Source organism: Apostichopus japonicus, chromosome 4 (assembly GCF_037975245.1).
Source record: "Apostichopus japonicus isolate 1M-3 chromosome 4, ASM3797524v1, whole genome shotgun sequence".
In the NCBI taxonomy this organism is placed as follows: domain Eukaryota; kingdom Metazoa; phylum Echinodermata; class Holothuroidea; order Aspidochirotida; family Stichopodidae; genus Apostichopus; species Apostichopus japonicus.
In genome coordinates, this window is record NC_092564.1 from 15,956,821 (window position 1) to 16,028,909 (window position 72,089).

General features: G+C 36.8%; 5 protein-coding genes across 7 annotated transcripts in view; 1 reads left to right on the top strand and 4 right to left on the bottom strand.

Annotated features, from left to right (window-relative positions):
- Positions 1-5,403, bottom strand: part of LOC139966592 (serine hydroxymethyltransferase, mitochondrial-like) — an 18,483-nt gene extending 13,080 nt beyond the window's left edge. The window contains exons 1-6 of the mRNA XM_071969783.1: positions 5,246-5,403; positions 3,871-4,041; positions 3,279-3,358; positions 2,203-2,403; positions 1,187-1,268; positions 293-415 (exon numbers count right to left, since the gene is read on the bottom strand). Coding sequence (XP_071825884.1) covers positions 293-415; positions 1,187-1,268; positions 2,203-2,403; positions 3,279-3,358; positions 3,871-4,041; positions 5,246-5,281 — 693 coding nt within the window. The 5' untranslated portion in view covers positions 5,282-5,403. The remainder of the gene's footprint in view (positions 1-292; positions 416-1,186; positions 1,269-2,202; positions 2,404-3,278; positions 3,359-3,870; positions 4,042-5,245) is intronic.
- Positions 5,404-8,256: 2,853 nt separating this feature from the next.
- On the bottom strand, positions 8,257-14,843 carry LOC139966594 (uncharacterized). 3 transcript variants are annotated; one of them, XM_071969787.1, is made up of 6 exons: positions 14,285-14,843; positions 13,219-13,321; positions 12,548-12,597; positions 11,675-11,749; positions 10,223-10,378; positions 8,257-9,200 (listed from the first exon to the last, which is right to left on the bottom strand). In XM_071969787.1, exons 2-6 carry the CDS (start codon positions 13,229-13,231, stop codon positions 9,042-9,044), a joined length of 453 nt encoding a protein of 150 aa, XP_071825888.1. In that variant the 5' UTR covers positions 13,232-13,321; positions 14,285-14,843; the 3' UTR covers positions 8,257-9,041. The 3 variants fall into 3 exon arrangements, with proteins under 3 accessions (XP_071825888.1, XP_071825887.1, XP_071825886.1); XM_071969786.1 differs by lacking the exon at positions 14,285-14,843 and having other exon boundaries at positions 13,219-13,929; XM_071969785.1 differs by lacking the exon at positions 14,285-14,843 and having other exon boundaries at positions 12,548-12,601; positions 13,219-13,929.
- A 224-nt stretch (positions 14,844-15,067) lies between these two features.
- Positions 15,068-28,444, bottom strand: LOC139966593 (ankyrin repeat and MYND domain-containing protein 2-like). The gene is made up of 10 exons (XM_071969784.1): positions 28,210-28,444; positions 27,391-27,455; positions 25,640-25,778; positions 24,677-24,850; positions 23,417-23,502; positions 22,429-22,640; positions 20,479-20,614; positions 19,640-19,768; positions 19,098-19,293; positions 15,068-18,750 (listed from the first exon to the last, which is right to left on the bottom strand). Exons 1-10 carry the CDS (start codon positions 28,268-28,270, stop codon positions 18,650-18,652), a joined length of 1,299 nt encoding a protein of 432 aa, XP_071825885.1. The 5' UTR covers positions 28,271-28,444; the 3' UTR covers positions 15,068-18,649.
- A 2,931-nt stretch (positions 28,445-31,375) lies between these two features.
- Positions 31,376-46,243, top strand: LOC139966595 (sulfide:quinone oxidoreductase, mitochondrial-like). The gene is made up of 9 exons (XM_071969788.1): positions 31,376-31,612; positions 33,157-33,412; positions 33,857-34,081; positions 35,174-35,371; positions 36,267-36,479; positions 37,179-37,362; positions 38,037-38,110; positions 38,685-38,863; positions 44,290-46,243. The coding sequence occupies exons 2-9, from the start codon at positions 33,173-33,175 to the stop codon at positions 44,348-44,350; spliced, it is 1,374 nt and encodes a 457-aa protein (XP_071825889.1). The 5' UTR covers positions 31,376-31,612; positions 33,157-33,172; the 3' UTR covers positions 44,351-46,243.
- Positions 46,244-51,931: 5,688 nt separating this feature from the next.
- LOC139966597 (monoacylglycerol lipase ABHD2-like) overlaps positions 51,932-72,089 on the bottom strand; it is a 29,519-nt gene continuing 9,361 nt past the window's right edge. The window contains exons 2-8 of the mRNA XM_071969799.1: positions 69,329-69,600; positions 68,642-68,817; positions 60,950-61,117; positions 57,373-57,556; positions 56,928-57,146; positions 55,835-55,904; positions 51,932-55,126 (exon numbers count right to left, since the gene is read on the bottom strand). Of these exons, the coding sequence (XP_071825900.1) occupies positions 54,821-55,126; positions 55,835-55,904; positions 56,928-57,146; positions 57,373-57,556; positions 60,950-61,117; positions 68,642-68,817; positions 69,329-69,489 (1,284 nt within the window). The 5' untranslated portion in view covers positions 69,490-69,600 and the 3' untranslated portion in view covers positions 51,932-54,820. The remainder of the gene's footprint in view (positions 55,127-55,834; positions 55,905-56,927; positions 57,147-57,372; positions 57,557-60,949; positions 61,118-68,641; positions 68,818-69,328; positions 69,601-72,089) is intronic.

The window sequence follows — 72,089 nt, forward strand, 5'->3', positions numbered from 1 at the left end:
ACCAACAGATGTGCAGATTATTAGAAACTCTGTCTATTATAAGTATAACATGACCAGACAGACGTCTGAGAATTTCAGGAAAAGTCCCTGGATAGCATGTGGCTTTCAAATGTGAAATTATAAATCCTCTCAACATAGGAAATTAGGAATATTAATGAAATTACACAACTTGCCTGACTCACATATGTAAGTGGGCATAATTTCTTTTGATATGTACAATAAAAATCCTATACAAGAGCATTTAAAAGGGTTTTTTCCCTAAATTCAGGCCAGTGCCAAGTATTAAACAGACCTGTCTAAAGAGATGGTACTCCAGTTTCCTGGAATACGCACTGTAACCTGCAATGATGAGCTTTGGTCGGAAGAGCCGGGCTGTTTCATGAAGCTTGTCATAGTCAATCAGACCGGTATCAATCTAGGGGCAAAAAATGATCAAATTGGGTTCAGTTCACTTGGTGATTTGTAATACATCCAGTTTGGAAAAGCAAGCTACAGGATATGATATATCTGGTACTGTTTTTGTTGCCAGATGCAAACTGGGTAAATTGCCATGACTAGCAGTTTCTGTATGTATACCAAAACAAATACAATAAATAATTTATGAGAAACAAAATTTGTCAATCTCAAAAATCGCTTGTTATCAACTATCAGACCGGTATTATTAATCTAGTGGTAGAAAACACAATGTAATTCAAGCAATAGCAGTATTTGTCTAAATTACATGACTGTTTTAGTTATTTAATTTTTTGCTTTTCAATTATAACTTTATGTGAAACTTAACAAATACAACAGCTGGGTTTGAAAAAAAAATCTTAGAATGAAATAATAACAACTAATTCTGCAGGGGTCGAAAAACAAGCTACAGTGCATGATATTTGTGGTGTTGTGTTGCAAAACTGCTATGCAAGAAATGGGTATTAAAATTGCAACAGGATAGCAGGTTTTGCATGTGCAGAACCAAAGCTACTTTGCTATTACATGGGAGAGAAGAAATATTGTAAGCCTCCAAACTGCAATTAAAAATGTAAATAGTAAATTATTTTCTGATTTAGTTGAAAAGATAAATTACTTCATGGGCAAATTTGTACAAGAATAAGGGAAGGTTAATTGTCGGGAAAGGTTGTTGATATTGTGTATATAAGATTCTTTTTAATTGTTAAATGTTATGATCTCGAGAAGTTCTTACATTTAATCTGTAAGGCATTGATTCAAAGTAAATGGATGTAGCAGAGACCCTCTTGGTATCTGTCATGAACCCATGAGTGAGGCTGGAATGACATAAATAATGATATTATTAGTAAAAATAGAAGAAGAAGAAATACAGTGCCCAAACATGTCAAAAGATCCACAAAAGTCTGTAGTTTTTTGCAATTTGTTAGAACTTGACAGCAACTTTAACACATTCTCATGCAAAAGGATCCTGTTTCATTCAACTGAAATAGAGATGTAACTTTTCAAAATTGCTAGGTAGAGATATGGTTGATTGAATGTAACTAACTAAAAGCCTCTAATCTTCCAGAGAGTGGATCACAGTGGGTGGTCTGTGATGGCATCATGGTAGATATTCTTCAAAAGGTTTATATTCCTTTAATATTTAACCGTCTTTAATCAACTTGATTCATCCCTGGAAAATGTGATGCAATTATTGGAATGCTTCCTTTGTTGTCATTGCTCTCTGTATTTAGAAATTTCATCCAACTGCCATTTTATTCTTTGTGGAAAGTAACATTATTTTCCTCTATCAATAAATGAGTTAAACTATTATCAAAGAAAACATAGAACCCTTTCAACTGAATTGCCATCTGACATAATTTACTCTCTTCTATTGCTATTTGGGTACAGGTACTCAATTTATATCCTGCGGTCAATCTATAGCTTTAACAGATCACTCACTGGGTGTTTGGGTACTCATTTCATATTCTGCGGTCAATCTATAGATTTAACAGATCACTACAGTACACTACTTAGCTGTGTGGGTACTCATTTTATATCCTGCAGTCAATCTTTCGCTTTAACAGATTACTAATTGGCTGTTTGAGTACTCATTTCATATACTGGGGTCAATCTATACCTTTAACAGATCACTACTTGGCTGTATAACCCACGGCCCATCCATAGCTTACAGATCACTCACTGGCTGTTTGGGTACTCATTTTATATCCTGCAGTCAATATTATAACTATCAATGAAATCAATACATACTGTCCTCCATGTGGCAGATCAAGTCCCATAATCCTGTCATGTGGCTTTAACAGTCCTGTATACACAGCAAAGTTGGCTGGAGATCCAGAATACGGCTGGACGTTGACTCCCCATTTATCAGGGCTGATTTCAAAGGCATCCAATGCTCTGTTTTGGCATAGTACTTCAATTTTATCAATGACTTCATTGCCACCATAGTATCTTTCAGAATAATAAAAGAACAATTTTTAAACACAGTGAAAGACTGGAATTTCTTGGCATTCACAGGCTCTTTAAAATTCTTCCCATCACCTCAGTATCAATTCAAATCTTTCCAGTTTTTTCACGAAATGAATAATAGCATGTAACGATATGACAGCCCCACTCAAATTGTCCACTTGCATGTGTTTTTAGTAATTTCTTCCATTTCCTGAACTTAACCATGGCACAAGTTACATTAACAACATTCCTTGGTAGTAGGTTATGTTTAGACTTACATGTAAGACAATCACAACAACAAATTGTTTTAAAAAGGAATTGGATTTTCTAAACAAGTCACTGAGCATCCTGTTATGTTGTCTTTTCAACTGTTTCCATAAGAAATGCTTCTTTCCCTTTATAATTTTTATAATCTTCTTGATTTGTTCTTAAAAACTGATGCCTTTGCCTTGAGCAATCAATTTACAATATACTGCAGACTGAATGAATATGCAGTTCATTTTTCCCTTTTTTTCTCTTTATACTTTCTGGTAACAAAACATGCATGCTACCAAGAGACTGTTATTCATATTAATGCAGGATTGTTGGTTTCATTTCAGTCAAATAGTAATTCAGTGTTACGAACCAGGAATAGATTTAATATCATTTTGCAATGCTGATGACATCAGTAATTTGTTTTACGTTTTTACACCAGCGTGTATCATTGGATTTAAGACACACTGTACGTATGCAACCACAAATACTCGAGTTTATTGACATTATCAAGATGAAGTGGGCATTATTTGTACTGAATGAATCATCCACCTGATAACAGTAGGAATGGCAATGAGGCTTACATGTACAGTACAGAAACAAATGGGGTAAAATAAAATTCTCACCTGTTACCGGGGTAACCTTCTGAATATTTATTATTCAAGCAAGAACCAAGAGCTTCCAAAGCTGCTTTACTGCAGAAATTCTGTGTGTAAGAAACAAACAAACAGAGAAATGGCAGTAGACAGTTTGCATTGCATATATACCAATGTGTACTAACAATAAATATACTTTATTATGTAGTAAACAAGTACCAGCTAAATCATACTACAAAACCATGTTACAAAAAGTATGTAAAAGAGCAATAAAACACACATTTGTTATGTCTTACCTCTTCCACATAGCAGCCACATCAAATAGCATGAACCCAAAAGGTGAATATTTGTGGACTTCATTCTTTTCAATATTTTGGACTACAACAGATCAGCAGACTATGAAAGTGGTACAGGTAAATGTTCAAAGATTCTATCTTACCGGGCAGTCAAGCAGTTGTATGCCTTAGTAACATTTTGAGTTTTTTTCTTAATAATAGCATTTTGGTGTGATAGAAAACAGTAATTGATCACATTAAATACCCAAAATTGCTTCCATATTTTACAAATTTCATACTGAAACAACCACCTTGTCCTTCTCTGAGCAGATTTAAAAATCACCAACCTCTGAAGCAATAAGCTCCAAGCCCTCGATTTGTCTGTGTTTCTCCTCCTGAATCAGATTGAAAACTTCAGGGTCATTCTCAGACAATGACTCCTCTCCTGGCCATGACAGAGCTGTTGTGCTTTTGCTTATTGCAGTAGATGGAGATGTAGATTTCCATCTTCTCAACACCTGTACCAAAGAGGAGAGTTTGTTTTAACACATTACTAACTTAGGTCAGTACCGAATACAATTTGCACTGGCTGCCTGTTGAATTTGCGCATCTGTCGAATACAGTAGTCTACCTCCCCAAGTTGAGAAGCTGAATCTGTATCTAACTTCAAAGTATTACATTAAAGTCTCCTGCCCACAAAGAGTTTTGTCCCCATACTCTGAACTAAAGTTCTGAAACACGTCAGCAGTATAAAGTCCCACAGAATTTGCATGAGTGTATTAGACTGTAGGACTCTCCAACCACGGACAAAATTAACAAAGCATTCTCATATCGATCCTCACCTAATTCTGTGAAACTTTCAAGACAAGCTGTTGCAATGAAATCCTCACATTCAGTAGCATGGCAGTAGCAGGATTTGATCACTTGCAGGCCTGCGCAAGCTTGTTCCCAATTATTGAAGGATTGTTTCATTTGAAACATATATCAGCACATTCCAGCAAAGGTAGTTCTACACATACCAACTTGCGTTTTTTTAAATATGCTTATTGTTATGTGAAACTGCACACATGTAAACCTTAAAACTTACAGTGCAGTTCTTAGGCCTAGTTAATCACTGCACATGTCTGTATGTAGGGCCTATGTTCACCTGGTGCACTTATGTTTGCATGTTGGTGAATGCTTTCACCAGATCATGTTACATTGATTTAGAATCTGTAAACATCATATATCATGTACATTAGGGCAGATATGACTGCATCTTCCATTAAAATGCTGGAGACAGGAGAGGTCCATTATTAAAGTAATGTGATGCTTGATGACATAAACAAGTGACAAATGAGTTATGCCTGAACAGTCACTGCAATGCCCAGCCAAACGAACTGCCTGTGTCTTCTTAAATCTTACGATATACCAGTGAACCAAAATGTTGACAGAGCCGGGGAAGCCTAATGTGTAGGTATCTCTGCTCTTCCTCACTAACTTAACATACTACTCAGGACTGAGTGTTGTGCAGCTGTTGCCTTGCATGACTTTACGTTAGCCTAGGTCTACTCTAACTTAGTCTAATCTAACGTTAGCATCTCAGCTAAAATTCGCACAACTGCTATGTGTACAAGGGCAACGACTAAAAAACTGGTTATGCAATATTATACTTTGGCATTAACGATTCCATCTCATCTTACAACAAAAATTACCAAGTAATTTAAAGAAACAAGTACATACAGGCCAAATCTGTCGCAGGATCTTGGAAGACGACATTGTCAAATAAGCACAACTGGAGTTTGGCAGCTGTCATGTGGTTGCGTCAGCTTCGCTCGTTTCTGCTTTGTTGCGTCAGGTGATTTAACTAACTTGCATACGTCGACAAGAATCCGTTGCCCAAATTGCTGTTAGGCGGTTTGAGCACGGCTGGTGATGCCTTGTGGATTGTAGATGATCATGGGTATAACGGAGTTGGGAATGTGATCTCATCTCAGTTATGGAAATAGGAATAAAGATCTCATACAACCATTTCATCCCAAATTAAATTTAGCCACTAAAGCTATTTTACGCAATTCCGTACACCAGTTTCTCTTTATAATCTTTTTATCAACCTCCCGGCCTCCACACTTCATCCCCTACAAAGGATCCAAAATTACACGGCTAAAATTATTCTCGGCAGATCAAAATATGATAGTGCCTCCGCAGCATTGAAGGAGCTGCACATCCTCCCCGTTAATGTCCGCGCTGAGTACAAGATCCTCCTCCTCGTTTATAAGTGTATTCATAATTCAGCACCAGCTTATCTGTCCGAGTTGCTGGAAATTAAGACACCTGGTCGTTCAACACGCTCGTCAAAGGGCATTCTAGTCAAGGTTCCTTTCACACGCCGCAAATGTTTCGCAGGCCGCTCTTTCAGCGTCACTGGCCCTAGACTTTGGAACGCTCTCCCCGTCGACACAAGAAATTCGAAGACCATCAGAACTTTTAAAGCTGCTTTAAAGACTCATTTATTTAAGAAATCGTTTTTATAATTGTTTTGTTGTTCAGCGCCATTGAGTGTTTTTACAGTAATGTGCGCTTTACCAAGTGTTTCCACCTTAACCTTAACCTTATAATCTCATGCAGAAAGTTACATCTATATTCTACACAGTCTAGCGACGTACGTGGGGACTACTATGATGGGATATCACCGTCTGGAATATAAGTCAGAGCAATTTGTCGGCATGGTAATATAGCCTACGGTATTATTAAACAAGAAAGAGAACTTGTATTCCATATGAAGGACTTTGGTAAAGCAGTAGTAACCTTCAAATTCAATGTAATAGAGTGTTGAGTATTTGGGTCATTTAAAGGATTAGTTCAGGTGTCACAAATGTTTATCTTATATGAAAGAGGACAATAAAAGAAACCCAATAGTGAAGAAATTATTCAAATATCTTTTATCCGTTTAGGAGATATTCAATTTTAAAGTTCTATCTGATTGTGTAGAAACTGCTGAAATAAGACTAGCTGTGACGTCATATCCTCACGTTCCTGAAAAGCCTTTGTTATTTGATTAAAATATTTTGTAAGATTTTATGACTTACAACCAAAAGAAAGGGCCTACGTCAGGAGATCTCATATGTGTCAAGGGAAGTATTTGAGATTTAACATCTGAAGAATGTTTGATTATATTTTTTTAGATTTGTGATAAAAAATGTAATTATTTTTTAATGAAATATATTGACACATGTTAAGGAAGTGAGGATGTGACATCACAGCCTCACAGTTAGTCTTTCTACACCAGTCATTTGCAAAGAAATTGTGAAATCTTCAAAGTGTGATATCTCCTTAACAGAGAATGCTATCATGGTAGTTTCTTCACTATTCTGTTTGTCTTTTTAATCTCTTTCATACAAGATAGACATGTCAGACACCTGAACCAATCCTTTAAGTGTATTCTGTCAATCTTCCGTAGTGATTCCATTTTACGTTTTGTTTTTAAATTATCTATTGACTCGAGTTGACTTGACTAATTTGAACACTTGACTTAATTGACCTCAATTTCTTTATTAAGAAACATTGTTTGGCTTGACTTTACGTACGTGACTTGAGATTCGACTCAGAAGTTAGTCGTTGCAGAGTTATGTGTTGTTCTAATGAACTAATAGAATGAGTGACGGGTATGAATATTTTTCTTATTATTGTTATTGCGATTGAAAGATTGAAGTTTTATTCAAGCAACAATTAAGGGGTAAGTTGTACACATGTTAGACTCTTCATCTACAATACGTTATAAGAAATATCCTTATGTTATAATATCACGTCATATGAACGAGAAATATTGCAATATAAATGATGAGCTCTTCATTGTGATAATCGTATCACGTTGGAAATTTGTTTGCATATCCTCATCATTCAGCTCTAAACGATTAATAAACGTCGAGGTTTGAAATAGTGTTTCGATGGGTGCACTTCAGATCAATAAAACAGGCTATGCACTTTAACTAGCAGATATAGCCTACTTCAAACAATTATAGCGAAAATGATAATTGTAAATGTGTGGTTCAAATATATAAGGACATGTAAAGAACGTTAACCCTGTGATATCTCCCAAACGGAAAACGATTTTTATTAGCTGTTTTTTGTTAAGGTTGTTCATTACAAGTCTCACTATCACACAGACCAATGATGATAATTGGGTATAATTCTCCAGAAATAAGTGCCTGATTTCGCAAAATGTGATTCTTATCATTGACACTCTACCCAATTTGTTCCTTCAAATTTAGGAAAAAATGATCATATAATGTGTTACTATGCGTCATGTTCGAGCAAGCTGTATTCCTTCGTGCAAATTTCAGATGATATCTTAGAGTGTCTCAATATTGACATTAAATTTCAAGTTAATACCTACTATACATACGAGAAAGGTCGGCGACTCAGATATGTCCTAAAGACAAATTTCCAAAAAAGTTATCGTAGTTATATGGCAAAATTCACAAATTCCACACTCACTATCCCCTCTCAAACCTACAAGGACGGGACACAGACTCCAAAACCACTGCAGTGGTAGTCCAGGATGTCTGCTTTGGTAATTATATTTAAAAAAAAAAACTCATATCATACCCTCTTTAAAGTAACAGTGAAGACAGTATAGGTCACCCCTTAAATGTGACCAATTAGTGTTAGTATATAAGGGGGAAAACCCAATTTTTAAGAGGCTTAATCAAAATCATATTAACAAATGAAGAAAGAAATGCCAACAAGATGTCTTATTTTAGTTTGGACTCTGCTCTATTTACTAATAAAACAAAATCACGGGAAGTTCTGTCTCAATGTAAATAAAAAAGCGAGTTTTTCAGATCATGAAAATACAAAATCTTCTCATACCCATTAAACAAGATTCAAAGAAAACAATTTTTACAGAGGATATAGAATACTAGTATAACATGTTAATAATTAAGACGTGGGCGCATGCGTGACTCTACAGGGCAAGAGCGCTTTCACTTAAGATGTTTTCGATGAAAGAAAAGCGTATTACAAAGAGACGTCAGCTACCCAAACATTACCGGGGAATGTATACATTCAATATCTATTACCATTATAAACATTTCTTAATTAAAATGGGGGAGGGGGTATTAAAAAGGACCCCTTGTACAAAATAAAAATATATAGCGATGGCTCTTTGGATGCAGGCCCAAAGTTACCTCAATGATGAATAAACCATGGACACTCATGTAGATAATACTTCCTGATGTGTTATCTATAAAAGTATATGAACTGTTCTTCTAGCCCCACCCACAAGCTTTCCTTGGGGATGAAAGTAAGTATTTTTTGCATATTTAATGGAGCGATGCTATGTTTTTCAAAGAACTCCATGATCATGAGAAACAACTCGTAACCCATATCTAACCTTCGAGTCACTGATGAAATACATCTCTTACGCCTATAGTGCATGACATTTTGACCTCAGAAAATTATTTCTTGTTACGACGTTATAAGAAGAGAAATATATCCAATTGGTTATATCCCCCTCCCTACGATTCTAATCTCGATTTCACTCATTTAGAACACTGCATTTTTCAGGTGAAATTTCTCTATCCGTCGATTGACCGTCTGGGTTTTCATTGTCCAGGTTTTCTGGAGATTCTGAGATTATTGGCAATTGAATAGTGATCGGGTTTTCTCCTTGGGCCACGTTTGGATTGTAAACGACCTGTGTAATGGGTATTATATGAGAAGATACATTTGTTTGTGGTCTTACTCCTATACTGAACTGTGCTCGTACTCATCCTCATGGATTTATTCTCGATGAATTTCGGTAAATAAATTCTAGATACTTGTGCAAGGTTAAGTACTCCTACTTGTGCTTATAGGCCTATATTGTGATTATATTTGTGCTGATATATAGGCCTATATAACCTTTTATATAGCATATAAATGTAGCCTATATATAGCCTATATGTAGCCTATATACAGGCTATATATATAGCCGAATATAGCCTGTACATATATATGCTATATATATATGCTATATATATGGGGCTAATATATAGGCTATATATATATATGCTATATATATATAGGCTAATATATAGGCTATATATAGGCTATATACTTAATATATAGCACGTGTTCTCATGATAAGGGGAACTCAACTTGTGCTCGGTGTATCTATCCTGCATGGGATACTCCAGAAATAATATAGTATTGTAAGAAGAACAAGACTTTCAATAATGAAATTATATGAAGAGAGCAATTATCACAGACATCATTATTAATTTATGGATAAAATTAAACCGTCCCGCCTTAGAAAATTGTATATACATATATAAAAGCGTTGGCCTTGTCGTATTATGTTTAGAGTGCGCAAACATTTGAATCAAACATAACTCAATATTCGGTTACTTGAAAAATTATCTTCAAATTTGTCCCTACCGCATGTATAGGGCCTACATACTAGTATACATAAAGTCATGTGTCCATTCAGGAAGCGTTTCTCACAGCATACTAGACCATAGTTAACATACAGTACTCCATGAAAGGTGTAACTTATATTATCAATCAGTTGAAGGCACTCCTTATTCAACTGGTTTTATACAGTGATGTGTAACATGAATTAAGGGTCCTCCATTGTTAGCAATGATTTACATTAGTATGATTTAGTTTATTGATATAAATATATCAATATCATTGCAGACATACACAGATTTGGTCATTAATCTATAAACCACTTACCACTTGGTGAAGGTCTTGAGCATCGAGGATAGGCCTACAACAAATTAGATCACAGGAGAGGCGTGCTCCGATGAGGCAAGAGATCATTTGCAGGGCGAGAATAATACATAGCAAGGGATACAGAGCAGATGAGTAATGGTCATTAACATGAACCAGCTGCACGGAGGAAGTAAAAGTAGATCACTTTAGACATTGGAGAAATATTAAACAGACATGCTCAAAGACACCTGCAGCAGTGGCGGAGCGTCCATACAGTCAGGGGCGGATCCCCCCCCCCCCCTGACGGACTCAAATGGACTCAAATGGACTGCTGGCGCCCTTTTCAGCTTTTTACCACTTTTTAGTTATTCGCGATTATTGACTTTTTTTTATTGCGCTCTCAAATACCTATTGACATTTGTCACATTTTGTTGGCGATGACACCTTTTTATGCTTCATTTATCTTCAAATTAGCAAGGCCGCACGGAAAGGGCCATTTCCGGCGATCTAGGGAGTATCTTTACTCAAAAATTTCTGTACGCTCCGCGCCAACCTTTGGTGGCACTCCGCTTAGATAGCGTCGAAAGCGCCCCTATACAGACCATTCTCGCCCCCCTGACCAATACCCCTAGCTCCGCCACTGACCTGCAGATGTTGGATTATATAGACTTCAATAAAAACTTCAAAAGTATGCTTGTTAAAATTCTTTGTGAAATTCATGTTTATGCCTATATTTCAGTCCGATCTTTCTCGGTAAAACTTAGTTTAATTTCACGGTTGTTGTTTACTTTTTTACCCCTGTGTGTTATATTAAGTGTCCTTATGCCATTGACGTTCTATTTTAGAGCATTTTCCACTTAAAAAGCGCTTGTCTGGTTGCAATCTTGTTATACTTTCTGGCAATGGAGCAACTCAGCTTACGACACCTTCATTCACAGAACTATAACTTGGAAGTCCAATGACCAGTGGCGTAGGAAGGTACTTTTGAGTGGGGGGCTGAAGACTGATGGCCGGCCTGGGGGAGGGGTCTAAGGGGAGGGGTGTCCCCCTCCCCTTTGGAATTTTTTGCATTTCCAGGTGGCCTCAGATGCAATTTGGTGCAATATAGCACACTTCAACACCCACTCCATTTTGTAAACTTAATTTTGTATTTTCACCTGGCCTTAGATGCAATTTGGTGCTCCAAATGAGATTTTTTTCTCATTTGGAAATGAAAAAGGGGTTTTCTGACTTGCGAAGCGGGGGGGGGGGCGGAATGACACTTCCGCCCCTCCACATTTTTCACTGGTTCCTACGCCCTTGCCAATGACAAACCTCGTCCTTGTTTGACAAGTTGTGAATATAACGTTTCAAAAGAACAAGAAAAAAAAAAGTTTTGAATAGCATATACATACATACATAGTATATACATACATAGCATATACATACATAGCATATACATACATAGCATATACATACTTAGCATATACATACATAAATGATCAACCACATCATGCAAAATGCACTTGTGACGGCAGCACATATATCTGTTACCAGGAACGTCACGAACTGTTTGGAATAAAGCAGAAATATTACGAGTGATTAATCCAAAATTGATTTCAAGGAGGGCTTTAGTATTGGAGGAATTTCCCGAGGGAGGGTGGTACCAGGTCTGGGGCAGCCCCGCTCTAGCTGAAATTAATTTCTTCTCCATCATAGTCTCCTGTCGGTTGGGGCGGGGGGGGGGGAGCTCGTGTCCTCTCCTGCTTATACCTGATGAAAGTATATTGTCTATATGCGCCTACTCGATATTGTGTCGGTTTGATGCACATATTCTTTTACAAACACCCCCCTGCCTGTCCCCAAGCAGCTCGAACGGGAACACATCCCCACACAATAATTCAATCACATGTTGAACATGTAATATGAACTGACAATCATGACGTCAGCTGGGTCCAAGCCTGGGGAGAGGAGGGATGAAGGTGCAAGTAATACAGCCCGGGTCCGAAATTAATTAGAGGGTCCCGGGAAACGATCCTGTCAAAGGTGGGATAAAGAAAACGTGTATTCTCAGTTTCATGATACGGTATACTTAAGTAAACATGAAGAGGGCAACAATGGACCCGGTGACACAATAGTGTCCCCGCCTTTGACGCTTGTGATTGGTTCTGCACAACTTCAAGAATGCTTACACGATATGCTTATACGATACATAGCCATTGAATGCAAATTTCACCAGGATGCTTATACGATACATAGTCAACTCATTGAATGCAAATTTCACCAGGATGCTTATACGAATGTGTTTATCTTTCGTCCTGCCCACAGCCTACCTCTGGACAATCCTTGTAATGTGCAGTTACTAACCTTCCATTTGTCTTCCCGGCTGTGAATACCAAATAATCCAGTAACGAGAGCTAACTTTCAAGAGATAAATGAATACGAGAGAACTGTTGATTGTTGATAATCCCTGTCAGTGAAAACTCATGCACTTTAAGTATGTTATGTTGTTTTTCCCACTTTATTCGGTGGTACATACAGAGGAATAATATATAAATAATTCCAAAGCCTTTCATGAAACATTTACAGAGACACAAAAATGTCAAGAAAAACTAGTCGCGATCATTTGTTAATTAGTCTAAATTGAAAATTAAACGACCATATATTCAATGACAAATACAAATATTATGAATACAACTGTATCCAGCTACCAATATGATATAAGGACATAAGGAATATCATTGTCAATCAGATGTTACTGCAATGGATGCAAATTAAAAAAAAATCATTTAGATCAAAATGTCCAAATATGAACAGATTTCGAGGGAACAGTGACGTCAGAGGCAGGTCGGGTCCCGGAAAAAACCCCATCTATCACCAGGCCCCCAAATATTTTTAATTCCATGTTTTTCTGCCCCACCCCCTCATAATTGCCCCCGGGCACCGTTGAGTATCCCCTGTACGCCCCCCCCCCCCATCGTCAGTCTCCTGTGAGAAACATGGGAACATTAATATTATAATTATGAAAATAGCCTCACCACGCCGTTCCATGCGTCCCAGCCTATATCAGGAAGCTCCGCGTCACCATTTTGAACATTTCCACATTTGTAGTGCGTGCGACTGTGTCCTGCTGCCAAAGATCTTCCAAAGAGAATTTGTATAGAACCGAATATCATTATTAAAATTCCGATTACTTCTAGGCGTTTGAAAATTCTCGCTGACTCATGGTCGGTCATGACATTATGATCATTAGTTGAATCGCTGTTGTCAGCCATTTTACCGAGTTCATAAATTCTATAGTAGCCAAACCAGTAAGTAAGCGGTTTCTTTAAAGCTGCAGCTGAGGCGCTGAAATTTTCAAAAAGCTCGTAGTAGTATAAGTTTACTTTACTCGTTCGGGAAGGAAAATAAGGTTATCTGAAAGGATTACTCTGTTTCTTCAAGTCCAGGATAACTGCATCACAATCGAAAACACTATGAAACATATCATCTGTTAATAATAAAAGACGTTTCATTCACTGTTCCACAACATAAAATAGTATTTTGAAATGAAAACAAAAACAAAAAAAATGTCACTCTCACTGCTATCTGTGCTTCTCAAACAATTTGTTACTTATAAAGTGTATGTTTCTTCTGCAGCATTTTGTAAGTAGAGCTGCTACAGTCTCCTTGGTCATTTACAAACAGGCTATATAATGAGCCGTTGTAGTGTACTTGCATTTAACGAACATTTAACCGTATATAATTATATATATATATATACATAAACATATATATATATATATATATATATATATATATATATATATATATATATATATATATATATATAAACACTCATGAAATACATATGTTAGTCAAACGTGAAGTAGTATAATTTACGATATAGTACCCATATTAGGATGCTCTTTCGGTCTCCGTTAATTGAATCAATTCGAAAGGGAAACCTACACGCAAACTTAACTTCCTGCAAAATTGATAAACTGTCCAAGTGAATTATAGGCTAGTCGTCAATCATTAAATAACCATAAGGAAAATACTCGACTCATTTGACGCCTGATATACCCTAGTTTGAACCGTAACAATTTTAAGGTTTCTACGTACCTGTACGGATTCTGGATACACGGTGCCTCTTTGAACTGTTTTTTAGCACATCACTCTACAAACTGTACACTAGACAAAATTATTCATACATCATGTCAATTACGAAATTCCTGTCACTCGTACCAGAAATCACTTTTTTTCCTTTCACGTTAAATAAAAATCAATAAACATGTAATAAGCTACATCAACAATTTTCTTCATGCTACTTTTCTCTTTTGAATGTAACGTCTTAAACATTTCTCTAACTAGCAATTATCATTACTTCCAAATCAAAAGTGCTTCATGGATGGTTACGTTTAACTAATTACTGATATACTGTCGGATAACCGGATTGTACCGCCGGTAGCTTCGGGTAGTGCGTACGGTTAGCGGATCTTGACCATGGAGTTTCCATGGAGTCACCGCCTAAATGCGTGCATCATATTATTGAAAACCTGCGTCCTAAACTCTCATTGTTCGAGAAGGATGACGTGTAGGTCAGAAGAAGAAAACAATTTGTGAACTATTTCCATCTTCCACCTTTTTCCATCACTCGCACCCCATAATAACTTGACGAATCCCCCCCCCCCTTCCTGTTTTGTACCAGCTGCGGATGCACGCTGTTTCACACCCTCAGGTATCTACACTGCAGGTCTGGAGATGATGCTCCTGATATTTGGATGCTAGATATATTGATGACCATGTAGTACAATAAATTCTATTACATATATATGACTTGTAAGATGACTTGTACGATGTGACATTTTTTGAAAAGACAGACAAATGAATACAACTCATATCGAATTCTCAGAAAACACACATTTTTTTTATCATCAAGAACATTGCTTGGACAAGATACAAGGGTCAGCTTCACTCATTATGCAACTGTCAATTGTACAAACAATAGGGTGATATATCAACACAACATTTCAACTGATTTGGAGACCAAAATGATAACATTACAAACCATACCATATAGCAAACATATATGTACCACATATCTGTACAATATATATTGAGAGCAGGTCCCATGGGTGTGGGGTTACACACCCATCTCCCCCCCCCCCACCATTTAGTTTAATAGTTCCTTGCACAACCTTACGTGTAGACCTACCTATAAACCTATTTTATAGCCTAAATATGTCAGCCAAATATGAGAGTTGGCTTCAACAAGCCCATGGACAACCCCAATCCTTCCTAAAATCTTGGACCAGCCTTTGCATTATATTCCACATAGGGACATGAGTTGTGTATCTTAGCAGATTCCTGACATAGTGAAATTCAAATATATAATTACGAAAACATCAAGAAGCACAAACTAGATCAATACATAAGTACGTACTTACTACACTGGTCAGATACAAAGTTCTAAAATTGGACATAATAATAATTATAATCAGGCAGTTATTTTAACAAAGCTAAATCGACCTCGAATGTGGGAGAAGCCCGCAAGGGCTTATGGATTACAAATTTCACGTCTGGTGGCTTCCAATTCAACATTTTATCTCAAATTTGGAATCTTTTCAATTTAGAAAAATCATTTCAGTCATTTTCTCTGATAATTTCACTGGGGGACATCAAACAACTGCTCTCACCAACGCTGGTATACGCTCTCACCAACGCTGGTATACAGTTTTCATATAACACTGTAACAATGCAGCGCTGCTATACATGTTTTCACTGTTATCTAATAGTGAATATGGCCTACATGCATAAAACAAAAGCTGTTCTAATGTGTATAATATTGAACAACCAACTGTAATTTGGCAACTCAAAAGATACAAGCATTTAAACATCATGTGATTCATTATCTAACCATGCTCCATTGAGAGCACACAGAACACTTTCAGTTCTACTCTTAGACAGACATCAAACCGAAAGTGTTCCTTCGAACCTATCTGCTTAGTGCAGTTATACGACCTTACAACCTTTTAACTTCAATAATATCAGATCTGATGCAAGGTGAGGTAACAGCCCCCCAAAAAAAACTTCACAACAAAATGTGACAGAAGGTTGGCTTAGTTTGAAATTGGAAAACATTTTCACTCATCCATTTGAAGATTATTTCATCCCCTTCTGGAGAATATCATATTCTTCAGAAATGTTGGTGTATGGTATTCATATACTGCATCTGTCTGACCTTTTGCAACAATATCACAGGTCTGAAATCTTACTCGACAAGTTGAATGAAAAGAAATATAAATACTTCACACAATGTGTCCAAACGTGAGAGATTACCCAACATGGGTGAATAATTTATCCCATATTTGTTTTTGCATCACAAAATGGGCAAATTGCTGTGCAAGTGCAAAGTAGCGTAGCTGTTTTTATACATAGGAACCATAGTCTTTCAAATAAGAGGCAAAGTTCACAGGCTTCAAAAGTGCTATGCAAACATTTTACACTAAATTATTTCCTGCCCAAAATATTCCACAAACAATTTCCTTGTTATTGTATATTACAGTAAATCAGATAGAAAAGAACAGTCCCCCTAAAAAAACACAAATTATCTCTTCTAGTTTTGTGACTTTCCAATTGGACTAAAATGAAAGAAACAAATTTCTGTTCTTTCAGAATCCAGCTCTTAATATCTATTCATTAAAGAAAGGTGTCTAGGTTACCTTACTTACATTACATAACCCATAGCATGTCCATTTCCACAAGATTCAAACAAGTTTCACTGATGTGAGGTATTGTACTATTAATAACAGACGATATGAATAACTCTTTTCATCCTTTCGTACCTTTTGTACCATTTAATACAAATAATAATAAGCAAGTATCATTTATAACCAGTGCCAATGCCGATTACTTCTCTACCACATTATAATGCATCTAACAGGTTTGATTCAAAATGACCAAAATTCACGTTGGGATAAAGACAGAGATGGATTGGTTCAAAACAAATGTACAACCATGATGCATTAAGCACTGGCAAGAAATTACCGGACAGGTTAAAGTAACAAAACCATGAGTCCAAAGGTTGATTCCTGAGTGTGAACTGAACTTTAAACATCGGAACAAAGGTGAATAGGAAGTGATTATGTGTGATTGCCAAAAAAATTGTTATAAATAGGTACTTCTTTATCTTTACAAACCTAAACAATAAAAAATGAAAAGCAAAATTGAAATCAATACTACGTCTGCATACATCCAGTAATTCTCCAACTGATTGTGTAACCTTTGACTCAAAAAATTAAATAAAAGCACCCAGCATTTGAAAATAAAAACACAAGAAGGATTTAGGTGAGAACTATTATACTAGAGAGATATTGTTGTACCAGGAGGTGACTGAAAACAAAAATGAAAAAACAATATACAGTGCCCTAATAATGAATAAGTCTTACATAATAAACAAAAAAAGATGTTCACTATTCAGTTACTGTAATCTCAAAGTAAAATAGTGATTTGTGACAGGATTATTCTTAATTTAAATGAAGTTATTCAAAATACACAACATTGTGATAGAATTCAAGGTTGGAAAAGTTAACGTTGATAATTATTCACCGCAGTATTATGCCTTTTTATGATGTTCCCTTCCTGAGCTTTCAGTTTTCTATTCATTTCTATCTCATTGCTCTCTCTTCAAGACATTTCTCTTACAACCATGAACCGCATAATCCATTATTCAAACCACCTGCTCTAAACTTCCTTATTGCCCGATATTTTGAGGACTACTCTCTTACTAACAAAGATTAAAGGATTAATTCAAGCAGAATTGTAGTCTTGATATATCATAGTCCGTGAGAGAGGAACATTCCAGTGCTAGCAAATGTTTCTATCTAGCTATTCTGGTTTTCAAGATATTCACTTTTAATATTGATGCTCTATCCCTGGAATGCTCCTTTAAGGCTAGAATGATGATGATGATGATGTAGATTCCTTCTGTGGATGCCTTTATGATGGTTCAATGTTTTATAAATTCAAGTAATTCAACCAAAACATGTTCTCTTAACTTCATATACTCTAAAAGAAGATGCTTGGATGTTAGGTATGCAACAGAAGTTGTCTTTGACAGGTTTGTAAGACATTATTAACACATCATATGGAGCAATAAAAGTCTAACATTTTTCCATTGAGTTTTGTATTGCATCCGAGGTACAGATTATAATGGTCTGTGTAATTAGACTATACAGTCCAGCCACTTTAACTGATGCACCTTGGCTGTTTAAAGGGCCATTTCTCAAAAGCAAAGTATCACACAAATACAACCTGGACTAATAGATGTGGTCTTTACCAGTCTACAAACTTCCTTCCAATGTCTCTTGGCTTGCCATCTGGGTGGATGCTACACCTGAAAACACATACATAACCATCTATATATGAGAGACACAGTGCAAAAGAGAGATTAAAACTGGGGACATCTCGACTTTCCTCAAGTGATTATCACGACTCTGCCTGTTTGACTTCCTCTGCTGGTGGTGTTGGTGAGTTGATCTTTTCCTCAGAGGCTACTGCTGGATCAGCCTTCTGGTCTGATTCAACCTCTGGTAAGTGAAGATGAGAACAGAGAGAATGATTAAAGGATGGAGATTAATGTTATCACAACTCAATAAGATTCAAGTTTTTTTCCATTCAATTCAAATTTATATTTTCTCACATTAAGCAAATGCAGGTGTCTGGTATACAGGATTAATTTAAAGTATATATCATAGACACTAGAAAAACAAAACAAATTGTTTATCACACTAGTGACCACAACCAAAAACTGGGAGAAAAGGAATGATAAAAAACAACTAATAAACAAGAAATAATTAGCAAAACTAGGAAATCTGAAACGATTCTGCATGAGACTTAGGTTCTAAAACTATTTGCAGGATAGATTCACACTGACCTTTGACCTCCTTCTCTTTCTCCTCCATCTCTTGCTTCTTGGCATCCTCTTCGTCCTTCTCCTTTTGTTTTCTCTCTTGCTCTTCCATAATCTTTCTCTCTTCCTCGGCTTTCTTAAACTTTGCAGCGAGTACCTTGCAGCGCTTCTTATGAGTGAACCAGTGCATCTTCTGACAGCTCTGGTTACAGTAAAACACCTGAAGGGAAAATGATCGCAATTGACAGTGAATCAAATGATTATGGAGGAGAAGGTTTGCGGGTCATTTCTGGCATGCAGAGGCTACTCTGCTTAAAATCTTCAGTTCGATTTTAAGGATTAATTAACTGAGCAGATACTCCAAGAGAGAAGGGTAAAAAACCAAAAAACTTTCCAAAATATCTTAACTTCAACACCTGTGCCATAATTCATTGCAATGTAACAAAATAGTGGTGGAATTAAGTCTACTAACTTGTGCCAAAAAGCACCGATTGTGCTGAAGTTGACTTCCAGATAAACATTTTTTGTCTTCTGATGTTTACAAAGTGATGGAATATTCAACTCACATATTTACAAGCAGAACACCTTTTCTCTGCCTTGGGCTGGTTACAAGCGGTACAGAGGCCTTCTGTATCGATGCTTCGTGTACCGTTGATCGCCTGGGTGAGCATGACCAGAGCAGATGGATCTTGACCCTTCAAATGAATGATACCAAGACAAACGAGCTTAATTAACCTGTGTTAACTGTCTGATGGAATTGTTCATGAGACGACTTTAGACTTGACTGTAATGAAGATCATTGTACCTGTACAGCATGGTGTCACTGAAAGACAAATGGCGTTTAATACAATCTTGAAAAAGAATTAAATATTATCTGATTTTCAACCTGACCTTGGAATGAATCATTACACCGTAGCATCACCAAACACATTCTGCTTTGAATTTGATACTAGTTTGAATTGTTACAGTGATGTGTCACCTTACAACAGGATTTATGTTTAATTTACAGTGGATGATTATATCACATGGCATCACGGTTAGAATTTGGTTTGAATCTGATCTTTGGAAAGAAATATAATTTGCTATTTACTTTGATGTCTCAATGAATCATTACAACAAAGCATCATTAACACAATTTGTTTTAACATTGATACTGGAATGAATTGTTACGTGAATGCACCACCTATAACTACCACACAAAATTCGACCAATATGTTATCCCCTTCTCTGCCTGTGAGAAAACCCTTTTCAGGTCTCAAATCTGTAAGAGAATGATGTCAATCTGTAACACAATTGATTCTCTTCTATCCCCAAAGGGGGAACTACTGCTGCTAAAAGGGCTAATATCATGGAATGGTCGGTTCTGGAACGAAAAAGACATTTCAAAAACTGAATGTTATCTCACAGGTTGGATATCTGCAAGGTTCCTGACTATTTGCATAAAGAGTTCACTCTCGTGGTAGGGAAATTCCCGGACGGAATCTCTGATGAGCTTCTCGATTCCAAGTCTGGTACCATCAGCTTCCCTCTCCTTCATCAGCCTAAAGGGAACGAGATAAACAAAAAAAGTAACCTCTCATATTTTCTTAAGGTGTTGGAAGACAGCTAAACCAAAGAGAATAATTTGCAAATGAACATTTATATAATTCCAAAATATTAATACCCAAACTTGCAATTAATAAACAAACAGATATTAAATTTTTACAAATTCTTGACTCTTTCATGTCATCCAAACATGTTTATTCTCTTTTCTAATAATATTACAGATCCTGTAATATTTAGTTTTGACAATTTATCCTTCACTGACTTTTTCATGTTTGCTAATAGTAGTTGTACCAGAGTTCATTGTCTTAAACTCTAAAAGTCACAAAGTAGGATTAATACTTGGCATAACTGTTTTTCTAATAGGGTTGTGAATGAGTGGAACGGTTTGCCTGAGAAAGTTGTACTTGCTAGTAGTGTGAATGGGTTTAAGAATGCTTTTGGAAAAGCACTTTAAGATTATAATCGGGTCTGAGTGTTTGTGTCTTTAGTTTTTTTTCTCTCTCCTATAGGGTCCTTGATGGGACTTGAGTGTTCTTCCTGATCATTTTTTTTCCCTACTAAACTAAACTAAACTATCCTTTACACCCTATCTTACAAGATGGCAACACTTTTTTAACACTGCCGGCAACTTGCCTGCTTTGATGTTGATATGTGTCATCATCTAATTATGACTCATTAAACTTACTTGAAAATTACACAGGGAGGAGTTACTTGACATTCCTACTCTTCTAACTTTCAAATGGGAATGATTAAGGTAAAATCTTGATCTCTTTACATGACATTCCTACTCTTGTAACTTTCAATGGGAATGATTTAGGTACAATCTTGATGTTACTAGACTCTACTCATCAATAAGATGTTAAGATTTGCAATTCTGCATGAGTGAAAGTCAAATATTTAGACCAAGCATGCATGTCACAGGTTCCTTCAAAATGTCTTTAACCTATTTATCATATTTCACTTTTACTTTGAATTGAGTGGCAGGTAATAATATATCTATTATTATCACATAGTATAAAGACTTAATTTCTACCTCAAGTACCCAATGGCATGTCATATTTTTCTACATGTGACTTCAATGATTTCAGGCTTTTACAATATGAAACAGACTTTGTAAATTTTATTACTTGCAGAGGTATTATTGATAAACTAGCTAAACTCATATCACTTTTGCTTACAGGAGACATGACCTCAACTATCATATTTAGCTTATACGACAGCGATCTTTGTGAAGAAGAACTTCCTCAAACAGTTAAGGAAAATGTTGCTCCATTTTGGAAATATCCTAGTTTAAAAGTTGTGAATTGGAGCAGTCATTTTGTAAATCTGTGATGTCACAGTACCACTAGGATCTGAAAGTATTCATATCTCTCTTTTCTTTTTCTTCATTTTTTCAATGTAGAATGTAAACAGTGTTGACACTGAAAACAAAAATGCCATAATGAGGTCATGTAATGAGCTTCCACTTAGGTTCAGCATTTGCAAAACCTTTCCCTATTACAGAAAAAAGACAAATTGTAATACATAAAGAAAAAGAAAATTGAAGCACATGTGGCTCTATGATGTCATATTTAAACTTGATCAAGTCTTCAACCTTTTGTGTGTGAAGGAACATCAATCCTGTGATATCTCCCAAAATAGAATAAGATTTTTTAAGTCCTTTAGGGAAGTCGTTCATGACAGCTGCCTCTACCACATAGACCAGTGATTGAAAAGAGTACAACTTTACATTCCAGATTATCAGAGTGTGAGATCTTGAACCAAGTCTGCTTTTGATATAACTTGAGCTTCTCTTCTGTACTGTACTTACATTTTTATCAGGCCATCGATGCCGACGTCCGTTTTTTCTACGTCCCATTTCCGGCAAGTCTGAAGCACCTGACATAGATAGTGCATCTTGAGGGAGAGAACGTCGTTTGTTTCTGATGATTTCATTTGCTTTTCGCTGATGTCTTCCAGTACCTTGGATAGTTTTGGAGTCTCGTTCACTAATTCCATGTTTTCTTTCAGGAACAGGGCAAGCTGCCAAGTTAAATAAAAATATTGCTCGAGAAAAATGAACGTCTGAAATTCTGGAATTAAAGTGGCTGGATTTAAATACTATACCACACTGACCAGATCAATGCCAGTTCATCGCAATATGAAAACAATACTTTTGTAACCTCAAATAACTTGTTTGCATGCATTCTAAGTTCTTTACGGACAAATGTTATTGAATATTTAAATAAGTAGTTGGAATTTTAAGAAAAATAGGGCCCATTTTGAAGAGCCAATGTCATCGTCAATTTAGCACATATATCTTAAAGGATAATAACATGTTGCAAATGTGATTAGCCATAGAAACAAAATTAGCATGCAAATTTTCTTTGTTTTGTCTTGAAAAGTGACATATCAAAACTAAAATTCTGCCTAAAGTCATTTTTTAATTTGATAGCCATTCATATAAAAGATGGATATTCATTTGAGTATTAGTCTGAGATTTTCCTCATACAAATCTTTTAGGGGTTCACACATTATTTATCCCACTTGGAGATGACATTCAAGATAATTGACAGGTTATGTTGTCATGTACTGTTATAACCAAATGTTATACAACACATGCCCAGTTCACAGGTGCCACATGAAAAAAGAGACAAATTTCTTTTTTACTCTCAATCTTGACCAAAGGGAGTGATGACTGATTATTAAAAAGGAAACAATTGGCATCAGGTCGAGATTTTAAACAGAATCCATACTGTGAGCTTTGCCAAGATGATACACATATACTCTGAGGAGGAAAAAATTTAAACATACTGTACCTTTACAGGACTCAAGTTATTGCACAAAATGTATTTTTGAAACGTAGGAGCTAAATCAGGTCGCAGTTTGGGCTCCTTGTCAAAACCTAGGGCAGAAAAGATAAACAAGAAATGACTTTTTTTTTAATACTTTTGCCGTGGAAAATTTCACACAAAATGTGCTAGCAAAATTCTGTTATTCAAACATAATCAGTTCTTCACAAAACAAACATAGTTTCAACAAGGATTAAAGATTCACTCTACCAATGGCAAAGTAGTTCTCTACAGTATTGGTCAGATCTAAAGAAACAAACACCAAAGAGGTCAGTCTGTCATTTGACTTCAGTCTTTCTTGCTTTGTGACTCTAAGTAGAAAGTAACAAACCCATTTTCTGAACTGTTTGGTAGTCTGATCAAAATAAACACTATCAAAGAACTGTAAGGTTACCTACTTGTAGGTTCACTTGTTCTCATTTCATACCCTATTAATGTGAATGGTTTTCAGCGTGATTCTTGACACAAAATAACACTAGGGATTCCGATCGCATTTTGCTGTTGCTTCTTTAATACACAGTTACTGCTTAACGGTGATTACTTTAAGCAACAGATACCTTTTCTTGAAATATTTCACAGCATTTCTGAGAATGTGATTCAGCAAGACCCCCCGATTTAAAGACTCCAGTGTACGTTTATGTCAGAAATTAATATGTCATTGGATGTATACTTTTATCCCTGAAAGTGAACTGTGTAATTATCATCTTCACTTAAGGAACATATAAATTAAGATCACGTACACAATAAACCTGATGATAATATGCCCCTCAGATGCATACAGTAAAGCTTTATGACTATAACACTGAATTGTATTTTATTTTTATTATTATTATTATTTTTATTATTATTATTTTTGTATTTTATTGGTTTTAAGGACCCCTTTGGAAATAAGCTTTTAGCTTAAAGGGTTATCCTTGGCATGTTATCTTCTTTTCGATGCATTTAAGTTTATTCCCTTCTTGTATTTTAAATGTTTATCTTTATGTGCAATTTTTTGTTTGTATGCAGATGAAGATTGATATCTTGCCGAATAAAATCAAATCAAATCAACTGTCCAAGCATACACTATACAACTGTAGTATTCCATTTGACTCAACTGTATCTGTCTCTACCACCATGTTTCTTATCTCTCATTCCAATAGGATTCACTTTATCTATTAATCAACCTACCTTGCTCTAATAATATTGCAGTACTTAAGAAAAGGGAGGTATGAAAGGCATGCATACCTCTTGGGACGGTATAGTACTTCAAGTCTTCACTGGAAAAGAAGTTTTTGATCACGGTGACACACTCGTGCTGGCCGACAAAGGCGGCCATTTGACACGCATTCCTGCCCACAGAGTTGACAGGTGAAGTTTTGGCCCCGGCATCTAACATCATCTTGGTAACTTCAGGGCTTCCTGCAGTGAGCAAATGAGGAGGAGTTCCTGTTGGCATATTCTTTTCATTAAAAAATTATTTGCTTTAATGAGCTTTACCCACAATGAAACCTTCCCTCGCAATCATGAGTGACAACTACATACAACAATTGTATTCAAAAAACTATTTTCATTTCCATATACAGTACTGTTGTATAATCCTCACATGTGACAAACAGCCTAATTGGATGAAGCCATACAATGGAAGGAGAATCCTTACAGTGTCAGCAGTACAGCCCAACAGGTATTAATTATGTTTAATTACTGTACTGTACTGTACTGTACAGTACAGTACAGTACAGGAGGAGAGGTTTATTGTGTAAACTGGAGGGTACAGTTCTACCAGCTGAACAACACTCAGTGCTGCTCTGTTATGCTTTGTATACACCAAGTTGCCAAGACGTGTGAGTAGTCAATCCCTGAGTCACTTGGGTTAGCAAATAAGCAATCAATCAGTCAAACCATACAACAGAAATCCCATAAATAAATCAAAACATTGTACTAACATACTCTCTAATGCAATTAACTACTTTAATTCACTACCCAGAGTTGCAACGTGATATCAAATCAATTTCGTTTGAAATTGCATGAACTCCATGACTGTGAACTCAAAGAAACAAAATATAACCTCTTTCATATTACTGCCTTAAAATGAATAATGTATCAATGTCTCTTACAACTGCCATACGCTGTGTATACATTCTCATCAATCTGTTAAAGTATCATACAAATAATTAGATATAATGTAATAAACCATGATGAAGACTGTACCTGATAATGCAGCAAACATTAATGTTGTGTAGCCATTTTCATGTTCGTTGGTGTTAACATCTGCTCCATGACTGATCAGTAGTTCACATACATCCTTGTTGCCTTTAAAGGCAGCATTCTGCAATGGAGTCATCCCATGCTGTATGTACCCAAGAGATGTAAATTAAATAATGTTAATAAAGCAAGAACATTATAATTAGTATGAACACACATCTACAAAACTACAAAAGGAAAAGCTCTACTGAAGACCATATGCGATGACATCAAAGATCACACGTCATCATGACAAATTTGGAATGATCTTTGCTGGTCGTCCATCGGACAACCAGGTCATAGGTTTTTTGTTGTCCGAACATCAGAGTTTGGTTCTCCAAAGAAATGTAGCATGTTAACAAAGAATGACCGATACACACACTTTAGAAGGGTTGTGTAAAATTGGTGAGAAGGACAATAGCTTTGGGCCAGTAAAACTCCCTTCTGGGCAGATCATAGTAATGCCACTAATTATGTTTTATTTCAGTATCTTTTAAAGTGATGGAGGGTGATACCAATTTAATTTTTTTTTTATGTAATTACAAATTAACAATGCAATCTGAATTTGATGTATAAAACTAGTCATCTCCTCGATGACCTCCAAAGCTGATTTTGGTTGTCAGAACAGGATTTTGGTTGACTGGGACAACAGTACGATCCTTAAAAATTAGCCTGATGATGTTGCAATTCCAGAAAGAAGCTTTAAGTTAGTTTGCCAAACAAGTAACCTACAAGCAAGTACATTGTGTTTACCATTAAGAAGGGTTATTCCACCTCAAATCAACCAATTTTCTGAAAAGGTCCCAGGTAACCCTCTCAGATTTAGATGAAACTTCATAGAAGGATGGCCCAAATGAACACATATAAAAAGGTAAAATTATACTCCATGTCATTTTCAAAATATGACCCATTGAAATTTGGTCAAAAGGGCCATTTTATGCGTGCGCCAGTCGCAAAAAAGGATTGTTTGTGATATTTTCCGACTTTGAAAGCTCATCATTCAGTCTTTGTACCAGGTAGATAGCTCAAATTTGGTATTCTAGCTTGCTTCTTGCCCAAATTCATGAATATGCACTCATCTAAATGCATCTCCTTTAATTTTCAGGTTATGGTCACCAAAAGTAGGCACTTCATTCAGCCGATTTTTTTTTGTGGATTATGGGGTCACCCTGTGCCCACATGAGGGGTCACATGAATCCTATATTCCCTGGGTATTATCTATGGTATGGTTGCATGTCTGTACTCAGAAGCAATTATAAGCTCACCAATGCATTAATTGAGAAATGGCATGGGCCCAAAGTTGGCTCCAGTCAGAAAAAGGTCAAAAACACCCCTCCCGTCTTGACCCCGCGATCAATTGAAACATTTTTTCGAAATTTACACCAGTTACACATACATATTATATCTACTTATCCACCAAATTACAGCATACGGCATTGTGTATGATTTTATTCTTTTGTATATATGTGTTCATTTGGGCCACATTCAATCATTCTCATGAAGTTTCATCAAAACCTTAGAGGATCACCTGAGGACCACTGGTTGATTTGACATGGGATGACCCATATCTTCTGTACCAGTGTAACACATTATTTCAATCATCTTTAGAAGGTTTAGCATTTCTTAAACAGAACAGAATTTCACATCACCACTAGTTGAAGGCGATTCAGCCAGGGCATACTGGGAATCAAACACTGCAGTTAGTGTACTCCACTTACATCGTCAAGGCAGTTAACGTTGACATCATCCTTCGAAAGAAGTTCCTTGATCAGTATGATGTTGTCTGCATAAGAAACAAAGCTAGTAGAAGTGAGATAGGTAAAGTTTTGAAAAATCAACCACTCGTTAACTGCCTTTACTTCCATGATCACAGAATTTGAGCTCAAATTTTTAGCTCAGAAAATAAAAATTTGGGTTATAGGCTATATCTGGAGAACATCTGAGGTATTTATAGGAATATATATCTAAATACCTTTATCTAAATATCTGTAGACCAACAGTTGTGTTACAATGTTATGGTACTGTAATTTTCTCAGTTGTTTTGGAATTAGCAACCATATTAACTACATAAAATGATTGCATGTGGACTACGACTAGATAATACACCTTCCAGTGGGCTAGGGTTTAACAGGACACATTGTTGCTAGAAGTTTTAACTTATGGAATAATTAGGAACCTACATGAAGGCTGTGACATGTGGTCCACATGAAAACAAAAGGGTTGTTGAATTTGGACACCACTTATCTTGCCTAATAAGTATTTTAAGATGTAGCTGGTAACAAAAACTACAAATTCAAAGTTAATCAGCAATCCAGCTGTTCTGGAGAGCATGAATTGTAATGTAAGGTAACTGAGTAATTTCACGGCGCCCTCGACTCCTATATATGTAGGACGTAGCGCCATTTAAATGATCATATTGTAAACTATACATAAGCCCAGTGTAACTGATAACAATGGTACTTGGTAGGTATGCTGGTTAGGATGCATTTCTAATGTTACTACCAAATCAAAGTACGTTTAATACTAGAACGCCTTACCATTCTGAACATTCTCGAAGAGCACACGTTCCGAATCACTCAGATCTCCTTTTGTCTTCATTTTACATCGACGAGAGTGTTGCAACTGAAATTCTCGAATAAAACAAATGCTGGTCACCGAAATAACCCTTGGTCAAGCTACCTTTTTTTAATAAAATACGTTCCGGGACAGAAAACTGTAAATTGGTCCCTTAGCAGGCTCGCAAATGTGTATAAATATTTCGCAAATCTGATTACCGGTTTGAAGCTAACAGCCATTAACAGCAGACCATAAAATCATACCGCCATGAGCCACACGGAGTAGCTGCTGTATTCAGCTACCAATATGGCTGCTAGCTCCCAACACGCCATTTGATTGATAGATATCCTTTACTGAAGAACTATGTAACCATTTTTTTACAGCTCGTCTTGCTAGAAGGCACGTAGAAGATTCGGCTGTGCCTGGTCATATTACGTACTCTGCTACACAGAAATTTAGCGAAGTGACAACTAGAAACCGTGGACCTTCGCAGCCGTGTTCATAGTAGATCAAAAGTTTCGAAAAAGTGATGTAGAAATTCCAATGCTTAGTTTTAATTACCACTGGCACGTTAAATATATATGCTCATTATGTCCGCTATGATTTTGCTGTAATATTCTATCTGCCAGTGCGCACGGCGGTGGCGGGTCTGAACCAGTGGCGGAGCTAGCGGTATTGGTCAGGAGGGGCGAGAATGGTCTGCAGGGGCGCTTTCGACACTATCTAAGCGGAGCGCCACTGGTTGGCGCGTAGCGTACAGAAAATTTTGAGTAAAGATACTCTCTAGATCGCCGGAAATGACCCTTTCCGGGCCTGGCTAATTTGCAGATAAACGAAGAATAATAGGTGTCATCTCCAAATTACACCAACAAAATGTGACAAATGTCAATAAGAAGATGAGAGCGCAATAAAAAAGTCAATAATCTAGAATAAGTAAAAAGTGGTAAAGAGCTGAAAGGGCGCCATCAGTCAATTTTAGTTCGTCGGGGGGGGGGGGCATCGGCCCCCTGACTGTATGGACATAGGCGTCCGAGGCGGGGGGGCAGGGGGGAAGACTGCCCCCCAAATTTCCAGAGGACAAGAAATTCGGGCAAAAGTCATGAAAAATTCGGGCAGCCTAAGAGGAGAAAAATATATATTTCTTTTTTTACTCCTCTTAGGCTGCCCGAATTTTTCAGGACTTTTGCCGAATTTCTTGTCCTCTGGAAATATATATATATATATATATATATATATATATATATATATATACATATATATATATATACATATATATATAAATATGCAGTAGCTTGCCCGAATCTTTTTCAAATTTTTTGCCCGACAATTCCATGATTATCTTTATTTAGCATCATGATGTCCGAATATTTCCGTGTAACACCACCGTAAGCGCAGTTCATCTACCACGCTTTTTGCACGATCAATTTTTTTCTAACTAGTCAATTGTATATCTGGACCAAGGGCGGCGGAACCGGGGGGCACAGGGGGCACGTGCCCCCCACTTTTCCTCAGGTTAAAAATGTGCCTTTTTTCTACATAAAAATTGAGGTGCCTCAAGTTAGCAAGAGGCCAGGGAACCAGAATGAACACTCGGGAAGGTCCGTTTCCGGCCATCTGAGGGGTTTGTAAAACCAAAAATTTTCTAGTACGCTCCGCGCCAACCGATGGTGGCGCTCCGCTCAGATAGTCGTGCATAAAACTTTGCAAATCCTGGCTACGCCCCTGACTTTTAATGAATTTCTGTGGGTCAAACTCAAAGCTATTTCGAATGGAAAAAAAATGTGAAGATATTAACAAGAAAAAACTCTAATTCGGAAGATTCCTACATTAGCAACTAACATGAGTTCACCTCCTTTTGTCTCAAAAGAAAACTTGTTCCTTGTTTCCCAATTTGCGCATTGGATATTGCAGTGCTAGTATGCATATTTTCCTTTAGGGGGGGGGGGGGGGGTTGATGTAGTGATGTGTATTACACAAATAAGATAATACAATAAGAGTTATAAAGGGTACTAAATGTAAGGCTGCATCAGTCCAATCGAATTTCTGCAAAGTGCCCTTTGATGTCGGTGCCCCCCCCCCCCCCAGATTAAAAGTGCTTCCGCCGCCCTTGACCTGGACATCCCCAACATGAGTGCATATTTACTTTTTCATGGATGGTGGGGGGGGGGGGGGTGCCTACAAGCCTAGAAGTACAGGTGTTATATTCTAAACTTTTTTTGTGAGACAAATTGCAGTCTCACCCGACACAGCGACATTATCCCGCCTACGTGTCGTTGAACAATGTATGTTTTTTTTCTGGAGGTAGCTGAATCTGTGTTAAAATAATAAATTAGGTAACTAAATAGGAGCTTAAAAAATATACTGTCCCATTTTTCCCCTTCAAAGTGATGTTACAATTTTTTCTTCTTCTAATTTACCAAATTTTTGGGGAACTGTAAATTTCTAAAACGTGAGATTATAAACTAAAGAATGTTTAGATGCAACTTGCAAGGCCTCAGAAGTGCCGTTTCCGGCAATCTGAGAGGCATTGTGTGCCCAAAAAATTTCTTGTACGCTACGCGCCAACCGATGGTGGCGCTCCGCTTAGATAGTGTCACGGGAACTTTCGAGCACAAAAAGTTCTGCTCCCCAAACTGAAATGGTCCCGTACGCCTATGTGTATGGACGCTCCGCCACTGGTCTGAACCAATCATTCTTTTATTCTGGGGACCTCCCACCTGTTCCTCTTCTCGTCCCACTCATAAGTGGCATATAATGCGATCCCGGGGCCTTCTACCTTCCCCAAATAGTTATATCCCCTTCTGCTCCCAAATGTTAAGGAAAACGTTTTTGTTTTATTATAAACATATTTAACCTGCCACCTGGAAAAACTTTGGGTCACTAGAAAAATAGTTCGATAGGGCATATAGCTCGAACTAATTTATATACAGTCCCACTTCGAACCCCCCTCTCACTCTTCTGCTGCCGAGTCCTTGCTCAGTCCTTATTCATAAATTTTCGGCAGTGGACCTCTTCCGCCTTCGAGTATAAGCTCACTAGTATGAGTTTGAACTTTTTGAGGTGGGATAAACTTAGTACGGTAGCAATGTGTTCGACTATGGTTAAATTCCATAGAGACTTACTTGAAAAGTAAATAACAAAGTACACGTATACGTGCGATACTGAACGTCCCTGGTGTAGCTTGGTGCACTGACCCAGGAAATTGGTTAAGTGTATAGGCTGGGTATTGTCTATGTACGTCACAATGTTTTTGGCCAGTGAGACCTTAGTTTCTTTTGCCAATATCAACTAATCTCCTTATCACAAAAGCTTAAGACAGTTATAAACTCGAAGAAGCGGGCAACAACGTGCAAAATTTAGGACACCGGAATCCACACCACCACGGTAAATCATTATATTGACCAATTTGTAGACGTAATGTTAAACTTGCTACTAGTACTAATTATAGACTAGTATATCGTATAGTCATAGTAATATTACTAGTAGTAGCAGTAGTTTATTAGTTGATAGGCCTACAATTAAAACAATTTGATGTCCTTTTTCTTGTTCTCATGATTTTCATAGCAAATGGTTGGATGCTTATGCTTACTAATGTATACATAATATATGTAGTCCTATAGCTTAGTAGCCGAAGCTATAGTAATTGGTCTAGGCCTATACTGGACGAATAATAGTCTTCTCAATCTCAAAAGTTTCACCTACTTATTGTAGGCCAGGCTACTGCCTAGAAGGCCTAGCCCTAGACTAGGGACTTAGTTGTGGACCACAGGGAAGCCATAGGGGTTATAGTCAATAGTCATAAGCCAAATTGGCCCGTTGACCTCCCCGAAGATTATAAACAATCTTATCAATAGTTGTCGTAGTCATCGAGGATTTTCGGCTGAAAAAACACTGAAGTGGCGCCAAACATCATCAGTGTACGCAGTTTCTCGCTAACTGAGAAAGAGATCCTGGCCGAGTGCATGGAAATCCATGAACGCCCAGCATCAGTAGTACAAGACCATTGGAAACTAAAAAAGAGCCAAGCCGTTGTACCACAGCCACCAGCCTGCAGTCAACTGGTTTTACCATAACCCTGGCACGGGGCCCAACCAGGTGCTACCAGCTGGGTCAGCTGGACCTGGGGCTCACAATTGGGCAGGGATGACCACTCCCTGAGGGTCACACGTCAACTCGGTTAACACGCAACCCCTGCTACCCCTGCTAGGGGTTATAATGGTTATGATCATATTGACTGGCTGGCTGGCAACTCATCAAGGTTATAAGGCGGTATAACACTCTCCAGATTGTATAGTACTATAAATCTTTCTACATTTTTTTTAATTATAAAATAGTTGTGAGAGATGATCTGTAGATATATTTCCATCAGAATATGTTGAGAAAAGTACACATGCATCCTCTTTCTAGAAATGACAGCTTAAAAATGCTCATGCTACAGTATTGTGTTCTGCAGAACTTGCGTTAGTTGCATGTTAGCGTGACTGTACTTTCATGTATCCCAACAAAATGTTCCTATATTATTTTTTTACATGGCTATCTTGTTTCAGAACAATTTTGCCCAATTGTCCCTACTTTTTTCCCCTGTCTCCCTATTTTTAGGGATGGGAAATTTAGTTACTCTCCCTATTTTTTGGTAAACTCTCAGACAAATTGACTGCAGGCCCTGAAATTTTATAAACTTAAAAAATTCCTAGTTATGCATCCTCGAAAAGTATTCCAATTACTTACAAATGTACTGAAATACTGCTCAAGAATAACAGGATAACTTCTGCACCTATTATTAGTTCCTATTGTTTTTTTTAATTCTATTGTTGTACAGTTCGTTTATCCTCCATATTGCAGAATGCATCAATTACCTGCACGATGTTATCATTAGTAGGGCTCCATTTATTTGTCTCAGCTGTATACACTTTTCTCTCCTCACTCAGATCTCTACAGTCCATCATGGCTAGCGTTTACAAAGTTGTTTCGAGCCAATTCTTATGTCAGCGATCATCAGTTAAGCTCACTTCTGCATCTCCATGGCGGGGATCTTGGTACAGCACTGCAGCAGAGCCTGCCAGCTCACCTCAAAAAGAGTATAAATTTGTAGTGGCTGGAGCTGGTAGTGGAGGGATGGCTATGGCAAATGCTCTTACTCGGAAATTTGGTAAAGGAAAGGTTGCAGTCGTTGAACCTTCAGAGGTAAATCAACTAAATACATGTATGAGGTTCATGCAGTCTCAATATTAGAATTGCAGGTTCCCCCCCTCTCCCCATAATGCCCCATATCCCTACCCTTTTTTGCTCGGACTATACTTCACAAAGCGAAATCAGAAAATATGTTAAAGGTTATAACTGTTGTTGACATTACACTCAACTTTCAACTTGCAATCCCTCTAGAAAAACCGGATTGCATCTGTTTGTATGTGGCAAAATTTTGCTTTGTGCATGAAAAATAAAGCAATCCATATGTTGTTAATTGATACAATATGTTCAAGACAAAAGTTCATGCATTGCAAATTTTCTCTCTAAGACATTTTGTGTTGAAATTCTGTCCAAAAACATGTCCTACGATATATCCCTTTAAGTGATTACGTTAAACTGTTCACTGATTGGATGACATTATCTTTGCGTTCTCTTTTCAAGCTGCACTTTTACCAGCCGATGTGGACGTTGGTAGGTGGTGGCATCAAGACCAAAGAGGACTCCAGTCGAACAATGAGTAGTCTCATGCCCAAAGGAGCAGACTGGTACAAGGACAGGGTTGCTAAGTTAGACCCCGACAACAATACTGTATCGACAACTCAGGGAGATGTCTTGAAGTACGAATATCTCATAGTCGCCCTTGGATTTGAATTAAATATTTCATCGGTGAGTGTTCAAGTAATCCATTTCACTTATTTGTATGGACAAACATCAGCTATTCAGTAAACACTTTGTTAGAAAGTATTGATAATTGATATTAAGTATTGTTTTACCCATTTGTTCTTATTGTTTTTCACTTATTTAATGATCCATCTTTTTTTTGGGGGGGGGGGTTTCCAACCTGTGTACCTTTTGATATCGTTGTATGTTATCATTGGATTTATCTAAGTAGTTTTTACAGGGTAGGTTTAGTTTTCAGTTTTATTGTTACCTTCTTATTATGTTTCATAAAGTTTTTTGATTTGTTAGTGTTTTTAATTATATGTAGTAACACCTTTGATCATGTTTTATGGAATTAAGCTGCACTTTATAAACACATTTTATTATGATTAGTAACTCAAGTTGCAAAAGGCTTTAAGGAAAAATGTGGAACATGGAATGATTCATTTTTACTTTAGTATACTAGTATATGACAAAGATAATCAAAACCTTCTTGTTCTCACACATGCAGTATCTTGTAAACAAAAGTTTTTGGAAAGATTGAAGAAATTATGTCGAGTGTTCTACATAATTTGGTTCAGTCATAAAATCGATACATATGAATGTTTCTTGCGAGCAAATTTCAAGTGTCACTGTTAACAGGAATAAGTCTTGAATACAGGATCAGATTTTAAGGAAAATAGGAATACAGGAATAGGAAAATATATTAAAAAAACAGAAAATTGATTTTATTATAAATTCTCAATTTCTCACAAATTGGTGATCTGTATAGAAACTCATTGCAACAGACTTTATTCATCATAGATATTAACCCTTACTCAGTGCTCAGCTGCAAGTATAGTTAAAAGCAAGCTATTTCCTTGGCAAGTTAATTTGATTTTCACATTTCTGGTTACAATCCCAAGGTTTGGAATCGAGTATCGAACACGGAAACTGTCTTTCTCATTCTCAATTCTTTCCACCAAATGATAATATTGTATCTGGGTTGATGTTTCCCTCTTATTGAGTAGAGTTTTTGTATAACTGTATCAAAGGACTTGCCAAGAAAAACAACTGGAATGTAAACGTTTTTACACCATCTATGTATTTAATAAACAGATCAAGGGAATGCAAGAAGCTTTGGACGAAGATCCCATGTTCTGCTGCAACTACTCCTACAACTATGTGGACAAAACCTTCAAGGCTTTTCAGAATTTCAAGAAGGGGAATGCGATCTTCACACAGCCAGCCTCTCCTATTAAATGCGCAGGAGCACCACAGAAGATCATGTATTTGGCACATGACTACTTCAGAAAGGTATGTATCTTTCTTGGATTTTAACTTGCTTCCAGTTTTAAGGAATCCTTTCGGATTGACAGAAGACAGAACTTGTAGTAAAGTTTCCTTCCCTAGATTAGCTGCATTTTTTTTTAATGATCCTTGCTATGAAGGTATATGACATAGAATTTATTATCTGTATATTCTATTGCTGTCAGAACAGATGTTTACACCTGTTATAATTTTCCAAGATTATCAGTGACTGCAATAATTTGGATCTAGTTGAAGGACTTATTATGGCACGGTACACATTATATGACGGACTTGCAGAAATTTCATAATTTTACCATAGCAACAGAACTAAACCCAGCTTGAAGTGTGCTAACTTTGCCTTGAAGTGTGTTTTTCACAAATGAAAGTGACTTTGAATGATGATATAAATTTGCAGCTGGTCACAAACCTCACTATCCAGTAACATTTGTTCATGTTAGGTTATATTTTGTATCAGCTTGATTGTTATTGTTTGTGTGCAATAGAAAGAATGAAAGATATGTTCACAAGTTATTCTTATTACTAGACATTTGTTATTGTACATTGAATAAGGCATTGCAAAAGTTAGATATTTAAAAGCTTAAAGAAATTCAGTTGACAAATAGTCAAATTAGTCCTAAGTCCTGTGCCAGCCCTCAAGTTAACTGGCATTCCAATCACAAAATACCTCCAGGTGAAATGGCCTTCCATTGCTCTCTCCAATAATGGGAGAACTATAAATAGGACAAACTTTTAAGATTTGTTTCTATATTGAATCCATATCATATCCATCTAAGTCATAACCATCAATACATATATGATTTTTGTACTTCTCTGAGGTAAACTTTACATTTTTATCACAATTGTTATTTTCATTCATTCTATTCTCCCTCCTGCAATTCAGAATGGCAAACTGCAAGATGCAAACATCATATTCAACCAAGGGCTCCCAAAGATCTTTGGGGTCCCAAAGTATGCCGCAGTACTCACAGATATCTGCAAGTCTAGAGACATCACTGTCAACGTTAACCATAACCTGGTCGAAGTCAGACACGATAAGAAGGAAGCCATCTTTAAGTTGATGGATAAGGAAACACCAGAGTATGTCACATATCAGGTAAGTTTATGATGATACATCTCTTTTGCAAACTTTAAAAAAAAAAAATTCTTGTGTTATTTCCAGATTGGATCCTGTACAGCTTACTTCCTTAAAATTTGTGAAACTCTGTGCCTCCCGAACTAGGAGGCTGTGGTTGCCACTTTCAACTATTACAGGGCTTATCGTAACCTAAGTTTCTATGTCTTGTTAAAGTGACCTTTGTTCACAATTCTGTTGCTCATGAGTTTGTAAGTCTGTGCAGAGTTATTAAGGTGAAACTGAAGTCATGTTAAAAGTGTGAAGAGATTTGCCTGGCTTGTCAGTAATGTTTTGCAGCATGTCTTGAAAGCAGATTTATAGTTTCAGTACAATGTCACAAGGGCAAGTACAAAGTTGCAAGCTTTGTGAAAGAGTACAAGATGGAACCAGGAGTACTGGTTGTTGTTTAACATCTTTTACAAGGTCTTTAGCATGAGTACAAGTATGAAAAAACAAAAGTGAACTCAAGTTTGAGTACCTATAAATTTAACTCCCCAAGTGTATGAGAAAGCATCCCACCATCTTGGAATTTAACAAGTTGTTTTCATGCATGGAAATAGTAGTGCCTTTTTCTTAAAAAAAGTTTCTTAAAACAATGCACATTGGTTAATTTTGGGGAGAGAGGAAAAAAACAAAGTGTGAAGAGTAATACTGATTCATTATACATTTTAATGGCAGTATGAGATGATGCATGCTACTCCACACATGTCCCCACCAGAGGTCTTGAAGTCAAGCCCTCTAGCGGGACCAGCGGGATTCATGACTGTGAATAAGCACACAGGACAACATACCAAATACTCCAACGTGGTGGGCTTGGGCGATTGCACCGATATCCCCACCAGCAGGACTGCTGCTGCTGTGGGTAAGTGATTTGTGTCTTGAAATGCCACCCCATCAGAGGGGTTCTAGGTTACTGGGCAAGAAATGAGAAGAAAAGTGCAACAATATGCATTGTGGGACTAGTTGGGGGAGGGTAGGGAGATGGGGAGGGGGGATTGTTATTAAATTTGGATTTTGGCTTCATGTACAGCGTGTGTTTTTTGTTTTGCTCAAATGTGCAGTAGTGAGTTATGGTAAGGTAAATGTCTGAGGCCCCTCAGAGTTCAAGCAGGGGGGGGGGAGGGGACAACGTCATCATATAAATGGAAAACTGCATGTGCATGTACCAGTACCTTCCATGGCATGGATGTCAGTTATGTAGTAATTACGTTTATGTAATTACATAATTAATCATGTAGTAATCACCAACTTGCGTCATATTAAATGATCTGATCACATCAGCATCGGTTTGGTTTTAGTAATTCCTGTCCCACAACCTGACAAAGATTGGTGATGTGTTTCGAAAAATCATGAAATAACATAATGGCTAGTAACCAGCTCATCAATTCACATATTCATACCAACCAATTTCACTGTAAAAGTCTCCTCAGTGGAAGTCTGCATCTGTTAGTACATTTATTGCACTTTACATGGTAACTGTTGAGTATGTCAGTAATATAAATATTAATTTGCTTTTCATTTTTTACCACCTCACAGCTGCTCAAACCGGGATGCTGAAACAGACCTTAGCTGCCATCATGAATAATCATGATCCAGAAAAAGTAGCTCACGTAGGTGTCTTCTTGCTTCTCAAGGTTCCCCTCTCTTATCTTATCTTTCCAATCTACATGCCCTAGCTTGGTTTGCATTTTATAGTCTCTCTTCTTTTTGGTTATTCTATATGAACAGAAATATTCTTTGCATATCGTCTCCTTTGAAGCACAGACAAGAGAAAAAAAGATCTCAAAAAAACTGCTCATGTACTTCAATAAGCCTGTGTAGCCTTTAAAGCACAGAGTAAACTAGCTGTAACTTACTATGCAAACTTTGTGTTATGTAAAAGGCAATGTAAAACAATACTTCTAAGTCATTATGTAAGAGTCATTTTGAAAGTCATTCTGCAAACATATTCAATCAAGGGTAGTATATATTACATAACAGTAATGTGATCGTTACAAGACACCCAGTGTAGTCCACACAAGTTCTCTTCATTTGCATAAAACTTTCCCCTTGTACATACTTCTCCCATCTAACTTTGCCGCAATTTCCTCCTAATTTGCCCATTTGGCAATCATGCTTGTTGCTATAGCTGTTGTTCTGTGTGTACCTGACAATATATCTATCTCTCTGATTTCTCTCTTCCAGTACGATGGGTATACCTCCTGCCCACTCATCACAGGGTATAACACCTGTGTCCTCGCTGAATTTGATTTCGATCTTAACCCCCTGGAGACATTCCCCTTTGATCAGGGTAAGGAGAGGAGGACCATGTACCACCTTAAGAAGGACTTTATGCCACAGCTGTATTGGAACATGATGGTCAAGTGAGTAACTTACAGTTTCTTGTTGCACTTTATTTCTATAACTTCAAACACTGCAGTGTCCTTCCCAGCCCCAAGATTTCCGTTTGTCCTCTTAGCATTTCCCACTTTAATAGAATTACCATTAAATAAATGATTAAGTTTAAGATAAACCCATCTGTCAGTGAGGAAATGGGCTTCAAAGTTGGCAATGAATCATCAAGTGTAAAATTTTAGTAGTGGGCAACCTTTTTTTAGTTCTTTTTAGCACAGAGGTGGGCACGATATTTATCTAACCGGTCATAGTGAAACTTGGTACCCAATCCACTTGTCTCAATACTTATTAAAGTGATGTACCTACTCTCATGGAAAGAATGGACTTTAAATTATAAATACATTAAAGAATGGACTTTAAATTATATTACATTATATGGGAAATGAATGATCATGTAAATGTCTATGTACACATTGTCTATCTGGCATGTTCAAGTAACCTATCTCAACCTATACACTGTAAGTAAATTTCCCTCAGAGGACAAATAGTGTAATGTTTTACCTTGCTATAAGGGTCTGCAGAATTTTAAAAACCATTTTGAGGACCCCACAAAAATTTGTTTGTGGGCCACATTTCGTCCAGTTATGATCTCTAAGCGTAAGCTTTGGTCGTTGAAGCGTATACACGTACTTTTCGGTGCTCTTGCATTTCGTTCATTTTTGGGATTTTTGGGATCGTTTTTTTTTATCAAACACCTTGTGATTCGTTTTGTTGTTTATTTGGAGTTATTTTTGTCTGTTCCTGTCATTCTGCATATTTTTTGTTCAATCTGTGCTGTTTTTTGTCTTGTGTCGGTGCTGTCCGTGGTTTAAGGTCTGTAGCGTCAGTGTATCCTATCGTACAGTGTATAGTCTATGTTGAGCCTAAGCTGCTAATCGTGAGTATCGTTTTTCCGCGTTCGCGGGTTTTTCTGTGCCTTAGTGTATTCGTTATTTATTGTCTGTAACTTTCATTTTGCATGTTTTTGTGTTCAATGTGAGCTGTTTTTGTCTTGTTTCAGTGCTGTCCGTTGTTTTAGGTCTGTAACGTCAGTGTATCCTATCGTTCAGTATATTGTCTCTGTTAAGCCTAAGCTGCTAATCGTGAGTATCGATTTTCTGTGTTCGTGGGTTTTCTGTGCCTTAGTGTATTCGTTATTTATTGTCTGTATCTTTCATTCTGCATGTTATTGTGTTCAATGTGAGCTGTTTTTGTCTTGTTTCAGTTCTGTCCGTGGTTTTAGGTCTGTAGCGTCATTGTATCCTATCGTTCAGTGTACAGTCTCTGTTAGCCTAAGCTGCCCGTCGTGTGTTCGATTTTCTGTGTACGCTGTTTTTTTTTTTTTTTCTTTGACTTAGTATTTTCGTTATGGCTGTGCCTGATCGTTTAGTCTGCTGTGATGCGTGTAATATGTGGATTGAGTTTGAGATTTCTGGCTTGGAATGTGATTTTAAATCAGCATCTAGTGAAGCTATTGTGTTTGTTTGCGATAAGTGTGTGAAACTTAAGGAATTAGAGGAGCTATTGAAAAGCTGTAGTTGTGTATGGACGGAAGTCGGGAATAGTAGGGCTGTGAGTAGTGCAGTTGCTGAAAGGGATTGTTGCGAGGTTGTTCCAACTTGTAATGGTTTTGACGTGTTACCTGTGGAGGAGTTGCGTGATGTTGATGATGGGAATGAAGTCTCCCAGGAGGGAAATAGTGAGTGGCTAGTAGTGGACGAAGTGCGTGGTGATTGTGATGTGATAGGAGATGGTAGTGTGGTTGTAAACAGCGGTAAGTGGGGACAGGAGAAGTCGAAAGGAAGAATGGTATTGTGTGGGGATTCATTAGTACGGTATGTAGACCGAGAGTTCTGCAGGGCGGATAAAGCAAAAAGGGTCAGGGTATGTTTGCCAGGTGCTAAAATCCAGGATGTCAGTAACAGGGTAAACAAAATCGTGTCAGATGAGGAGGTGGTTGTAGTCCAGGTAGGCACTAACAATGTGCAGAAGGAGTCGCAAAACATTATTCAGTCTAGGTACCACGAATTGATGTGTCGACTAGCATCAACTCGGGCTAAAGTTGTCATATGCAGTTTGTTGCCAAGATTTGACAGCAAGGTTCTGTCAGAAAAGATTGTAACTTTGAATGGTTTATTGTATAGTTTGTGTGCCGACTTCGGCTTCACATTTGTTGACATGTGGTCATCTTTCCAGGGTAGAAGGGATCTGTTCGCCAGGGATGGTTTGCACTTAGCTAATACTGGGGCCTCGTTGTTTGGTAGGATGGTGAATTACTCTGTTGAACAGCTATGTTTAAACTAAATTGGGGGGCGATGAAGTCAGGAATTAGTTTGGATAAGGATTATGTTCCTAGTGGAGGCGATTATAGGCGTTTTGAGAGCAAAATAAGTGATAGTCATAGTTCTAACTTTAGGAGGCATGCTAAGGTACATAGTTTCAGGGATAGGCTGAAGATTGTCTTTACCAATGCTAGAAGTATTCGTAAAAATTTTGCTGAATTTACTGTGCTTCTCGAGGATCTGAAACCGGATGTGTTTGGTATCACCGAGTCTTGGTTAAGGGAGGACATTGATAGTGCTGAGGTTTCTCACCCGGGGTATGTTGTGTATCGTCAGGACAGAAGGGATACTCATAATGGGGTTGGTGGGGGAGTTTTACTGTATGTTAGGGATGACATTGTAAGTGTTGAGAAATCTCAGTTGCAAGGGTCTTTTGTTAATTCTGTCTGGTGCGAGTTGTCCACAAACAACTCCAAGAGGTCCAGGGACGTTATCACTGTAGGTGTTGTTTACCGCTCTCCTAACAGCAGCGATGATAATGATGTCGTGCTGTTTGATTCAATTAGAAAGGCTGCTAAAGGTGATGTTGTTATAATGGGCGACTTTAATTTTCCTGACATTAATTGGATAGATGGTTCTAGTAGTAGGAAAGGTAGTAATTTTCTAGATGTTGTGCAAGATTGCTTTTTACATCAACATGTTACTTTCCCTACTAGGGGGGATAACATCCTGGATCTTGTTTTGAGTTCTAATCCAAGCAATGTTGTTGATTTGACCGGTCTAGGAAAACTAGGAACTAGTGATCATGATATACTAGCTTTTGATGTTGTTTGTAAGGTCGTAAGTTCTATTAGCAAGGAAAAAGTCCCTGATTTTTCGAGATCAGATACAGAGGCAATTGAAACTTTACTAAAGGGTACAGATTGGATTAATTTGTTTAGTGATATGAGTGCTTCTCAGTCTTGGATTTGTTTTGCTGATAAATTAAAGGTCATTATGGAAAATCATGTTCCGTGGAAGAATCGTCGTCGTAAAAGCAGTATGCCTCACTGGATGAATAAGAAAGTTAGATGTGCAATTAGGCAAAAACGTAGAATGTGGAAGTTGTTTAGGAGGACTAAATCTGAATCTCTTTTGGCCAAGTTTAAAATTCATCAGCTGAAAGTAGAATGCTTAGTCTCTGATGCAAAATTGAATTTCGAAAAAAGCATCGCCCTAAAAATTAAGGATAACCCAAAGGCCTTCTTTTCTTATGTCAGGTCTAAGCAGAAAGTTAATGATGCAATTGTTTCCCTTAGGGCACCACAGGCTGATAAGATAGTTACTGATAGTCAGGATGTTGCAGATCTTTTGAACGACTATTTTGTGTCGGTTTTCACAAGGGAAGATACGAGTAGTATTCCAGATTTTCAGGGGGGCAGTGATAGGCCTAAACTGGATACGGTCTTATTTTCGGATGACGTTGTCTTAAAGGAGCTGCTTCGTCTAAATGTTTCTAAAGCTTCTGGACCGGATGCAATCCATCCGTATTTGTTGAAGACTTTTGCACACTATTTCTGCGTTCCACTCTCGTTGATTTTTAGTAAATTTATGGATGAAGGTTATGTTCCTAGGGACTGGAGATGTGCTAATATTACCCCAATTTTCAAGAAGGGTGATAAGACTAAGCCCTGTAATTATAGGCCCGTTAGTCTCACTAGTGTAGTTTGTAAGGTCATGGAGTCTATTGTTAAAAAGTCTTTGGTCTGTCACTTCAGCAGTCAGTCTTTGATCAGAGAGTCTCAGCATGGCTTTTGTCAAAAAAGGTCTTGTCTCACTAATATCCTTGAGTTTATGGAAGATGTAACAAGCTCACTAAATAGGCAGATGTCTGTAGATGTTGTGTTCCTGGATTTCCAGAAGGCCTTTGATAAAGTTCCCCACCAGCGTCTTTTACTTAGGCTGAAGAGCATGGGTGTCATAGGGAATTTACTGTCTTGGATCGGGAATTGGCTTGGTAATAGGGAACAGAGGGTGGTAATTAATGGCTGTGCTTCTTCTTGGCAGAACGTTACTAGTGGGGTTCCACAAGGGTCTGTATTAGGTCCCCTGTTGTTTGTTGCCTATATAAATGACATCGACGGAGATATTTTGTGTACAGCTAAGAAGTTTGCTGATGACACCAAATTGTATTCTGAGGTCTCTTCCAAAAGCGATTCTGAGAAATTTCAAGCGGATTTAGATAAGATTTTTTCCTGGTCTCAGGGGTGGCAAATGCTTTTTAATATTGATAAATGTAAGGTAATGCACATTGGTAGTAGTAACCAAAAGTTTACATACAATCTAAATGGTGTGGAGTTACAGGAGGTCTCTGTTGAAAGAGACCTAGGTATCTACATTGACTCGTCTCTGCAACCTTCCAAACATTGTCTTGAAGCTGCTAAAAGAGGTAATAGGGTTTTAGGTATGATCAAGAGGAACTTCAGTTTTCTGAAAGAGGACATCGTAGTTAGGCTTTATAAGCAGTTGGTTAGGCCTCATCTGGAGTATGCTGTGCAGGCTTGGAACCCTTATTTTGCTAAGGATAAGGAAGTACTTGAAAAGGTCCAGAGGAGGGCTACTAGGATGATTAGTTCCTTAAAGAGGGTTCCTTATTATAGGCGGTTACAACTGTTGAATCTCACCACACTGGAGCTTAGGAGGTTACGTGGGGACTTGATCCAGGTTTTCAAGATTGTGTATGGTTTCGACAATTTATCCTTTACCGACTTTTTCATGTTTGCAAACAGTAGTTGTACTAGAGGTCATTGTCTTAAACTTCAAAAGTCGCATAGTAGGATTAATATTCGGCATAACTTTTTTTCTAATAGGGTTGTGAATGAGTGGAATAGTTTGCCTGAGAAAGTTGTACTTGCAAGTAGTGTCAATGGGTTTAAGAATGCTTTGGACAAGCACTTTAAGCATTGTAATCGGGTCTGAGTGTTTGTGTCTTCAGTTTTTTTCCCTCTCTTTATAGGGTCCTTGATGGGGACTTAAGTGTCCCTCCTGATCCTTTTTTCTACTAAACTAAACTCTAGTATTTTTGGATGACACCAATTAAACCTTACCAGAGTATTCTCATTTCAAACTTTTTCTGCTCTTTTCTCCGGTTACAGAGGATTGTGGAATGGACCTGGTCTGATGAGAAAACTGAGTCACTTTGGATTCTCAAAGTGAACACTCAAACCTGTACCGTTTTGATATCTTTCTTTCAAATTTTTCCATTGAATCTGATTCAACAAAAATTGCATTCTTTTCCTTTATGTCAGTATGAATTCTATGAATTCTCTCTGACTCTTTGCTATTGGTGGTTGTCTTCTTTGATGCTTTGATGTGCTAGTTGATAGTAGGCTTTTAAAATTCATCTTATACATCTATGACAAGGCTGAAAGTTTTATTGGATGGTTGAGACATCATGTCGGAAGGAGAAGCTGCAGCAGCTGCAAGAATCCTGCTCAGCTAGGATGAATCAATGTGTACAAACAATAGAAATTATCTATGCAGACTTACAGTACCTACTGTGTGGAACTGGGGGGCGCACAATATGTCCTACACCCGCAGCCTGGCTGCATGATGTTGCAAACCCCCTTCCCCCAGTGTCCTACTTCTGACATGGTACATAATAGATTTGTTTAATATTTGCATAGGGTAATTATCTTAAAAGGAGATCATTTGGAATTAATTCTTGTTAGTTGTTTATCGTATTGTTTTCTTTAAAGTGACGTCATGGAATGAAATATTAAATATGAAATATGTGAAAAGACCTTGAAAATTTGAGACACTTGTATTAGGTTTGAACAACACCTACAAAAATTTAAATATGCAGGGTAATCTCAATTATGTCATTAATTCAAAGTTTGCATTTGAAATAATAAAAAAATAATAATAAAAAAAATCTGCAACCAACTTTAAGTTTGAACACAGCTCATAAGATTTGATCAAACATTGCACAAGTCGCAACCAAATTGAGTAAGCCCTCATCGAATGGTAGTTTTTAAGTAGGAAAGTTTGTCAGGTAAAACAAAATGATTTTGTATATCCAATAGTGAAGCAAGGTATAAGTAGTCAGATGTGTAGATTGGTGAGATTATGTTAACAGTGTATGTCATTGATTCAATGTAATTAACTGCTTTTCACAACTATAGTATCATTATTTGATATATTTTTTTTTATAATGTTAAACTTAACAGTATCTAGTCACCTTTGTCAGCTGCTCCAGTAAACTTCATACACAAATCAATCAATGGACCATGTCGTGCTTTCCATATCAAGTGCCATTCTAAAATAAGTTTGAACACCCTGTTTATAGCTCTTATAATCACATTGCTCTTACTATCACATTGAAATTGGCAAACTTTTGACACTATGTGTTAGAAAAACTGCCAGCATCAGAAATTTTATATTCGGATATTAATTCATTTAGTCCAAATGTATTCAAAATCTTTTAATTTGAGTTTTTGGATTGTAAGTTTACCCTTTTTCTTAAATTGTTCACTCACATGTTTGTTAACACAGGTTTTTTTTTATATAATAATTATAAAGTAAGAAAACTAACTTTTTACTTTTAAAAGTATGTTTACATGTGCCTTTGTTTAAAATGTTAATGGAAACCATTCCATCTATGTCAACATGTGGTATGCAACAATTGGATTTTTTTCAAACCAAAAAAAAAAAAAATTTATAGTGATATTGTATAACATTTACTTCTTACCTTAAAAAGGATATATATTAAATATATAAAGGAAAGACAAGATGGACAACATGGTATATATTGATTTTGGTTTCAAATGCACAAATTTTGAATAAATACCTAACTGAGAATTTATTGTCATTGTACAACCCCTCACACTAATACAAATAAATGTGCTGAGGGAGGAGATATATCAACTGAAAACATTCCACTTTTATCCGTAAAATAAAATGAAGTTGGATGGGTAAACCATGGGCGTGAGGGCCTTGCTCTTGTTGGTAAATTAAACAAAACCTACTAAAATTGACTATATGTATGATCAATATCATGTATTTTCAATGTAATATCCTGAATTATGCAACACGAAGAAAGAGAACATACTGTTTGTCTATTCTTTTCTTTTATTTCATTCTTTATTTTGCAATCTCAAAAGTCTCAGTGCAGAGCTACAAAATATACATCTATTAAATTTGTATCTCTTTGTTAAATTATCTACATATCAACAAAACAACAGACTGATGAAGTAATGGATGTATAATTAGGGCATATCTTAATTAAATATATGCGACATTGCACTTGCAACAAAAAGCTATAAAGACGACCACTACATATCACCATGACAACTAGAGAAGAGAATGATTTCTATACATAAGAGGCATGCATAACAAGGAATATAGATATATTTTCTTGGACATGCACAAATTTAATCAAATTCCATCTTGATTAAATATATATATTTTTTCTTTTACTCTTTTTCTATGGAGGGGGGGTATTTAAAATGCACCTCATCTGTGTAGCTAGGCAAAATGTGCCGAGTACAACAGTACATCTGAGGAATTCCACTAAAATAAGGTAACCCACTTTCAATCACTCTTGAAAGGGATCAAACATTTATTAAAAGTTTCAAAGATTGGAAGCTGTTAGAATTGCTGCCAGAGTGATATGTTAGATATAATAAAATGAGCAAAGGTTGTTTGCATTTCAAAAGGTGAAACTAAATGCTTACATAAAATAACATCGACCCTTTTCATCACCATATTTCTGCTTTATTAGACTGGCTCGTTGTGGTAATTTATATATTTATTTTTAAAAACTTTTTAAGTGTGAATACCTTTCCTATCATGTCTCTTGTTTATAAATAATTTGTTACTTAAATTAATAAACTCAAGAAAACCAAATGACTTCTCCAAAATAAAATAAATAAGTTTAGTAGCTTTTAATTTAAATTTAAAATAGAAATGCAAACACACTCACGCACGCACACAAAAGAAAATTCCAAGCAAGACGAATTTGAGAAAAGCAATATAAAGGTATGAAATGTGTAATATTTTGTAAACAGCCATTCTTAAATATACAGATGCAATGTGTGTAGTCTTGTAAATAGAGCATGCTGAAATATACAGAAATAACCAATTAAATGAAACAGATCCAACAAGATATCACACTTCTATTAAAAAAGAAAAAAATCTAAACATCAAAATGAGTCCAATCAAAGCCCTTAATCAGTAGTTCATGAAGATTCACTTGATGGAATTACTTACTGAGTAAATTCTACACTGTCATTGATTGTAATCCTATTATTTTGGGTAGCATTCAATAGGTTTGGTAAAATTCCCTATCAGACATAAAAGGGTGCTTTAACTAGATTCCTATCAGTAAAGCACACCACGCAATATAAACAGGTTCCAAACAAATGCCGCTTCAAACTGACAGAACATGAGATAAATTGTTTGACCAAAACACACTCGATTAGTTAGAAAAGGTTTGTTACGTAACTCTGACTTAAGCGCTCCTTAAATCAACACAAGACAAAACTCATCAGACCACATAAACATGTATGTATGTGTTTTAGATCCTCCTGCAAGCAGGAACCCGCGAATAAGCCATCATTGGCTTATCAAAGCCGCAAGCTGACCAAGAATCAGTCTCTTAGATTCATATTTAACGTCCGTGATGATGAATTGTCAACAACTCTGTAACTAGACGACATACATTAATCCTGGTGTGACTAGAACTCGAGTGACTCGAACATGAGTCAACCAGATTGCCAAGAGGAGCAAACAGAACTATGGAAGTAGAATTAACGAAAGCCACAGAGAATGAGTCAACGAGCTATGTTACAGATACGACACAACACGAGTTACACATTCAAAAAGATATCACACAATACTAGACCAAACTCCCGGTATTCAGCACAGGAAATGAGTCAATCCCACTCCTGGCATACGACTACAATGGGTAATAGTCCAAACAGAGGTTTAAAAGGATAAGTCAACCACATTCCCAGTAGTATCAGCATGAGTTAATCAAAATCCCACTTCCACACAGCAATCAGTGAAATTCCCATTAACTTGAGACAATATTAGTCAACCAAACACCCACAATACACTTCAAGGGATAAGTCATCCAAATCTCATTATAGAACTCACAACGTAAGTCTGTAAATTCCAACTATAATTCACACAATATTACTCAACCAGAATCTAAGCATATAAGTTACGCTTGAAAGAGACGATGTAAAAGACCAGTCTCCCAGCATCCCAGGCACAGCACAGGCCCACCAAACTCCCGGTAACCACACACAGATTAGTTTTAAACAAACTCCTGGCAAATACACCCACAATGTGAGATACACTTGGAAAGATACACTGCAAAAGATTAGTCGACCACACTCCCAGTATACACCCTACACCATGTGTTGACCAAACACCCAGACATAACCAGACACAAAATTAGTTAACCAAACTACCTGCATATACCCACAATGTGAGATACACTTGAAAGATACACTGCAAAAGATGAGTTGACCACACTCCCAGTATACACCCTACACCATGTGTTGACCAAACACCCAGACATAACCAGACACAAAATTAGTTAACCAAACTACCTGCATATACCCACAATGTGAGATACACTTGAAAGATACACTGCAAAAGATGAGTTGACCACACTCCCAGTATACACCCTACACCATGTGTTGACCAAACACCCAGAACTAACCAGACACAAAATTAGTTAACCAAACTACCTGCATATACCCACAATGTGAGGGACACTTGAAAGATACACTGCAAAAGATTAGTCGACCACACTCCCAGTATACACCCTACACCATGTGTTGACCAAACACCCAGAAATAACCAGACACAAAATTAGTTAACCAAACTACCTGCATATACCCACAATGTGAGGGACACTTGAAAGATACACTGCAAAAGATGAGTCGACCACACTCCCAGTATACACCCTACACCATGTGTTGACCAAACACCCAGACATAACCAGACACAAAATTAGTTAACCAAACTACCGGCATATACCCACAATGTGAGGCACACTTGAAAGATACACTGCAAAAGATGAGTTGACCACACTCAAAGTATACACCCTACACCATGTGTTGACCAAACACCCAGAACTAACCAGACACAAATTAGTTAACCAAACTACCAGCATATACCCACAATGTGAGGCACACTTGAAAGATACACTGCAAAAGATGAGTCGACCACACTCCCAGTATACACCCTACACCATGTGTTGACCAAACACCCAGACATAACCAGACACAAAGTTAGTTAACCAAACTACCAGCATATACCCACAATGTGAGGGACACTTGAAAGATACACTGCTAAGGATAAGGCTACCAAACTCCCAAAAAGTAACACCACCCAAAAACTTTAGATCAGTGACTTATAAATTCACTACAGGATACACACCACGTAATACAAAGGGACAATAACTGCAACATGACAAATATGTTGTGTCATTTACACACATTACAACATCACAGGATATTAATCATCCAGATTCCTAAACAAACATCCCATGATATGAATCATACTGGGTAACATACAATGTTCTTTACATTAACATTTTACACAAATATTTGCACCTTATTACATATTTTTGAAATCCCTCTATTAAGTTAATACAAAACAAGACTTCATTCTATAAGAGAAAAATTGTGACTATTATGACACATCCATTCTTGAGATTCCTCTCTCAAATTACTACATAAACTAAGTGAATTTCTACACAAATGTCTACGTCTTTATGTCTATGTCTTTTTTTGTTTGGAATATTAATATTTTCAGTCTTTAACGATACGCAAAGATTTCCGAAAATCAAACTACTGTGGAAAAATTTGGGAAATGTAATCATTAGATATACCCTGCTAGAGATGTACTTCAAAACTCTGATGTTACTCTATATCATGTAACAAAAGTACAAATATGTGTATACAAAATACAAAGTATTGACAAGACATGTTTGAAGGTCATAGGTCAAAGAGCACAAAGAAAAAGGACTTTACTGTTGATAAATTTATATCAATGATGACAGTCTCATCTGTAGGGTTAGTAACAACCCATTGCACTTTACTCATCAAAATATCATATATCTGAAAAAGTAAACACCTATTTTAGGCAAAGCAAAATATTTCATGTAACCATCACCCCACCCTAAGTAACATTAAACATAATATGTGAATGAATGTGCCGGATACAATAGCAGTGAGAATGCAGCAAGTCTTGGAAAAAGTGGTGTGCATTTTGTTTCAATCAAAGTCACAGAATTTACCAGTGTTGTCAAAAAGGTCGTTTTTTGTAGAGTCAAAGTCAAATCACAAGGCATATATCTGCATATTTATAATATCAGACAGTGTGTGACAATGTGCAGCAGACAAACCCCTAGTCCCTTTCCTCCATAACCACAACCTTCCCCCCCCCCCCCTCCAGCTTCTTCCATAATCCCACTGCATGTAGCAGAAGTTAGTTCCATTGCTACAATCTTCATATCATGATTACTTGCTTTGATTAATGTATCCAGTATAGAATGATTAATTGCAAGGATGAATTGATCCAGTATAGAATGATTAATTGCAAGTATTAATTGATCCAGTATAGAATAATTAACTGCAAGGATTAATTTATCCAGTATAGAATAGCTAAAATGATACGTGACAAGAACTACAAAATTGCGACACAAATTACAAATTGTTACAACACAAATATATGCTGGAGTGTTGCCTCTTCCACTATTTTTCAGAGAAATGATATTCCTTAAACCTGAAGACTGCCACACAAGACGTGAGCAATATTAACTCATTCCCTGATTTGACACTGTTTACATGTTTCTTATCATTTACAGACAGGGCAATACTTCACAACAGAACTGAAAGACAAAACTTAACAATTAACCTGAACCAAACAGCAGTTTTATCATTGGCTTCATCATAATAGTTTACATGTGTGTAATGTTTCTCTTCTCTTACCAGCCATCCTCCATCACTGGTATTTCTACATCTCACCTTTTCAGTTTTTTTCTTTCCCTCTTTCTCTACATGAGAACTTTTTCAATCCATCCCAAAAAACTTCATTTATGGAAATTCATAACTAACACAACTGTTGTGTACCTTGCTTCTACAAATTGGTGAACACTTCGCCCCTACCCTTCTAAATGTCTGCCAATGTACTACGTTTTTTTTCCAACATAAAAAACTTCTAGACAATTAGCTTATAATAGCTTACTGGCCACTCTTTCACATTCAGACACACATTTCCCTTTTTATTGGTTGTCTAGCAAAAGCACAAAGCCTGCTATTAAGAAGTCTTATAGTAAAAGGCCTATCGAATCAACTCATCACAATGGAGGTAGTTCGTTCAAATTGATTCGAAAATGAAAAAAAAAAACATGGTATTTAATGATTGACCAAACAATAGGTAAGTAACATCCAGCAGTAATGACCCAATGGATCTACAGAAAGTAATAAACAACAATACCAGAAGTGGCAAGCTCCATTAAACATGTTGCATAGCTGATTGCATTCAAACTCATTCCTCTTCCTCCTCCTCACCCTTCTCCTTCCCCTCCACAACTCCCTCTAACAAGTTTCTTGTCCATATTCTATGATAACCAATAGTAGAACATTTAAATGTGAAAGAAAACTTCAAAAGGACCATTCTGTTTCAAAGCAGGATTTGCTACCCAATCATGATACAATCATAGACCCCCCTCCCCCCCACCCCTCCTACCTCCTTCTTGTCGGACAATTTACCAAATTGCATTTAGCTATACAACATGCTGTACATCACAAGCCAACACAGCAAGCGATACAAGCGATTAAATTATCCAAACAAAATTAAAAAAAGGAACCAAAATATATTGCAACCTTCAAAACAAGATAACAAAACATCAATAAAAAAAAACTCACAGAATTTTTTTTGGTTAGAAACTGTTGTAACAAAATACATACAAAGACAAAAAGAGGTCTGTAAATAATATTTATGAATAAATGTTCTCTCACACTACACATATGAGGCTGGTTTCCAAGGTGACTAAAACTGGCAACAGAGATTTCATCATGTTTTATTCAACGGATATTAATCCACTCTTGAAAGTTAAGTTGTTAGTGTTATAACATTATGCAGCTCTGTCCTACTCAGCCATGCAAACATCTTTGGAGTTCAGACTTAATTTAGTTTCATTTAGTCAAAACAATATAATAAAGATAATAATCCATCGAAATGATATTCATAGATCATCTTGATAAAGAAGGAAAACTGAAATTAGAAAAGAAATTTTAGTCGTGATCAAGCAACAACATCCCCGGAAGAGTGATCAACATGAAAGACTCGTATTATGAACCAAAGACAAATATGAAAGGGCAGGGATGGTATGGGGTAAATTACTTATTGAGAGATAAGTTGAAAGAAATATCAAGATTAAATCAAAATTAATATCTTATTATTTTTCTGATTCAACCAGTCCAAATAATTCAATTACAGACGTCTACAGACCACCATGATGTAGTGTATCAACTTTGCAAACAAGCTATTCACAACCCTGAAATTACAAATGACGGGAAGTAAACATAAGTTATCATTATTATTAACCTGGTAGTGTCGAAGAAGTAAAAAACAATACAGTTTGTGATATCACGTTTTGATGTACCATTCGAAAACATGTTATCCACTTATCACTCGTTATTCAAAGGAACCATTGGTAAGTTTGCAGGGAATCGACACATCGGAGGAGAGTAAAAATAGAGCGGTCATGTCATCATTCAATCGCCATAGATACCAGCAGCTCGAGGAAATTTCTGACATGACCAAACGAGATGTGACTGAACAAATTAACGAGCGACGACTCTCTTGATAAATTACCCAAATTATACGAAGACATGATGAAAAGGTATGTAAAAGCAAAGAGATGAGTAGAAAAAAATGATTAAAGCTGTGTTTAAAAGAAAAGAAATTTTAGGTCAAATGGTACTTAGACATGGAGTGACATATCCCCTACGTACTATTACAGTTTATCTGGTCCCTACTGGACCATTCTGTTGGGTAAAGCCACTATATCTTACATCCATGTGACTAGAGATAACACCCAGTTGTCTTACGGTACAACAAACATGAGAAGAGGAAGAAAGGTCAAGGCAAGAGCGATGTTTTTTCAACATGAAGGCTCATACCAATCATACAAGAGCAAACATGATCGCTAGAATTGGTATTAAATACACAACAATTTCATGGATTTTTGTTGTTGTTGTTGTTGTACATCCTTTGTCATGTTCACATGCTTTTCTTTCTTTCTTTGCATTTTTTTTTCGATTCTGAAACTTTCATTAGTGTCAGTCTATTCCAAAAGGCTGATTAAAAGAATGAAAAATCATATATTTATTTATATATTTCAATTCCCACATCACATGCAACTAATTTCATCTGTCACTTGTATCTTTAATTACAATGCAAATTGTATACAGAGCTAAAACTATAAGAAATGATTTTTGAACCAGAGACGGATAAAAGGAAGCAGACTGCAACTGCCTCTGCAGGTCGTCTGACCCTTTGATGGATCAGGGAGGTAGAAATGCAAAACTGCTCGTAAATAAATCGGATATATATTGAATACGGCAGGGAAACATATCTTATTCTACATCGGAAGCCAAGAAGGTAGATCGAAAGAAATAAGGCCATCGATGGTTGAAAATTACTTTCAGTTTCCTGTCAAATGTCACAAGGGACTGAAAGCTGAATATTGATATGTTCGAATTCTTCGGGAGTACAAAAAAACGTTTTTAACCTCCAAATTAATAATATAAACCTCCCCCTGAAACAATTCGCTTGTAGCTCTTCTCGGTGCTTGCTCCATGAAACGTTTGCCGGAACCCAGACTACTGGGAAGACGATACCCATATAGTCCCTTTTAGCCTGAAACACTTGGATTTCAACACTGAAAACAAATAATTATTGCAGCCTGTATTTCTTTTGCACTACATTTTAAACTGCTACTGTGCAGATTTTGAAAAACTGATTTCTAAAATATTGGTTTTAAATAGCACCTATCAGAGGTGTATTAACACAGGCATGAAAGAGAAAGAACTAAGCAATATACCACAGATCTATTTCAGAGATCAAATGTGTGTGAAAATGCACGTCAAATGTGAAAATCATACATTAGGGTTTTCGGGCACAAAAAGTCACACTTGGTCGGATACATAAATTCCAATCAATTTCAATGTTTTCTCAAGTTTCTTCCACGAGGCAATTGAGAAGAAAAATGGGTGGGATCATTTCCAAAGATTTTTGACCTTGTTTGTTATTTTGAATGTAAAAAGCAACTAGCTTGGCAAACTGATATGGAATTTTTTTGAGGCAAAAATAAATATAAAATTGATGACCAGAATGATCCGATATTTCACTATAAAAGGTCATAATGGAATGGTAAGACAAGGGTTTTGACACCTTTCCATGGGCCAAACCCGATATGCACCCTACTCACTCATTTCTGAGAAACTTATACCTTGTGGAAGATCTACTCGTCAGGTTTAAGTAACCCTTTCTTCTAACACAAGTAGTTATCGCCACTGCAGTGCTTCACAGGTCTATAACTTCCAAAAAAAGAAACCTTACTGACTTCAGGTATGATAGTAAGAAACAAACTAGTCACTAAGATCTCTCAATCTGGCAATGGTTCCCGTTGGTTTCGAGTTTATCCCGAATGACGGGATGTATCTTTTGAGTGACTGCGACCTCGTAGACCGCCTCCACGTATCCTATCGCCACCTTTTCCAGCCACGTGTACGTATTTGGTCTCACTACTCCGCCCTCGAAGAAGCCAAGGTGGCCCCCATGTTTGGTCTGTGCAAATATTGCATTGGGAGCCTTCTCCACGTACTCCAACGGACAATTGTTGTATTTAGGCGGCACTAGAAAGTCGTCTTCAGAATGAAGTAATAAAATCGGTATTTCAACCTGGGAAGGGCGACAAAAGGTGAATACATGTTTTAAAATTATTCTACCTCATTCTTTTGATGCCTTACATAAACTTTGGAAAACTAGCCTCTTAAGATAATTACCAGCCCCGATCCTCATCTGTCTCCAAGGTGGTAATCGGCAACATCTGTAATAATTCTGTCGCACAGTCGAGATCCAAAACCAACAGACAAATGCATTATTATTGACTTTTAGTATATCTAGCTCAAGGTAAAATGCAAATTTCAAATGCATTGTAAAACAAGACACAACAAGAGACCTAAATATATGTCTTCCTGTGACTCTGTTATTGTTGTTGAGGAGAAGGCTGAATAGTAACAACCTGTGTGCTAAACTTGGTAACTAGTCCAGCCACTTGTAGGTGCTCCACACCAAACATCTTCATAGAAATGTTTCCTGCCCTGCTCTCGGTTGGTCTAACACATCTAGTTTGCTTGTTAACCTGACATCATTGTTTAAATATTTACGAGGAAAGGTGCCATTGTCTAGGGAAGTTTTTTGGGAGATTGCTCGACAGGAATGCGTGCTCAGATTAGGTGGATCACATGGTGTGTAGTGCTACACATTTGCCCCTATTTTATTTTCGTAGGGTAGGTAGATACGGCAAGTATTTGTCAAAATGTGATATTTTCACAGCATCCCCCAAAAAACCCTCAAATTTTCATGTTTTATGAGAGTTGTACTTACCTTCCTGAGATGATGTACAGAGCTACAGTCTTCGTAAAACTCCATAATATCTGGCGAACCGACCATCCTCCTGTAAAAAAAGCATAACAGTTGCAGGAGATCGATATTCCTAACCTTATATAAGTAAATAAAAGCTTTTTCATTGTCACATAATGTCCACCGATGCAAATCATGATCACAGAATATCCTTTTCATTTACCGCACTGGTGCTGCAACAATCAGATTCTGTATAAACTCACTTTTTGACACTGTTGGAAAATGTCTTACTCTTTTCCCTAAACTGCCTCAAACAACATTACAATCGATCAGTCTTTACAGCAGCCCTACAACATAGTCTGACGAATGCATGTAACTTAGTTTAAAACTACCCATATTTATTGGATTCCAAAATGTTTCCAGACAGTTTTCATATTAATATTTATTGACATAGGTAACAGCATTATCAATATTCTTCACACAATTTCCAGTAAAAACCTTCTGAAAACTCATTTTATGCATCAAGCATTTATGAATGTTAAACAATAACTCTTTTGTTCATTCGTCTTTGCTTTCTTTTCTCTCTGTTTCTCCCGCGCCATGAACACCCTTCCGGGGGGGATATGCGTGCATAATAAATCACACTTATTATTATATTACATCCTCTTTCTTCCAGGGGAATGTCGATAGCGAAGCTAATGAATTACATTGCCATGAGAATAGTTTTGGGAAAGCATCACAAACTTACCAAAATCAACTCAAATGCTTCTTTAATCTACACAAAGCTAGAATACTTTCTTAGGTAACAGAACAGTTTATATTAAATTTTTCATTCATTTTGGTATTTTTGTATTACTGTATGACAGTTCATATTACCGTGTTGCTATATATAGCAATATTGTTATTCGTGCAGCACATTCACAGCAGAGATGAATGAGAGACCTAAGAAGTGCCTTCAATTTACTTTCAAAGATATTTCTCTTATCACTTTTTTTCTTATGTGTGAGAAACACTAAAATAAACCATCAAGATATTCTACTACAATCTACTATAAACATTGCACTACCTTGACATGCTTATTCTGACTTCACTGACATTTCAATGTAACGTCTCTTACCGTGATAAATGTTCATCAATATGACACAAGCTGGTGGCACCCAGAATCTTGTCCACATTGTACTGGATCGGTTCCAGACCCTTCTTCTGCCAAAACTGTTTGGCGCCCTCGCCAACCAACATGCTCAGATTCCTACGAATGTGTTTCAACATGTTGAGCGTCATCATGAAATTATAAATACGTCTACCGCTCTCCCATTCATGAAGGACATCTAGAGCTCTGTGGGGGGAGGGGGGGGAAAGGGGGAAGGGAAGAAAATTAAAGCAGTGTTTTTAACAGATGACAACAGTAAAGTGAAAAGGTATTTGAATGATGTTTTCCACAAAGTAGTAAAAAGTCTGATGAATGTTAAGTCTGATTCGCATACAAGAAAGGATACTCACTGTAATGATAAAACTCCTAGAGAATGTTATATGTAAATATATATATATATCACATTTCTTACCTTGTACAGTCATAACCTTGGCAGACAGATAAGGCACATAGGAAATAACTCTGTCTATGAGGAGCTTCACCGAGGTATTTGACCACAATGTTGGCCCCCATACTGAACCCTATGCTGATGAGGGTACTGTCAGGATGGTTCTCCCTGATATACTGAATCATAACGTCATACTCCTCTGTATCACCTAGGAAACAAATGAATGATTCAGTTTAATTATGAAATTATGCTATATTTAGCCATTCTTTGGTACAACATACACCCAGGCCATTATTACACTGATAAAGTAACACAAGTCTTCATACTGATACCTCATCATCAGTAATAACTCAAAATTTGTGAACAACTTCAAATCTTTCAAAAAGCATGTTACATCTATTCTTACAGCATTTTCTCTCATTTAGAATTGCTATGATCTTAACATATATATATATATATACCCTTTAATTCTACAGAATTATTTCCATAACAGGTCTTCTAGAGTAGAATTTTTTTTTTTTTTTTTTAAGTTTTAGCAATTTGAACTATCGTAAAGTTTGGGGTAAATACTGATGGAATTCTTTAAGCATACTAAAGATGCTGTAGAAGTCTCCAAAGATGTTACAGTGATGGTTGGAAACCTGCCAAATTTTTCCTCAAAACATGAAAGAGGGTCAAATTAGGAAATTTCTGATATCTAAACAAACGTAAATGTGTGATGCTAGTTTGCCCATCAATAACCTTTTTCTTCAAATGAGGCCAATGCCGCTGGCCTTCAAACCAAACGTTTCTATTCATGTTCAAAAAAAAAAAAAAAAAAATGTAGTCTTTGAAGCTTTACTTTGTTTTCTTTGCTGCCATGGAAGTGATATGAGCTAAGAACTAGTTTAAACCATATAAAGGGCACCATAAAGAAACATCCCTTACAACACACAACATAGTGACTAAATATGAGTCACAAGTCATTAGCACCCGAGGTTACCACGGGCAAGAGCGGTTCAATTGATTACACCTGAATAAATGAAAAATTATGGGAAGTTTGTCTCATCTCCCTCGTCTAGGTTCTAGTTTACTGTACATCGTGTATAGTGTATGTCTCCAAGCAGCTGAGGGTTTCTTCTTTCGGAGAAGACGAAGATGGATAATAAATTTGATAAACGACATTTGTGTGTTAACTGAGACACCTACTGTAGCACCACTAGAGAAAACATGGAGACATTACAATGTTGTTGCTGCCCTTTGCTTTGAGGTTTTTCTTTTGTTGCCTCTTTTTTCAGATTTGCAAACCTTTGAATTGCATGCCTAATTCCAGCTTCTCTGGTACAGTTCCTGGAAAATTATTAAGGATTTTATCCCTCAGATAATCAGGTCTAAGCTTTTGGTTTCAAGTCCAAACAGCTAAGATGGCTCTCCAAAAAATGTAGCGAAATAAACAGAGAATGACTGATAGGTACACTTTAAGAGATGTTTAGAATTGGTGAACAGAACACCATCTTTGGTCCAGTCAAATTCCCTGTTCGGTTGGATCATAGGCCTACCTCTCTATATTGCAAGACATCTATAAAACTTGTAGTCATACTGCAGGTCTGCTAACTACCTTGCAACACATCTACAGAACCTGTACAGTCATACTACAGGTTTGCTATCTACTTTGCAACACATCTACAGAACTCTTACAGTTGTAATACAGGTCTGATCTCGACCTTGCAACACAACTACAGAACCTGTACAGTCGCATTACAGATCTGCTATCTACATTGCAAGACATCTATAAAACTTGTAGTCATACTGCAGGTCTGCTCTCTACCTTGCAACTATAGAGTACGCGGAAGCAGTGTTTGTTCAACATGTGGCATGGTGAAGCAGCATATTCACATATCACTTTATTACCTACATTAATTTAATTACTACTTTCCTAAAAGAACATTGACAGCAATTCCAGCATGAAATCTGCTCACAGATCAAGGTTGCAAGAGCGAGCTAATTTCCAGTTTGTTGTGAAGTTGCACTTTACTACAAAACCGGCGTTAATTTACCGCAAGAGAAAATGTGATGTTAGACTAATATGATATTGCAAGCATTCTACATCTGATGACAAAGATGAGAGAATAGCTGAATAGGTTTGTTTCTCCTACAAGAAGCAAGAATTTTGTCTAGTTCTTGGGAAAATCACACTATTTTCTACACTTAGATATATCACAGAGTTCAATGTAACTCTGTACACAGACTAGACAAACTTGTCTTATTTCAAATATTTGAAGACAAAGTAATAAAAGAGAGCCCTATTATTTGCGCTGTTTCATTAATACTGTACAACAGACAGGTTACGCTGTACCCCTTTATGCCAGGCATTGCACAGATATATATACAAGAAGAGGAAGTTGGTTGACTGCTAACTCGCTGGTATGAGAAATATGACAAATTCATCAAAAAACTACTTTACTGATATGATAATCAAGGCATCATTTTTTCATTAAACTTGAATAGTACCTTCATGAAGCAGTCACAGCCAGTTTTTTTTGTGATGCAACCGGCCAAAATGAAGGACAGATCCGGTGAATAAACAGCATATATGTAAAATTGCTCTTATTTCATGACAATTAACCTTGTAATTAGGTAGGAATTGTGTGTGAAATCACATTTGGGGGGTCTCTTAGCTGAACATTAAGGAGTGTACACTGGTTAATCAAATATTCTAATTGTTTTTTACAGACGCGTCTAGGCTGTACAACCTTGAGTAGGAATAAACAAGATGAAATGTTTAGAATGAGTGTTCATTGGGGAAATTTAGCAATTTCCAGGTACTGACATCAGGATTTACAAATTATTTCTGATGGGTGTACTTGGCAGTGCTTTGCCGTAATAGTCACAGAAAATAATTTTCCCATCCCACATGAGAGGGGAGGGTCATTGACACTTAGTGACCTGTCACTCAGGTTACAAAGTGTTAAAACAATAACCTGTCCACTCTTGACACGTTAGACTGAAAGTGCTAATGTTGCGAGGAGATAGGGCATGTGACGGAGTGAAGTAAGTAAAAACACCCGATGCTGGCACTTTGGATGGTAGAATGAGAAGGAAGGGCATTGACCGGAGGAGCCGGTCACAGAGGGCGCGCAGTGTTAATTGTTAAAGAATACCAGTTCATTCTGGCACGGTAGAACGAGAGTGCTAGGGTCGTCGGGAGACGGGTGAGAGAGGAGGGAAGTAAATATTCTCAAAGTCGTCAGGGCCTTGTACTTTTCTGGACAAAAATATGCACCATGCAAAAATTAATGTACCTCAGGTGTTAATGACTTAATTGTGAGTCATAAACAGTATAGTCACTATGTCGTGTGTTATAAGGGATGTTTCTTCATGGTACCCTTTATATGTTTTAAACTAGTTCTTTAGCTCATATCACTTCACAGCAGCAAAGAAAACAAAGTAAAGCTTCAAACACTACATTTTCTTCCCCTAGTTCTTTTTTTTTAACATGAAAAGAAAATGTTGGTTTGAAGGCCAGCAGCAGCATTGGCCTCAATTGAAGTAAAAGGTAATTAGTGGGCAAATTAGCATCACTCATTAAGGTTTTTTTAGATATATCAGTCTGTCAACTTACCGTAAGTGAAGATCCTTGGAGATGTGATCGGTACACTTTCCAGGGCACCGATGTGATTTAGTACTGCAACACGGAATCCTTGATGTTGGGAATAGTCTACAAATGTTTTTATATACTTCTTTTCGCTGCTATTTGCAATTCCAGGACAGATGCATAGTGTGATATCACCTAGTGAGAAGAATAAAGTGAAATTTAAATACATGAATATGCACGATTCTTACCATTGAGATAAAATGAAATTTAAGAAGCAAAATGTGTCTTTATATCTATCGATATCGTTTTTATAATTTAGTACATAGTGAAATCAATTTTGACTGTTTATGGATTCAATTGAAATGAGAAAAAAATATGTTTGAGATTTTCATTAAGAGTTTCACGCAATTACCAGTCAATTTAAACGTTCCACAGACACGAAGTCGATACGTCATCATTAAAAAATCATGACGGTATAATCACGTTTGAGTCTAATTCATTCAAATTTCCACCATCTGTGTAGTAATTAATATTTAATGAAATCAACTAAATTAGGAAATGAAAAAGATCGACATACTTAGCAACGATGACAGTTACATATTTACAGAACTAAACAGGCAAAGGTAAAGGAATCAACGTTAATCAAAAGATGAAATTATTAAAACTGGTGACAGCTCATACAAGAGCACTGTCAGAGGCCTGGGACTTTATTAGAATCAACTTTTAAACCTTGCCTTCACCCCAAAAAATTGTTAATTTTGTTTATAACAAACAAATTTGTATTGATGAGTTTAAACCAGCAATGTAATAGCTGCAGTGCAATATGATACGGTTCAAGGGGCTTTTAATACATGTTACCATCAAAGGTAGCCTTTGCTGATCCCTGGACATTTCTTCATGTTTGTATAATGCTTTTCTCTTCTCATTGAGAGTATCCCGGGAGCGCTTTTGGATCATGTGAAAGTTTCTAATCAAACGAAGGGAACAAGGCTTTTAATCAAATTAAAAGGATACAGAACAAGGTCTTTTCATGTAACCTAGCATTTCATTTTCATTTAGTGCTGAGGGAAACTAGTGTGATGTCAGCCAATAGCTGATACAACAACATGCTAGTCAAGGGCGTAGGAACCGGGGGGGCTGGGGGGCACCAGCCCCCCCTCCCCAGTGAAAAATATGGGGGGGGCGGAAGTATCATTCCGCCCCCCGCTTCGCAGGTCAGAAAACCCCTTTTTCATTTCCAAATGATTAAAAAATCTCATTTGGAGCACAAAATTGCATCTAAGGCCAGGTGAAAATGCAAAATTATTTACAAAATGGAGTGGGTGTTAAAATGTGCTATATTGCACCAAATTGCATCTGAGGCCACCTGGAAATTCAAAAAATTGCCAAAGGGGAGGGGGACACCCCCTCCCCTTAGACCCCTCCCCCAGGCAGGCCAACAGTCTTCAGCCCCCCACTCAAAAGTACCTTCCTACGCCACTGATGCTAGAGTCCTTGAGAATGATCCGATTTTATCCAAGAAAATTCCTTCTGACCATGAAATTACTCTACTTGAATATTCACAGCAGCTCCTTATAATCTATTTTTGAAGAATGATTCATTTATTCAACCATCATAAGGACGTACCTCAAATTTGAGCTGGTTGGGTGTCTCAATCTTTTTCTCACTGATCTTACATAAATTAGCGAGAACTTATTAAATGAATGGATTATGGCTTGCGAGTTGACATTTTGCTTTACATTACTATGGGTCACATTCCAGATTGCTGTGTATTTTTCAAACTCTACAATTTATTTCATTTGAGTGGAGGGGATAGAGGTGTCACCATGGTCAAATAATTTGCAAAAAAAATAAGCATTACAACAAAATGACTGTGACCAAATCAAAAATTCAATCTTGATGCTCTCAACACCAACACACACGCTTTCTATCACAGATGGATTTTTTTTTTTTAAGTCTTGAACCCTGTCTGCAAAATGGAATGACCTATTACCCAGTGGTTACTCTGTACACCCACAAGCAACTTTAAATGTTGGCACATATGATACTGTTATATGACATTCAGTTACCCATTAATTATTTAAATAGTTTCAAAATAATGTTACTGTCTGCTGTATATGTGTTCAGGTGTCAAATTTACAGAAAGACCCAACAACACATCACAAACAAAGAGATGCTACACAACAATACTAAAGTTACTTTCAGTCGTGTTTCCAATTTTAGCAGAGTTTATTTCGTTTCAAGCGTACTGTAATGTCTCTCGTCATCACCTAAGTATACATGACCTTAACAATAATTTGGGTACAATAATTTGTACAGTATCAGTTCCAAATCTAGAGAGGCAATATGTAAAGGTTAGACAGCAAACAGTAACAACTTATTATCCTACACACCTGTAGTCAGTCTTCTAGAGTTAGACTTTGCACAGCAGATATGCTGTGCCTATAGTACAGGCCTACACTAGTCTTTTGTGATATTTATAAAAATCTTGACAGATTTATTGGTTATTGTCAAGTCATGTTGAATCGTCTCATACAGCTTAATTATCAGCTAAAGTGATCGTTTTGTGCAAGGCGAAAATGGTTAATAGAATTCATGGAAATTTGCAGAACATTGCATTTAATGTGTTGTATTTACTGATTCCAATGAAAGTAGAATACAGTTAAACATATGTACACAGTACACATTGTCATTTTAACAGCTACATCGTAATAACTGCTATCAAAAAGCGCTAGACAGTAGGTAGATGGGAAAGTGCAATTATAGGGTTGAGACAGGTAAGTTGAGAGGAGCACAGTAAATATTAAAATATTAACTATGAGGAATATTCATAAGAAAGATGAGAATGTTGCAACCACTTTGCAAGATCCCTGCCCACATTTGTATACAAAAGATTGCCATGGGAAAATTGCCATGGGAAAATTGCCATTTCCCCCTGAAACTTCACTAGTCTTACATCACTTTAAATCTCAATACAAAAGGTCAAATGCCATAAAAAAAAAAATTAAAGGGAAGTAATGAAAATGCACACTTCAAAGTCATCTTCTAACTTCACATATTTTTGTTCAGGTGCTAAAGGAATTTAATTGAAGTATCACTTCAGACAAGAAAAAAAAAAGGTAGAATACAAAGAGCAAACAAATGAATTTGTCCATAATTAGCATAAATTTACCCATAAGGCCACAATCAATTATCTGAACACATTGACTAAAAAAAAAGAAGGGTGTTAGGCATATCAAATTTATTTCCCATGATGCACTCCAATGCTCCATAGCAAAAATGTGTAGTTTCTTCTTACGTGGTAGTGCAAAATCAAATGATGCACTTTCACAACACTCAGAATAATCCTTTACGAGATCAACTTTCCTGAAAGGTGGTTGGTGAAGATTATTCTTTATAAATATGTTTAGACTGTTAGCGACTAAGACTTACAGCTTTAGTGTGTGTGTCATGGAGTGAGCGCATGTCTGCTCGAAACAGAGTGTCTGGGACACTCATCGATTTTCTTTCTTTTGGGGGAACACAGTTTGTGTGTATAAAAAATGCAAGAATAAAATCCGTGCATTTACAGAGCTTTATCTCAAAACATTTTAATCATGTATACATTCCAAACAAAAAACCAGAAAAGGTCAGCCCCCGAGGATACAAATGAAGATTTAAAATTTCTGCAGAGGTGCAACCAAGCTTACAGAAACACAAACAACAACTTGAGGCTTTACATTATGGATAAAACTAAATAAAAATAAGAAAGGGAAAAATTTGCTGTCATCATCTTTCCATGCAAATCGATATGACAAAATTACATCTTTAAAGGTGCTCAGAATAAATTTTAAGGACAGGAGGAGAATAAACTATAAATGTCGACAACTTGGATTCATAGGGAAGGGAGGGAAACAACACGTGAAGCGTCTCACAGAAGCTACAGACTTTAGATATCAATGATTTCATTGCAGCTTGCCTCCAGATTCATGGAATACAAAATAGACTATATTCAATTTTGCATAGCACTTTTGAATTTGACAATACTTTGTTCAATATTTTTACATATCCTGATGTCCACCAAAAAAAGTACAGAGCTCTTTGTAAAGTTTGCTATGTACACATCTTAGCAATAACAAGTGTATCATCTTGGCGAATTGGTACAGTTTACAACATGATCAATATTTCTTTGCACTTCATACGTCATTGTGAAGTGATGGAAAATCAAAGAAGGAAAAAACCAATCAACAAAGTGTAAGGAAGGGATTGAAACAATCGGATGAAAATGTTGTGGGTATTTTCTTGTAGCTTCATTTCGGAATGTTAGATATGGGAGGGGAGTAGAGAGTGGGTGGTGCCCCGGGAGTAGAAATATTGGTCGCAGGTGCTAAAAAGGTTTTCCAGTCATGTAACTTAGGTAGATGAGGAAGTGCAGATATAGTTTGGAGACAGGTAAGACAGGCGCGAAGTGAATTGATAGTTTCATTTGTTGGAGCTAGAGCAGTAGAGACACTTGTAGTTGCAGGTACCTCTGATCAGCATTCCACCCAGAGAAATATAGATTAATGATTATATCATACAGTAGCAAAATCCTATGCAAATTGATTCAATAGCCACACAGATGCAATGATAGCAGTTTTGTGTACATGGCACCAGCTAGTATTTTTCAGAATTTTAAGAGAATGACGTGTCATAAACCTCAAAACTGACACACAATCCCAGCTAGCTACTCTGACTCGGACGAGTGCATACAGGATGTGCAGGCACATATGTAATTTTGTGCTCTGTAGATGAAAATATGAGCGACTTCAGATTCATGAGCGCTATGATTTAACTCTGAAAAAAGGGCCGGATAATTCAGCTGGTAGGGTGCCAGGCTGGTATTACCATGAGGTCATTAGTTCATATCCCATTCTAGCCACAAAAACATTCTTCCCTCATTTCTACTGTTAATAAATTCCCCAGTCAGTTTTGTTGTTGTTTGACACTTTACCTAAATATATATTTTCTTCAATCCAAATTATTCAAATATTATAGCCAGAGCAGTTACCCTAGAGGAAATTAATAAACAGTGTAGGCACAGAATAAATGTGGTAATCTGAACTCCATATCTTGGCTTTGAGTATCTATAAAGTACAGTATCTATGTACACTTGATTGGAATGATACCAATATAATCCAACCAGCAATTCACCAAAAATTTAAAACTTGAGAGCAGTCTAGTTTCTCCAGGCCTACCTTGAATCTGGAATGGCTTTCATACATGACATGTATTGACTATTTCAAGATCACCACAGTACGTGGCAAACCATCATATGTCACTTTGAACAGTTTAAGGAATTATCCCCAAAGAGAAAGAGAGCTCCTTCAAGGTGGCATACTCCTATTCTATATCAATCCGCCCGGATGTTCTCCTTCAGGAAAAGAGCCAAACTGCAGTTAGGAGAACATCTTTTCTTGATATTTTATCAATCAGGATCTGGTTTATTGTTTCTTCCATGTTGAAGAGCATGAATGGAAGTACATGTGGTGCAAACATTGGCTCAATTGAAGCAATTTTAGACCCATTTAGACCTCCCAGGAGCAGAATACGAAATTTGTTTACTACTGAGTGAAGCGGTTTGTTTACAAGTGACGAAAAACTTCAGGCTCTGATAGCAAAAAATCTGCACCGTCATGATACGGAAAATTGATGGAGCCATGAAAGGCCAACTTGTCAGTTATCCAGTGATGGGTAGCGTTTAGCTAGTGAGAACTTCTATCTAGAATTAGAGACCACATTACTTTTGTGATTTAGTGTGTAAGTAAATGGGGCTTCTAATGGGCGTATGCTACCTTCATATATAATACTTCTATACCCATCTTCAACAAATGATTGCTTTAATTTGATGTTGGTCACCTGGATCTCAAACTTTTAAGTGATAAAAAACTCAATATTTGGTGTAGTACTACCAAAATTTTCAAATCATTTATCAATAAAATAATATGCTTTTTTTCTGACCATCGTCAGTGAACTACGATACTTGTAATGTTTCACAAATTATCACAAGTTTCCACTTCTGTCAAGATATTACCTACATAAAGAAATGACATGCAACACTTCACATAGCAGCATGAGCATCAATCAAATTAGTTAAATGTCAAACGTTAATTTGTGCAGTTATCAGATTATGCAGAAATTGATATGTACAAATAAGTTGCTCACAATTTAACAAGTTCGGAATTCCTGTTTGATAAGTAATCTGGCCCAGGGTCACATTACCAGGGTAATGGGTGATTTTGGTCTATTGATCTGTCTTACTTAACACCCAATCTGTTCAGAGATTAGAAACAGCGATCATATTTCTAGCTGTCATTTTTTTGCTGGTCTCATGTAAGTCTTTAGTTTTATATTAACAGGGAAATGAAATTCAGTCCTTTCTAGATAGATTTTGTATCAGGAAACAGAACAAATATTTTCAATGATTTCTCTTTGCTAACAGTGTATCAGCACTGAAAATAATTTGAAAGCAAACACTATAAATCGGCCCAATGTTTTGCATGGTAACCACTATATCATACAGTTCTCAAGTATGTAGTAACTGATTAAAACAATTTGAATGCAAATGGTAGTCCTGCAAAACTGCACATCCCTCCAGATTTAAGTCTTGGCTTGACAAGAAAAACCTGCATCAACAGAATGCTGGCCACAAATCATTTGGCGAATACGATTCCTTGAAAAGTTTCATTCCTTATTCTGATATCCACCCATGACAGTAGCAACAAGGACCATCTATACAAGAACCATCTATATAAGGACCATCCATATAAGGACCATCTATACAAGGACCATTTATATAAGGACCACTGTATACAAGGACCATATAATACACAGTTCTTATAATGCGCAAATATACACAAAGTCTCTATGCACTGAAAGGCCGGAAAACTTCAAAAGTGAGAAAAGGTGAGTCTTTAAAGCGTTTTGAACCTGGTTACAGACTGAGCTTCTTTAATTCCAATCGGAAGGCCATTCCAGAGGATAGCAGAAGAGAACTGAAATGAGCGAGAGCCGTATGACTTTGTGGATCTATACAAGGACCATCTATACAAGGACCATCTATATAAGGACCATATCTAAGGACCATTAATAATAGGACCATCTTTATAAGGACCATCTATAAAAGGACCATCTATATAAGGACCATCTATACAAGGACCATCTATACAAGGACCATCTATACATGGACCATCTATATAAGGACCATCTATACAAGGACCATATATATAAGGACCATCTATACAAGGACCATCTGTATAAGGACCATCTATACAAGGACCATATATATAAGGACCATCTATATAAGGACCATCTGTATAAGGACCATCTATCCAAGTAGCTAAATAAGGGCCACACCACCAACCCCCCACCACTACTTTATTGCAAGCATCCCCAATTCATCCCCATGCTGTGACATGTTATTAAAATGTTGTAAACTGTTATAATACTAGACACAGTGCACCAGACACATGAAATGGTGCAGTACTGTACTTAAAACCTCTCAAGCTGTATGATAATATTCAAGATTGACTTTTCTTTCCAGCAGAACTTTAATAATAATGTCACAAACTTCTGGTGAAAATGATAATATTACTGACAAGCATTCAATGGATGGTATTAGTCACATGAATCAATCCCTACTAAAATAAACCTTAGGATATTTTATTTTCGTATACATCCTTCCTCTTACACTCGACTCACCTCCACTGGCATGCGGCTTGTGCGGCTCAAACACATCGAACGTTTGAGTTGCACCATCTGACATCACAACACTTCTTCTATTTCCCTGAGGGTTTGGACAATGGAATCTCCCGTATTTAGCGTACAACACAGTCTGCACGTGCCCACATCTCCCCCATAGATACGTTGGTATGTACCTGTCAAGAAGGCAAGAGGAGAATTGAAAGACTAGCAAAGTTTATGAAAAAGGTTGGTCACAAGACGAGAGACATTCTCTTAATTATCACTGATCATACCACACCTGAACACGTTTCAGTTAAATGCCTGCATAGATGGTTTTCTTTACTTTTAATTAAAATACAGTTTCAAAATCTGTGACAAACATTTTTAAAAACTATAAAATAATTTTACTTGCAAAAACCAAAGCTATAAGGTTCATGCTACAAGCATATATATTTTGAAATGTTATTATTAATTTACAATACACATTTAGGGCACAACTATATCACCTACAGGAGGACTTTGGCAAAGTTTTATGATAGAAATTTATACAAATTATCTAATTAATTAAAACTAAAAAGCAGCAGTTAGGCAATAAAATAAAAATTTATACTGGGATGCGGAGATTTTCATTCCTCTTTTACAAATCGAAAAATCATTTGACCTCTGAACTATCGTGTTGTGGTTAGCCATTCGTTTCATACTTACGGTTTTTGTAAAATGTCACACACTTGTAGCACACTCTTGTTAAACTTTGAGTCGACATATTTCAGAAACGGCTTTCCCGGAGGATCTGTTAATTTCAGAAACTTGACTACAACGTAGTAGACGAGTATGAAAGTCGATGCTATAATTAAAGGGTGGGCCATGGTCGTTAGCCTTGCTCATTAGCCTTGCTCGTGGGGACCAACTTCTTCAGATCTGCTCAACAGCTGACTGACATGTAAACTTCACTCTCAAAGATAATCCTGTGGCTCAACCTGTCAAAAAAATTATAATAATGTATTAAGAATTCTTGTGGTATTGCTTGGAAAGTCTAGATTGAAAGTACTGGGAAATTAATATTCACTGACAGTTGCATCGATTGCAGGGCACTTCACAAGCAACCGCTAAATGGCAGGAACTCCTAGATTTTTTCAGCCTTTCACAAGGTCATAGAATCACTTATAAAAACCAATTAAACAGGGGAAAGTGCACGACAGAAAAAAAGTTATCTTTGCTGTGCATTTTAGAAGACTGACAAAATTGTAGAAAAATGGCTGACGGACATATCCCTGTGAGTTATTTTTATTCATGGCAAGGAATCCCTAGCATACACTTTAAAAAGGATGGCGAGTCGATTCAGGAAGGAAATGTCGTACTTGTTTAAAATGCAGTAACACATCTTGGAATATAGTACTGTACCTTTCAGGGAAAGGATGTTTACAGAGGGAGGCTATCATCAGGGATATTGCAAAAGTACACATTTAATCCATTTGAATATGTACATCATTGTGCACATCATTTGACCATTCCAATGGAAACATTATTTTGTTCTTCTGTGGGATCCTTGTTTGTAAATTCAACATTATTGAAAGGAGCAAAGAACCCTTTTCCAAAAGAGTAGTGTGGAAGATATCCCAGTACTGCAAATTAACTATATGGTGATAAGTATATATATCAGAGCCATTGCCAATTTTTAATGGTCAGTCGGTCATCCGATATTACCAAATTTCTGTTCGGACAACCGAAATCAGCTGTGGAGGTTGTCTCACAGATTGTTCTGATTGCTTTACTTCGGTGTCATATTGCATCGTAACTAAATACTCCCAAATAGGTAAAATCATAATTTGGATATCACCTCCAAATCTGCTGTTCTATTTCAGCAACCTAAACATCTCTCCTACAGTGTACAGACGACTGGTCGATGTTATTTTGCTACAGTTTTTCGGACATCCAAATTTGCTGTTCAGACAATGGAGACTAAGACTTGGTTGTCGTTCAAAGGGCAGGCAGAAGAAAATCCCAATTCAAAGATTAACTTTCATTTCCTCATTGCGTAAACAACTTTGGCCTTTGTGGTTTACCTTTAGACACTGTTTGTTATATTCTACATAAAGCATTCCAACATCACTGGAATTATACCATGAACCTGGCATGACAAGGCAAGTGTTGATAAATTACAGTAAAGGATAGTCTTCATAATGGGGAGATTTATCAAGTCAGCTGTACCATTGCAAAGTAAGCAAACACCAAACACCAAGTACTGTGAACTCTGCATAGAATAATGTACTGTACTTGGTACAAAGTTGGTAGGATGAATACTTGTCAATCATAACTGTTTGGGGATCTTTTTATAATTGACTGAATGAAAGGAGTTAGTTTACAGTACCAATATATCATTGTATATATATTATTATACAACACCTTATTATATTCCGGCCTTTGATTGGTCAATTGCTCGTCGATTGCCTGCAAAATCCGCTCTATTGCACTCTATGAAATAGAACCATGTGTTATACTTTTTTTATAGCACTTTTTTCAATGGTAAGAGAGCAGAGAAACCTGTCTGTTCAAAACAATCTGTTGCATGAGTGCATTTTACATCCAATTATATCTAAATTTGAAGGTGTTGTATCAAACAAATAATTAATGGTTTTCATTCGTGCAATAGTGCAAGTATTTCATTTGTTGAAAGATGTAATTTGTTCCATTCAACTCGGCTGCGCCTCGTTGAATGGAACATTCCATCTTACAACTCATGAAATATTTGCACTATTGCACTCATAACCATTCATTATTTGTATATTAACTACCTGTACCTACATATAAACTGTGTAATATCCTATTGAATAACAATAGTACTGTACCTGAGCAGTAACCCCCAATAGCAAGAAGTTCAACCATTGTAACAATGTTCCTTGTTGTAGGAACATTTAATTAAGAAGAGAAGTACCGACTGCTAAAGACAGAAATCATCGATTTCATTTTAATTAAATGGCATCAAAACGAAGGATGTTGTCTATTTGAAGACACTTGATATGGGAAGCTTGAACACATCAAAGAGACATATTTTCAATATTATTGAGTGACTTTGAGGAGGAATTTATTGATTAAGGTATCTGCATGATTGATTTGTCAGGACATTTAAGTCTAAAGTGAGTTTATGTTTTGCCTTTGACACTGGAATACATTTTTGGAGCTAAGAGCTTCAATGTAATGAAAAAAATGAAAAATGAAAATAATGAAAAAATATGACTGAATAAAGGTTTTTGTATTTGAAAACATTTTTTTGAGGTATTTTGTGAGAATAAAATCACCTCTCAAGCTACTATGTACACTATATATGAAACCTTCATTACTCCCTTTAGGATTGAACAAAAGCTCTCATGACTCCTTAAACTTTAATGTCTCTACTTTATGTGGCAGTTATAGATGGATTATAATTTGGCCATCAAAGTTGGCTAAGACACAATTTATAACAGACAGA

Coding starts and splice junctions, on each gene's coding strand:
- LOC139966594 (XM_071969785.1), bottom strand. CDS start 13,455: ATGGCTGACAACAGCGATTCAACTAATGATCATAATGTCATGACCGAC. Junction 11,750..12,547: donor GCCGGGAAGACAAATGGAAG/GTTAGTAACTGC, acceptor TATTCCAAACAG/TTCGTGACGTTCCTGGTAAC. Junction 10,379..11,674: donor TGATGTGGTTGATCATTTAT/GTATGTATATGC, acceptor TCCTCCGTGCAG/CTGGTTCATGTTAATGACCA.
- LOC139966593 (XM_071969784.1), bottom strand. CDS start 28,270: ATGAAGACAAAAGGAGATCTGAGTGATTCGGAACGTGTGCTCTTCGAG. Junction 27,456..28,209: donor CTTCGAGAATGTTCAGAATG/GTAAGGCGTTCT, acceptor TTTCTTATGCAG/ACAACATCATACTGATCAAG. Junction 24,851..25,639: donor AATGTTTGCTGCATTATCAG/GTACAGTCTTCA, acceptor TGCTCACTGCAG/GAAGCCCTGAAGTTACCAAG.
- LOC139966595 (XM_071969788.1), top strand. CDS start 33,173: ATGGCTAGCGTTTACAAAGTTGTTTCGAGCCAATTCTTATGTCAGCGA. Junction 35,372..36,266: donor CACATGACTACTTCAGAAAG/GTATGTATCTTT, acceptor CCTGCAATTCAG/AATGGCAAACTGCAAGATGC. Junction 37,363..38,036: donor CAGGACTGCTGCTGCTGTGG/GTAAGTGATTTG, acceptor ACCACCTCACAG/CTGCTCAAACCGGGATGCTG.